This window comes from Pelodiscus sinensis, chromosome 5 (assembly GCF_052426305.1).
Source record: "Pelodiscus sinensis isolate ZL-2025 chromosome 5, ASM5242630v1, whole genome shotgun sequence".
Lineage (NCBI taxonomy): Eukaryota > Metazoa > Chordata > Testudines > Trionychidae > Pelodiscus > Pelodiscus sinensis.
Window position 1 is genome coordinate 98,272,569 of NC_143056.1, and position 72,089 is coordinate 98,344,657.

General features: G+C 44.1%; 1 long non-coding RNA gene across 1 annotated transcript; it reads left to right on the forward strand.

The window, feature by feature from the left end:
* The first annotated feature begins 24,272 nt into the window (after window positions 1–24,272).
* Window positions 24,273–44,710, forward strand: LOC112546781 (uncharacterized). The gene is made up of 5 exons (XR_003090485.3): window positions 24,273–24,343; window positions 24,659–24,710; window positions 38,208–38,299; window positions 39,858–39,987; window positions 44,489–44,710. It is a non-coding gene; the product is annotated as an uncharacterized LOC112546781 (long non-coding RNA).
* Window positions 44,711–72,089: the final 27,379 nt, after the last annotated feature.

The window sequence follows — 72,089 nt, forward strand, 5'->3', positions numbered from 1 at the left end:
TCATTTTTCCTGTCATGTAGTTCACAACCTGAAGGGTCCTCTTTGATTTTTGAATTGCCTTCATCCTCACATCCAGGCTGTGTCTCAAACCTATCATTTTCCCTCTAGAACATTCCCCGCATTCATTTCCCTCCATTTTGGTGCTAACACTCTTGTCCCAACCCTCATGATCTCTTCCTTAAGGCCTCCCTGACAGCCGTATTGCTCCTTCCTTGCCTGAGCTGATTGTTCTCTCTTTTTGAATCCCTCCACACCAAGTTTAAGTTAGTGTTTTTTCTTCATGGTCCTGTATAACCCTGCCCCAGCCTCCTCTCCACCCTTATCACAGAGTCACAGACGTGCAGGACTGGAAGGGACATTGAAAGATAATCAGTCCAGTCCCCTGCACTCATGGCAGGACTAAGTATTATCTAGACCAGTGTTTCTGAAAGTGTTCCACGAAATCACTCTCAGAAACACATTAACTGGCCACCCCCATCTGTTTATATACTGGGGCGGCCAGTTAATGTGTTTCTGAGAGTGATTCTGCAGAACACTTTAAAAAACACTGATCTAGACCATCCCTGACAGCTGTTCGTCTAAGCTGTTCTCAAAAACCTCTAATGATAGAGATTCCACAGTCTCCCTGGGTAATTTCTTCCAGTGCTTAAGTACCCTGACAGGAAGTTTTTCCAAATACCCCACGTAAACCATACTTGCTGCAATTTAAGCACATTACTTCTTGTTCTGTCCTCTGAGGTTAATGAGAACAATTTTTCTCCCTCTTCTTTGTAGCAAACTTTTATGTACTTGAACACTGTTATCATGTCCCCTCTCAGTCTTCTCTTCTGCAGACTAAACAAATTCATTTCTTTTTCAATCTTTTCTCATAGGTCATATTTTTGAGAAGTTTAATCATTTTTCTTGCTCTCCTCTGGACTTTCCTCAGTTTGTCCACATCTATCCTGAAATGTGCCTAGAACTAATACATCCCAGAATGGTGTTTGCCTTTGTAACACTGTTATTTTATATTTAGCTTGTGATTCACTATGACCCGCAGATCTCTTTGTGGTACAGGCAGTCCCCGGGTTACGTACAAGATAGGGACTGTAGGTTTGTTCTTAAGTCGAATTTGTATGTAAGTCTGAACTGGTACATATTGTAGGGGAAACTCTAGCCAAACATTTCTCCAGAGCTCAGTTTTATTCTCCCACACCTCACTTCCCTCAGTCCTTTATTCTCGAGCTGAGGTGTCTGCTGAGAAAAGCCGCTCCGCATCTCCCTGGTCTGCTGGGTTTGGGGGGGCGCTAGCTTCGCGTCTCCCTGGTCTGCTGGGGGGAAGCAGCTAGCGCGGGGTTGCCTCACCCCGTTTGTAAGTAGGGATCCGATGTAAGTTGGATCCATGTAACCCGGGGACTGCCTGTACTTCTTCCTAGGCAGCTATTTCACAGTTTGTATGCATGCAATTGATTGCTCGGTTGTAAGTGGAATACTTTGAATTTGTCCCTATTGTATTTCACACTTTTGAATACTTTGAATTTGCCCGTATTGAATCCTATATACTTCAAACCATTTCTGCAGTTTGTTCACATAATTTTGAATTTTAATCTTGTCCTCCAAAGCACTTGAAACCCTTTCCAGCTTGGTGTCAGCTGCAAATTTTATAGGTGTACTCTCTGCACCATTGTCTAAATCAGTTTTTCTTAAACTTTTTAAGGCTGAAGAACACCAAATAATTTTTTTTAATGAGGAACACCAAAGATTTTTTGTAGAGGGGGCAAAAAAAAAAAAAAAAAAAAGGTTGCAGCCATTTTGTACACTGTTGTTCTCTGCGGCACATTTCCAACTGCCTCACGGCACACTGGTATGCTGTAGAACACAGTTTAAGAAACACTGGTCTAAATCATTGTTGAAGGTATTGAACAGAACTAGACCAAGGACCTGTTACCCACACAAATATCTCTATGGGTATGTCTACACTACCCCGCTAGTTCAAACTAGGGGGGTATTGTAGGCATACCGCACTTGCAAATGAAGCCCGGGATTTGAATTTCCCGGGCTTCATTTGCATAAGCGGGGAGCCGCCATTTTTAAAGCCCCGCTGGTTCGAACCCTGTGCAGCGCGGCTACATGGGGCACGAACTAGGTAGTTCGAACTAGGCTTCCCAGTTCGAACTACCGTTACTCCTCATTTCACGAGAAGTAACGGTAGTTTGAACTAGGAAGCCTAGTTCGAACTACCTAGTTCGTGCCCCATGTAGCCGTGCTGCACGGGGTTCGAACCAACAGGGTTTTAAAAATGGCGGCTCCCCGCTTATGCAAATGAAGCCCGGGAAATTCAAATCCCGGGCTTCATTTGCAAGTGTGGTATGCCTACATTACCCTCCTAGTTCGAACTAGGAGGGTAGTGTAGACATACCTTATCTCTTCCACACTTCAGAGACACACACCTTTACCCAATTCCTATGGATCAGGTCACAACTTCCTGCGGGTCCGCAGGATCTTTTGCCACTGAAAGAGCCTTACACAGTAATATTCTTATTTTATATTTATTGACAATTACCAAGCAAGCAGAATACACATGCTAAGCATACAGTGTCATGCTCACCAATCCTGATAAAGGCAGGCAGACTTCCCCTGTTGGCCAGGCATGGTCAATCTGTCAGTATCCTAGCTATTGCATGTCATGGTCATTCAGAGGAGTCCTGGCAGCTCTGGTTTTAGTCTGGGTCTTGGAGGTGAGTTCTTCTCCAGGTCTTCCCTCCTTGATGTTCCTTTCTTCCTTTCCTCTTTCCTTTCTTTCTTCCCTTTTTCCCTCTTCCTGCTAGTCTCCTTCTTGGACCCCACTTTATATGGTGAAATTCGAGTTCTGCTTAGCTATACTTAAACCATTTATTTTAGTATAAGTTTACTGATCAATCATAATGTACTGTAACAGAATTACCTAACCAATCATATCCCACCACCTTAGTTGATTTACACCTAGAAAAATTAATTACACAGCAGACAGAAACAGTTACAAACCAGACACAGATCATAGAGATAAACAATGAAAAAGTGAGGACAATAATCATAGAATGAGGATTCCACAACTTCAACTATTGATAAAAAGTTTCTTGCCAGACAAAATGTTATTAAGGTAAGTTTTCTCTACCCATCTTGATATCTCTTGCTTTATCTGGTGACGGTGGGTGCCATTAGGACAGGATCTCCTTCTTAACAGCCTGGTGTAACACTATTTTAATGTGATTTAGATAGAATATGAGTATGTGACTTCAAGTTTTATAGCTAATGCCTGCTGCTGTTCAGTCTGGCTGCAGAGGAAGGCTTCAGGACTACCAATATGGCTACAAGCCTTCCAATATGACTACAGAAAACTGTATTGTTACAGACCGATATCTGTGGGACTGAATTCAATATATCCTTTTAGCTCAACTGTGAACTATTGATCATGGCTCTCTGGAACTGGTTTCCAACTGGTTTTGAAAGTTTCATTTAGGCTGTATTTCCCTAGGTTTTTAGGAGAGGGTCATGTAAAAGAGTATTGAAAGCCTTACTACGCTTGCTATCTTGTCAAAGAAAGCTATTAGGTTGGTTTGACTTGATTTGTTCTTGACAAGTCCATGTGGCTTATTAATCACCTCATCTTCTATGTTTTTCCTGATTATTAATTGTGATTATTTGCTCTATTGTTTCTGGTTACTGGAGTTAAGCTGAGAGGTCTATAATTCCCCAGGTTGGTTCATATTCTCCTCTTATCTTGTGATGCTCTCTCCTGCCACTGCAGTCCCCCAATTAGACCAGCTTTAGTGCCTCATTTGTCCACTTCTTCCATAAGCATCTCCATGATTTCCTCTTTCACACCTCTTTGAAGGGAATGTCCTTCCTGTGCTGGTCTACAAGATCACTTCCTTCTCCGTGTTCAAATTCTTTCCAGAGATCCACACCCACCATGACATATACAAGAAATTAGCAAGTTGACTTTGTGAAGAGTGTGGGATGTTCACTGGGTCTAAATTTGCACAGCTTCATTGAAGTCAATGGAGCTGAACTGATTTACACCTACAGGAAGATCCTGTGTTATCTGGACATGGTAAATTACCAGCTGGCCACTTGACTTGTTTGCTTTGTATCCCTTTTTCCTATGCACACGCTTTGTTGGGTTTGCCTTTCAGAAAACAGACTCTGTGAGGAAGGAACCAGGCCTTCTTTTGTGATGGTTAAGCACTTAGCACAGACTAGGCAATACCAGAGCAAATATTACAGTCATAGAAGTTATTAACTTGTTATTTAATACTCATAAATTAAATTAGTTTCTCAATGAACTGCTTGACTGTTTCAATGATGATTTAGTTGGGATTGGTCCTGCTGTGGGCAGAGGGCTGGACTCGATGACTTCCTGAGGTCTCTTCCAGGTCTCTTCTATGATTCTATGAATGATATTCATATATAACTGAAATTAAGGGGGATGGAAGAAAGGCTAAAATGAAATGGATGGAGGGATGTGGATGAAATCATACAATTCTTTCCCATGTGAAATTCATCCTTTCATTCATTTCTTGTTAATTTTTCTTTCTTCTGAATCTCACCTTTCAAAGGAAAGAGAAATAAATGAAAAACAATCCAGGTGGCAATCCAGATCACTCTGATGCAGCTGAAGATTGCATTTGATCTGTTGCTGACCCCTTGCACAAGGTTTCACAGAATCTGTGCATTTAAATAACATTACACGATGTCTCATTAATTTTCAGTGCCATCATTTTCCTTTGTCCACAAGTGACATAGTGGAATAGAAACCCCTTCACCTGTGTTTCATGTTTTCATATACTCATTATCAAAATGATTTCCTTATGCATAGTCGACAAGTACACATCCTTCTCTGCAAGGACAACATGCACAACATGAAGTACACGCCTTGTACCAAAGAGCAGAATATTTCAGGGTCATGGTTACTGGCCTAGCTGAACTTCTGTCCACTTCCTGGTCTGTCTTAAAATAAAAAACAGGACTATGTAGTACTTTAAAGACTAACAAGATGGTTTATTAGGTGAAGAGCTTTCGTGGGCCAGACCCACTTCCTCAGATCAAATAGTGGAAGAAAATTGTCACAACCATATATACCAAAGGATACAATTAAAAAAATGAACACATATGAAAAGGACAAATCAAATTTCAGAACAGAAGGAGGATGGGGGGGGAGGTAAATGTCTGTGAACTAATTATATTAGAGGTGATAATTGGGGAAGCTATCTTTGCAATGGGTAAGATAATTAGCATCTTTATTCAAACTTAGGTGTAAAGTGTCGAATTTAAGCATGAATGACAGTTTTCTTCCATTATTTGATCTGAGGAAGTGGGTCTGGCCCATGAAAGCTCATCACCTAATAAACCGTCTTGTTAGTCTTTAAAGTGCTACATAGTCCTGTTTTTTGTTTCAGCTACACCAGACTAACACGATTACATTTCTATCACTGTCTTAAAATACACACTCCAGGTGCTAGTCCTCTTACCTGAGATCATGGAATAATAAAATCTATTGGTTACTGTTGCTAGATGACTGTTATAAAACTATACCATCCCTATAAACACTGAGGGTATGTCTACACTACCACCCTAGTTCGAACTAGGGTAGTAATGTAGTCAACCGGAGTTGCAAATGAAGCCCGGGATTTGAATTTCCCGGGCTTCATTTGCATCTTGCGGGGCGCCGCCATTTTTAAATGTCCGCTAGTTCAGACTCTGTGCCCCGCGGCTACACGCGGCATGAACTAGGTAGTTCGGACTAGGCTTCCTATTCCGAACTACTGTTACTCCATGTGGATAGGAAGCCTAGTCCAAACTACCTAGTTCGTGCCGCGTGTAGCCACGGGGCACGGAGTCCGAACTAGTGGACATTTAAAAATGGCGGCGCCCGGCAAGATGCAAATGAAGCCCGGGAAATTCAAATCCCAGGCTTCATTTGCAACTCCGGTTGACTACATTACCACCCTAGTTCGAACTAGGGTGGTAGTGTAGACATACCCTGAGGGCTTATCTTCACTTACTGCAAGATCAACACTCAGAAGATCAATCTCTCAGGGTTCAATTTAGCGGGTCTTGTAAGGATCTGCTAAATCAACTTCTGATGGCACCCTGGTTGACCTAGGTACTCTACCACAGCGTTTCTCAAACTGTGGGTCGCGACCCCCCCCAGGAGGGTTGTTAGCAACTTACAAGGGGGTTGCAGCTGGATCCATTTTTTTTCTTGCATTTGTGTCTCCCCAGCATCTCTGGACAGTCCGGTCAATTTTCCCGCTGAGTCTGGCGGGGGTGGGAGAGTGAGGAGTGCCACAGAGTCTAGTGAAGGGGGGGCAGAAGGGGGCTGTTGCCGGGCACCACACTAGGGCTGGGTGGGAGCGGAACATGCGCTGCTCTGGCCCACGTGACCAGCAGAGAATGGCAGCTGGCCACGTGATACTTCCCCTACAAGCTGCGAGATGAGGCAGCCTGGCCGGGCGGCAGAAGCAGCCATTTTAAAAGTAAGGTTGCTCCTCTGTGCCTGTCTCTGGGGGGAAAGGGGGTAGATTTGATTGAAACGAGGCTCCCGACACTGAGGATGCCTGCCTCAGGGGGAGTGCACTGGGATGGGGGGGGGCACTAGCGGGGCCTGCCTCAGGGAGAGGTGCACTGGGATGGGGGGGGTGCTAGCGGGGCCTGGGTCTGAGGCAGGGGGGAGTGCACTGAGATGGAGGGATACTAAGGGGCCTGGTTCTGAGGGTATGTCTACACTAGCCCCCTAGTTTGAACTAGGGAGGCTAATGAAGGCATTCGAAATTGCAAATCAAGCCCGGGATTTAAATATCCCATGCTTGATTTGCATCTTCCCGGCCTGTCACCATTTTTGAAATTTACAAGTCTGGACTAACTGCCCGCATCTACATGTGACAGAGACCCGGTATTTCAAATTAAAGCCCTAAATCCAACTACCTGTTATTCCTCCTGCAATGAGGTTTAACAGGTAGTTCGATTTAGGGGCTTTAATTCTAAATACCCGGTCCCTGCTGCATGTAGATGCGGGCAGTTAGTCCAGACTTGTAAATTTCAAAAAACGGCGACCGGCCGGGAAGATGCAAATCAAGTGTGGGATATTTAAATCCCGGGCTTGATTTGCAACTTCGAATGCCTACATTAGCCTCCCTAGTTCAAACTAGGGGGCTAGAGTAGACATACCCTGAGGCAGGGGTTAGTGCATTGGGATGGGGAGACTGGAGGGCATGGCTCAGGGGGAGGGGTGGGTGCAGTCCCAAATTGGACAAAGTGGTGTAACTTTTGCTTAACAACTTTTGCTCCCCCCTCCCTTTTTTTTTGCATAACAATTTTGGAGCAGTGAGGGTGGGGGGGGGGGGATCACACAAATTTATTTAGCATTTTAGGGGGTTGCAGTATCACAAAGTTTGAGAACCCCTGCTCTACTGGGTTGCAAGGAATAAGGGAAGTCAATGGGGGAGTTTCTCCTGTTGACTTCCCACAGTAAGGCTGCTGCAGAAATTTGATCTAAGGTATGCTGACTCCAGCTATGTTATTCTTGTAGCTGGAGTTGCGTATCTTAGATCAACATTCTCCAACAGTCTAGACTTGGCCTTAGGAATTCCAACCAAATTCCAGTGAACAGCCAAACTGTTCATGTAAGTTACAAGCAGCAGGCTGAGAATTACAAATTATCCACCGAGGGCATCTTCTCCTTTGCCATGGCTGCCAATCCTCCAACTGGGCTTCAGGCCTTCTCCTATGTTGTGTGTGCCTTAGGCTCACTTGCCGGTAGATAGTTGGGGATTGAACACTGAGTCTAGGACAGGGATCCCAACCAGAAGCTCTTGATAGTGATAAACTGCTCCCTTTTTCACCTCTAAAAATGTAGCAGACTTGTTTATTGTGTTACAAAAGCTGTTGGAATTGAAGAAGAGAGTATCCTCAAACCAACAGGAAGACAGTCACAGATACTGAAGTCAGCTTCTTGGGTCTACAAATCATTGTGCCTAGTGATATGAAGCAACGTGATTGCAGAACAGCAAGCCAATTTCTTGACAGGATAAGGAATGTCTCATACCCACCATTTCTTACTTCAAAAATATTGTGGCTATTTTTCCCCCCAAAAAAGGTTACCAAAAATTGACTATGACACAACAAGCAGATAATTTAAAAGTAAAACTCCCATCCACTTCAAAGGCAGCAAAGTTAGGTAAACAATGGGCACTTTTGAAAATCTGACTAGTACCTACCTGTACTTCCTTATTGACTTAATTGGGCCATGACACTGAAGAATTCTTAAATATGCTTGTAAGTGACATCAGAGGTTGTGAACAGAGTTCGGAGAGAACAAGCCCTAGTGATGGCGATGTGACCATTAGAAAACTCGAGACTGATTCTCCACTGCTTTCATCTTGTACAAAAACAGAGTACAAGTTGGTTGCTGAGTCAGAATGGTAAGATTTAACCTTCTTTGCACAGGTGTTAATGAATACACAAGGCACAATGCAGTAGAGAATCAGCCTCATCAATATTTTGGTGGTAGTAACCTTGAGACCATTCAAGTGACTTGTCTCATGGGTGCAAAGATGCTGGATCTCACAAGATAGCTAGATAAATAGTCAGATCTCACAAGGCTTCTATACACACATTCACAAGACCTTGGTTGTGGGACATACTGGTGCCAACAATGAAGAAAAATAAGAAAGAAAGATCTTAGAAACTAAGGCTATGTCTATATTGGCAAGATTTTGCGCAAATACTTTTAACGCAATGGTTTTTACGTTAAAATATTTGTGCAAGAGAGCATCTACACTGGCGTGCTTTTGTGCAAGAAATGTGCTTTTGCGCAAAAGCATCCGTGCCAGTGTAGATGCTCTCTTGCGCAAGAAAGCTCTGATGGCCATTTTAGCCATCTGGCTTTCTTGCGCAAGAAATTTATGTTGCTTGTCTACACTGGCCTCTTGCGCAAGAACAGTTGTGCAAGAGGACTTATTCCTGAGCAGGAGCATCATAGTTCTTGTGCAAGAAGCTCTGATTTCACACATTAGAATGTCAGTGTTCTTGTGCAAGAACTCCCCGCCAGTGTAGACAGGCAGCATGCTTTTGCGCAAAATCATGCCAATGTAGACACAGCCTCATTGTAGATAACTAGGGAAAAATGGATTATCGGGGTGAGGAACCTTTTTTGGATCAGGGACTGCTGACCCATGGGAAAATCAGTCAGGGGCCGCACACAAGTGAAAAAAAAAAACCCAAACACCACACTGACATGGACAAGGAGAAAGACAATCCCACCTTTCCCTCTTGCACCAGAGCCAAGGAGGGCCCAGGCTAGTGGAAATCCCTAGCTGGTGGGGTGGTGGCAGGGGAGCTGGGGGTGGAGCATGAGCATGGGCTTCCCAATCCTGGGGGAGAGCCCTGAGACTGCAGGGGATGGTGTGTGTGTGTGTGTGTAGAGGGGATAGATCCAGGCAAGCTGGGGGTTGCATCCAGCCTCCCAGCCTGAAAAGTAGCTTTTTCTGAGATGTTTCCACTTCCATATCCAGGATCACCTAGGAGTTCCTATCAGGATCAGTGCCCCACTGCTTTAGGTACTCTACAATCACACCATAAGAAAATTCCTGCCCTAAAAGCTCACAATATGTCTTTTTCGTGATAAAGACTGACATTTTCAAACTTTGGTTCCTAAGTCACCTGAATAAATGTAGCCAGATTTCCATAGATGCTGGTTTCTCTGGTCCAAGAATTTGGCTACATTTCTTTAAGAAACCTACACCTGGACTTAGGTCCTAACATTAGGCACTCGACTTTTCACTACTAAATTTTCACACTTAATAAATAATAGTGGTGCCTGTGTCTAAACACAAATTATCCAGCATTTTCTAGTATTACCAGTTTGTTTTATATACTACAGATGCATTGGGGGATTTTTTATCATGTTTTTATCTATTGTACAGTGAGCTTCCCCAAGATTTCAATAGTTTTTGATTTGTGTGTAATAATAAATAGAAAAAGTTTTGGCAATTAAGAATGTGGGGCATCTATTTTTAACAAAATGTTTTTAAACTTTGGCTTTAAGTGGGTTGTGCCCACGAAAGCTCACAATACCATCTACGTGTTTTGTTAGTCTCTAAGGTGCTGCAAGACTATTCTTGTTTTTTAAGTTTTTCCAGTTACAGACTAACGTGGCTATGGGAGAAATGCACTGCCATCTGTTGGAGAAAGATAGCAAATTCAGGAAATTGCAGGAATCAGTTGCTGCTTTGCATCAGGCAGAACAAATGTCAGTTTCAACTCAGCATGTGGCTAACTTTGTTGAGATACAGTACAAAACTTTGCTGTTGAATAGAAAGGAGATGTAAAAATGATTTTGACAGGCTGGAACATGAACTATTTTATAAACAATCTTTTAACCCTTTGAATTCTTTACTAACATCTCTTGGGGTATGTCTACACTACCCCGCTAGTTCGAACTATCGGGGTAATGTAGGCATACTGCACTTGCAAATGAAGCCCGGGATTTGAATTTCCCGGGCTTCATTTGCATAAGCGGGGAGCCGCCATTTTTAAAACCCCGCTGGTTCGAACCCCGTGCAGCGCGGCTACACGGGGCTCGAACTAGGTAGTTCGAACTAGGCTTCCTATTCCGAACTACCGGTACACCTCAAATAGGAAGCCTAGTTCGAACTACCTAGTTCGAGCCCCATGTAGGTTGTTCGGGGTTCGAACCAGCGGGGTTTTAAAAATGGTGGCTCCCCGCTTATGCAAATGAAGCCCGGGAAATTCAAATCCCGGGCTTCATTTGCAAGTGCGGTATGCCTACATTACCCTCCTAGTTCGAACTAGGAGGGTAGTGTAGACATACCCTTGGACTGTTGAGGCCCAGATGAGGGGCACAATGCTAAGATGAGGAATACAGGATCAGCAATAGAGCAGTAAGCCCCACTGGCATATCTTTGATATAAATCTAGCTCTCTATAACCACAATTACATGACTCGGCATTTCTGATGTCAAGACCTTACTGTGGTAACATGAAGACAACAATCATGGGGGAGGAAAAGAATGCTTAATGTGTACTGGGGGACAAAGTTGAGAAGAGTGGTGGGTTTGCCAATAATTTGGATTGTAGAACCTGCACCAGATATTGGCAGGCTCTAAGAACTTTCTTCTCTTGCTTTAAGACACCACTGAATTTTGATTAGAGCCCAACTTAGATGTCTGTAGGTGTATTGCAGTGTTTCCCAAATGGTGTTCCATGGAACCCTGGGCTTCTGGAAGTGTAGATAAGGGTTCCGTGAGAAAATTCTATTACAATAACATTTTGTGATTTAAAAGAAAATAATAATTAATATTTAAGCTTGTATGAATTTTATTGAAAACAATTTTCATTTGTGTTTGCCACGATAAGTGTCCCTGTGTAAAGCTTAGGCAGAAGTGGGGACGCTGATGTCACTACTTAGTGCTGCGCACGCAATCAGTCAGTGGTGAGATTGCCCGTTCTGTACCGTCGCAAATCCTCATACTCACTCTCAGGGAGCGAGATCACGTGGGTGACTGAATACAAATACACTAGCGCCACGTCGGACAAAGTCGACGCTTCAGCTGTCAAACCAGTTGCTTGTATGGGAGTGCGCAGGCAGTGCTCTCGCGAATACTTTGCTCCAGTATAGTCACGTGATCTCATGACCTTGTTTAGCATTTGTTTATTATTATGCTTAATTATTTGTGGTCTACTTTTTCAGCTCCATATATTAGACTGTTATTAGGGGTTCGGCAAAATTCTTTCAAGTTTAAAAAGGGTTCCATGGCCAAATTTGGGAGACCCTGCTGTATTGCATTTGAAAGCAAAATATTTAATGACATAAACTAAGATGCCATTTTTACATAATATTAGACGAATAAATGCTCTTGCATATATGCACCAGCTAAGTGTCTGGTCATCTCATCCTAATGTGACCATAACAAATTACCATTATAATATACCAGGCAACAGCACAGACATCAGAGTTGGGCATTTTTTGACGAGTGGGAGACTGATTGTATCAGCTGGCATTCACAGTGATGTTTACTCAACAGAATTGCAGTAGCTACTATTTTTGCTGCATTCCCACTGTAGAATAAAACAGTGGCGTGGAACAGAAATTGACAGGCCAAATATGTTAGGCAGCTGTTGTCTCCGAAAACCCCAAGCAATCTTCATAGAACCCTCCCGGGCAGTGGGTAATGCAGGTAAGGGAAGGCATTGCCTGCCCAAACACACCTGGGTGGCCCCACACAGGCTCCATCCCAGGTCAGGCCCCCTCCTCCCTGCCTGCACCCGGCTGCTTTTGGCTCCGCACTGGGGCTGGCAAATGGAGAGGAAGAGGTGGCCGGGGAGGGCAGGTCTGGCAGCATAGCCCATGCTTCTTGGTTTCCAGGCACTGGAAAGGCTGGGGCTATGCGGCAGCCCAGCCAATTGGTGCTCCGAGGTTAGTAAGTCTGGGGCCAGGCAGCGGCCTGGCTGCCTAGCCTTCTGAAGCTAGAAAGGCTGAGGAAACATGGCTACCCAGCTGCCTGCATTCCAGGGCTGGGAAGGCTGGAGCAACACAACCTCCCAGCGGCTGCGGGGGCTGGGACTGCACTGCACTCTAGGATGGGGAGTAGGGACACTAGCCTCGGGTAGAGCCAGCCAGTGGCTACAATGGGGAATCTGGGGGAAGGGCTGCACACAACATTTTGGCATCTGAGGTGGGGAGCTCAAATGACGCCCCTACGCCCCCTTGCTTGGGCCAAAACTTTGAAAGCTTTCAATTCTCTGGGTTCTAGTGGTGCCCCCCCTCACAGTCTGGCACCTGAGGCAGCCGCCTCAGTTTACCTTCTGGTAAGGCCAGGGCTATCTGGAGGTGTGGGACATGAGCCAACAGCTAGAGTTGGGACTGGGTGGCTTTCAGTGGGCATGGAAGAGGCGGGGCCTTGGGTGGAAGGGACGTGGCTGGGGGCGACCATCCCCAAGCCAGCCTTTCAGCCGCTACCCATGAGAACACTTTGCCATTTGTAAGGGTGTGTCTAGACTACAGGGGTTTTTTTGAAAAAAAAATGGCCTTTTTTCAAAAAAACTTACCCTGCATCTAGACTGCTGCTGCATTCTTTCGAAAGTAAATCGAAAGAACACGGCAGTTTTTTTGACCATGAAAAACCTCATTTTACGAAGAATAACGCCTTTTTTGGAAATGCTCTTTTGAAAAAAGGTGCTATGTAATGCAAACTATGCTTTTTTGAAAGAGAGCATCCAGACTGCCTGGGTGATCTCTTTCGAAAAAGCAGCTTGCTTTTTCAAAAGTACTGTAGTCTAGACACTCTTTTTTGAAAGAGGCTTTTTCTAAAGTTTATTTCGAAAAAGCCTCTTTCGAAAGAGGCTTGCAGTTTAGACATAGCCTGTATGTTTTTGATACGGGATAGACTAGAAAGAGGGGGAGGTGGCTGGGGATGTAATACAAAATTAAAATGATCCATGAAGACTGCTGTAATGTAACGTTTGCTCTGTAAGAGACTGGGGTAGGAGTAGTGTTTTGCATACTTGAACCTGACCATTATGATGTTGTATCTAGATACTCTAGTTCTCTTGTGAATAAATGCACTTGAAATCCAGGCACACGGCGGAAATAAAGATTTTGTATGTGACAACCAAAAAATAGATACAATAGGCTGTGAAGTATAATGTTTATCTCGAAAATATTCAGTGACCCTTACAGTGTATGATTTGTGTAACTGGCCTTTTCTCTTGCAAGATATGGTTGCCACAGATACACCATCATCATCTGCTGTCAGTCTGGTAGTAAATAAAACCTCTCAAGTCCTCCTAGTATCTTCACAGCCATGATCTTTCCAGTGTTTAGCATCATTCCCTACTTGTTATCCACCGTCTCTTGAGGCTTTCTGATAATCCAGATGCAACAAGAGGCTTTGCTTCTTCGCTATTTGATTTTCTAAAGATACACCTGCCTTTTGGTATTTTCCTTCACATTTTTTTCTTATATCTACTGAATTTATTTCTTATCCATTAATAAGAACAGGAATGCCTAGTCATTTGCCCTCCTGCTTGTTTTAGTTTTTTATTTTCTCTTTCCTCCTTTCCCCCATTATTCAGAAATATAATTTTGCTTTCAGGAGGGAAACCTAGAACAGAATTTGACCCTAGGTAGATATGTGGCTATTAGCGTGAGATGCACGTTTGATCTGCTACCAAAGTTATATAGCTTTTCTAACCCAAGCAAATAATGATGCCAGATCTTGTTTTACCAAAAGACCAGGAAATATTAATGAGTTACCCATCCCCTGTTCTCGTTTGAATCTCTCCACAGTTTTCAGTCCTCTACTGCTTTAACTTCAGGTTTTATACCTTTATCTTCAATTTACATATTTCTGCCCTGGCCTACATATCCTTCTATACCAGCTGTGGCCAATCCGTGGCTCACAAGCTGCATGCGGCTTTTCCCTCCCAAAAGTGCAGCTCGTGAAGCCACTGCAATGACTCATAAAGCTGCCCCTCTGCCCCTGAAAACAGCCTCTCTCTCCCTGCTCCCTGTGCTCACTGGGGCAGGGGAGTCATCCGGCGAGGCCATTCAAAATGGTGTCTTCAAGGTGGTGGCAGCCGAAGGGAGCCTGATGTCACCAAAAAGCGAAGCCTCTAACCATGTTTCTTAAAGGGGCAGTCCTTTTTGTTTTTGCTCGACAACTCCCTCCCTCCTCCCTCCCCCCCCTCCCGGCTCTATGTGCTACCTGCACAACTATTTTGGCTCTTTGCCTGTAACGGGTTGGCCACCCCTGTTCTATACATTATCCTCCTCTTGTCTCCGTTCAGCCAGTGGTGCCAGCCCCAAATCCCGTTTATTCACTCCTTCCTCAAGTGTAGCCTCTCTGCATTCAAATCCCTCCTAGAAACAAATTTAGTGATGGTCACAAAAAGCAAGCCAGTCAATTAAGATGAGTCCTTGGGGATAATCGACATATTTTACATAAAAAGTAAGTATAATGTCATTGTCCATATTCTGTACTGAGAGCTTCAGGAGTTGGCTTTATGACACCTTTGTGCCACCTTTGGAACTTGCCTAGGATGGGGCTCCACTCTCTTCACTGGCTCCTCCTCCTGGCTGCCTTGGGGACTAGCACTGCGTGTCAGCATGCCAGCTCCGGATGCTGCCTCGCCTGCTGTCACAGTTGCTCTCTGACCCATGTCTCTCCAGCATTCTCTACAAGACATGGCCCTGTGGTGCTGTGGCCATGTCACCATCTGTGAGCCTCCTTTTTGGGGGGTTTAGTACAGCTGCCAACTGTCCATCCACTTTCCCAGAGGTGAGTGGAAGAGACATGGGCCCGCCTGCTACTTCAGGTCCCCACTATGGGAGCCTGTAGGTGGCAGAAATATGCTATGTGATCTCCAACTTCTCAGTACATCTCTCTGACGCATTTCAGTGTGGACCCAGCACGTCCTTCCCCTTACCTCAGTGCCTCAGCATAGAACTCAGAGAAGACAGGAGTTCTCTCTCACTTCCCTGGTCTCTGCCAGCAACTGCTTTGTTCATGGTGTTCACTTCCATACAGCTGCTAGGAAACCAATTCTCCCTCCTTGAGCTCCAAGCAGTGACTGGTCCTGAATTGCCCTGTAGCTCCTCTTATTGGACCTTGCCAGGTCTGGAGTGGTTGATCCATGCAATTCCTTCATGACTGGCTGTGCCAAACACAGCCTCCCTGAGCCACTTAGAAGACTCACTGCCTTTGCTTTCTGTTGAGGTTAACCTTTTCTATTCTTGTGTGGGGCAGAATTCCCACCTCAGTGCCTACAAGTGCCAGCCTAGAATTGTCCCAATGTGGGACACTCCAAACTATCCCTTTTGCCACGCCACTATATCCTGCATGGTACCGTGTAAGGTTCCTGTGTTGACTGTACATTGCTTCTGAACAGGATGTATCCAGCAAAGAGACACTATTAGGGTATGTCTACACTACCACCCTCGTTCAAACTAGGGTGGTTAATGTAGTCATTTGAAGTTGCAAATGAAGCCCGGGATTTAAATATCCCGGGCTTCATTTGCATCTTGCCGGGCGCCGTGTTCCATGAGGAGTAATGGTAGTTCGAATTAAAAAGCCTAATTCGAACTACCTACTCCGTGCCACGTGTAGCCGCGGGCACGGAGTCCGAACTACCGGGGATTTTAAAATGGCAGCGCCCGGCAAGATGCAAATGAAGCCCGGGATATTTAAATCCCGGGCTTCATTTGCAACTTCGATTGACTACATTAGCCACCCTAGTTCGAACTAGGGTGGTAGTGTAGACATACTCTTACTCCTTTAGACCAGCAGAGAAGCATAGTGGGGTAGCAAAAGGGGGCAAACATGGTTATTTACCACCCTGGATAAGGAGGCTTTAGAGGTGGCCTAAAAAGTGACTTTATGCTATCCCATTCTTTCCTTCATTGCATCAGACTACAGAAGTTCTGATCCCAAAGATTAGCATTGGGCCCATAATGTATCACTATACCAGCAACTATGATGGCCAGAATATTCAATAGAAAGGAGCACATTTAGATTAAGTTAATTTGATTTTGTTACTCTAAAAATTTAGGCCACATCTGTACTTATCTGCAGATCAACGCTCTGGAGATGAATTTCTGGCGTTCAATTTAGTGAGTCCAATAAGGACCCGTTAAATCGAATACTGAAGGTGCCCCTGTTGACACCTTGTGAGGCATAAGGGAAGTTAACAGATGCATTTCTCCTACTGACTTCCCACTGTGGGGACAACACCAAAGTTTGAATCAAGATACGTCGACTCCAATTATATAATTAATGTAGCCGGAGCTGAGTATCTTGATTCAAATCTCTGGATAAGTATAGATGTGTCCTGAGAATGTTAGTTTACATCCTCCTCTTTTCCACTCTTCATATCATGTTGTGGTCTCTCTAATCACCACACATGTGGGGAAGGCCAAAACCTGCATTTTTCACCCAGGAAAAGCTCTCATTGAAGTGGATGGGTGCTGTGGATGCTAAGTAGCTCTGAAAAAATTAGGCCCCTTGTGGATAGATAACTATGGATTTAGGCACCTATATTTAGGCACTTGTCACCTGATTTTCCAAGGGGATGAGCATCTATAGCTTCTGAATACTTCAGCATGTGTAGATTTCCAGCATATTTTATCAGTCCCTCAATTATGAAGTTTTTGGCCTTTTGCAGAAGTGCCAATATGTGAAATAATGCTAATATGTTCAAAGGGAGTGATTTTTAAAGTTTTCAGCTCAACTTGAATCTGTCTGATTAAGATCCTTAGTTCTCGCCACAACAATTGCTATAACATTTAGTTCTGGCAATTTCAAAATACAGAAGGATCCATTTAAAAATTCAGAATAATCTTCCACTTTCATAGTGGAGGAGGAATGATGAATGATGTTTGGTGGGGAAGCAAACATTCATAAATCCAGCACACAATTTAAGACAGTCTGGTACGCTTTTTGCTCTCAGCTAAGCAACATATGGGACTTCCCATGTGATCATTCGCATCTACTATGATTGCCAATCCAACATCTGCTTTCACCATATTGGACAGTGAATATTTCAGATCAACAACTGAAATCCAGATGTGTTTGTGTCATGAACTCTATGTACTCTACTTGAAGTGACTGGTGTTTAAAAAAGGAATTCAAAATGTACTCAGACATGCAATAGTAACCTGAAATGTACTCTATCTATTATAAAGCTTTTGGGGTTGACTCCAGGCACCTGAGTACAAGCTTCCCTCCTCAGATCACCTTTGGCAAATGAGACACACTCCATCCATCATGCAATGACTAGAAATATAAGAGGGTATGTCTACACTACAGCACTAATTCGAACTAACTTAATTCGAATTAGTTAATTCGAACTAAGCTAATTCGAACTAGTGCATCTAGAACTAAAAACTAGTTCGAATTAGCGTTTTGCTAATTCGAACTAGCATGTCCACATTGAGTGGACCCTGAACCGAGGTTAAGGATGGCTGGAAGCAGTGCCGGCAGGGCATCAGATGAGGACTTAGAGCGTGGAGCTGCTGTCTCAGGCTAGCCGAGGGCTGTGCTTAAAGGGACCCGACCCCCACCCGGGACAGGCAGTTCTCAGGGGTTCCCCGCTCGTTTGTCTAACTTGATGAGGGTCAGCAAAGCAGTCCTGGCTTGGAGTGCCCTGAATGCCCACACTCGGCATATCACAGGACTCGGCCATCAGTCTGGCTGCACTTGCCTCAGGCTGCCATCCGGGGGGGGGGGCAATCGGGAGGCTGCAGGAGAGCTTCCACCCCGAGGAGCCTGCAGAGCCACCCCAGTCCTCCCCATCGGGGGCTCGTACCCCATTCCTCCCTCACCTCCTTCCACTTACCCCTCCCTAGCCCCCCTTCCTGATGTACAAAATAAAGGACACGTGTGTTCAAAAATAGAAACTCTCTTTACTTAACAAAACTCGGGGAGACTGGGAAAAGGAGGTGGGAGAGGGGAAGAGAGAAGCTGGGAGAGGGGAGGGCAACTAAAATGATCAGGGGTTTGGAACAGGTCCCATATGAAGAGAGGCTAAAGAGACTGGGACTTCTCAGCTTAGAAAAGAGGAGACGGAGGGGGGGATATGATAGAGGTCTCTAAAAGCATGAGTGGGGTGGAGAGGGTGCATAAAGAAAAGTTCTTTATTAATTCCCATAATAGAAGGACTAGAGAACACCAAATGAAATGAATGGGTAGCAGGCTTCAAACTAATAACAGAAAGTTCTTCTTCACAAAGCAAATAGTCAACCTGTGGAACTCCTTGCTGCAGGAGGCGGTGAAGGATAGAACTATAACAGAGTTTAAAGAGAAGTGAGATAAAGTCATGGAGGTTGGGTCCATGGAGTGGTATTAGCCAGGGGGTAGAAATGGTGTCCCTGGCCTCTGTTTGTGGAAGGCTGGAGATGGATGGCATGAGACAAATGGCTTGGTCATTGTTTCGGTCCAACCCCTCCAGGGTCCCTAGTGTTGGCCGCTGTCGGCAGACAGGCTACTGGGCTAGATGGACCTTTGGTCTGACCCAGTACGGCCATTCTAAGCTCAGGGCTCAGGGTTGGGGGTCTCACTGGACCACCCTGATTTTCATGCAAACCTGCTCCTGGGTGGCCAGGCTGGCAGCTATCCTGCCCTAGACGGCCACTTTCCTGTGCCTAGTGCGGAGGTCGTGGATGAGGTCCACGATCTCCGCACTAGACCTGGTGGGCGCCCGCCTCTTGCAGACCTGGGCAGGCTCCCGGGAGCCACCAGCCTGATCCCGGGAAGAGGCGGAGGGCTGGGTGGCAGTGGGTGGCTGGTTCGTGCCGTGCCAGGTGCAGGATCTGCTGGCTGTGTGCTGGCAGGCTTGCACCTGGCATGGGCACCGTAGCCAGACCGTGGCCCTTTAAGGGCTCCGGGGCCGGGAGGGGGGCAGGCGAGTTTCCCTGGTGGTGCCCAGAGTGGCCACCAGGGCAAGCTGGGAAGGGCTAGCCTCCCACTAGTTCGAATTAAGTGGCTACACAGCCCTTAATTCGAACTACTTAATTCGAACTAGGCGTTAGTCCTCGTAGAATGAGGTTTACCTAGTTCGAATTAAGCACTCCGCTAGTTCGAATTAAGTTCGAACTAGCGGTTTGCCTGTGTAGCGCCTATGAAAGTTAATTCGAATGAACGTCTGTTAGTTCGAATTAACTTTGTAGTGTAGACATACCCAGATAGACTAACTTCAGGAGCAAGCTTGCTTGACAGTCACTTCTTCCCCTACAAACTAATCTCCTCATTTATATCAGCAACTTTTTGTATACATGGTCTTCCTTATGAGGATTGCAAAGCATTGTCCATATACGTATGAAATATACTCTATTAATGAATTGTCTCAAAAATGTATCTACAAACTTTGGAAAATTTTGAAAAGAAACCAGTTTTCAAATGTGGCATGTTCACAACCTGTAGTGCTTTGGCAGTAACAAAGAACTACACTTTGACTCTGGTTAAGTCCCTTTTGCACCATTCCTGAAGATCCTTCTCTATGTCACTGGAATGGGTTCTCTAGGGAAGTGGTGGAATCTCCATCCCCAGAGGTTTTTCAGTCTCGGCTTGACAAAGCCCTGGCTGGGATGATTTAGCTGGGGTTGGCCCTGCTTTGAGCAGGAGGTTGGACTAGGTGACCTCCTGAGGGCTCTTGCAATCCTGTGATTTTATGTTTCTATGATTCTATAGGTGGTCAAGGCCATCAACATCATCCTACCTCGGAGAGTCATCAGCCTTGGCAACGTCGATCCCATTGTCACTGGCTTTGCCACTATGGGCTTCCCCAATTGTGTGGGGGGGCACTGATGGCACCTACGTCCCCATGCTGGCCCCTGACCATCATGCCTTTGACTATATCAATAGGAAGAGGTATTTTTCCATCATGCTGCAGGCCCTCATGGACCACAAGGACTGGTTCACAGCCATTTACATTAGGTCTTCAGGAACTCGAGCCTCTTACACAGGATGCACACCTGCACTTTTTTGCCCCGACTGCACCATCATACTATCTGCATCCTGGGCGACAAAGCCTATCCCTTCCTACCCTGGCTAATGGAGCCCTACACGGGAAGGGCTTGGACTCCACTAAAGAGAAGCTGTTCTCCACTAAAGAGACCTTCAATACCAAGCTCAGCAGATGCCATATGGTTGAGGAGTGTGCCTTCGGCAGCCTGAAAGGGAGGTTCCAGAGTCTCCTCACCCACATGGGCCTCGGTGATTGGAACATATCCTGGGTTGTGGGGCAGCTTGCTGTGTGCTCCACAACCTTTGTGAAAATGAGGGGGAGACATTCCTGCCAGGGTGGGGGGCAGAGGCAGAGCAGCTCACCAGGGCTTTTAAGCAGCTGGGCATGGCTGCCATTCGGAGAGCCCATTGGAGGGATGTGCTCATTCAGAAGCCTTGAGGGAGAGTTTCAGCCAAAGCCACCTGTGAGACTCTCCCCTGGGCCTCCTCACAAGGGGACTTTGCATTGCCCCTGTGTGCCTCCCCCGCTTCTCCTGCCCTCCCTTCCCATCTCCCCACCCCACAAAACAAATAATAAAGCCTTGTTTGTTTGGAAACACACCATAACTTTTATTTGGGGAATGTACAACAGGGGAGGGACTGGGGAATGAGCCCGGAATGGGGGTGGGAGGAGGAGGGAGAAGGTGGGGCTACGGGATGGGGCTGGGCCTGGCTCCTGCCTCAGGTACCTTATGAGGCTTTGGCTGCCTGGGAGGTCCCATCGCCTTGTGTTTGCAGGCCTCAGCGGCCTCTGGGGGAGGGTTAAGAGGAGATGTTGGGTGCAGGTGCAGGGGCAGGTGCTGGGAATTGTGGGGAGCAGGTACAGGGTGCGGGTGGCTGGTGGACCGCTCCATAGCTGTGACCATGCACTCCATGACAATTGTGATTGAGGAGCAGTTGGCCTCATGCTGGTGTGACATCTGTTCCCGCATTTTGTGCCTCAGCTCCCATTCAGCCCAGCATTCCTAGTGCTCCTCCTTGAAGTTCCAGTTGAAGGAACGGAGGAAATCCAGGTGTTCTTGCACCAGGTCCTTGCGGGGTTGCCTTTGCCTGCGGTTATCATGAGGTCGGGAGGATGGTGTGGGGGATGGTAGACACACTATGCTCGAAGCTGACCCAGCTGTGAAGAAAAGTGACAGAGGCAGTCATCCCAGGAGACACTGTGTATGAAGCCTAGCCCTAATCTCAGAGCCGACACTGAAGGTCTTGGTTCAGACAATGGCAATGTGCTTTGAGCAAGGCCATCTGTTGCATAGACAGCAGGCACTTTCCAGCAGGGGCACAGATATCCCAGGGGAACCACGCTACCCTCCCACCCCGGGGACCAGCAGGCATGGGAATGTGCTGGCCAGGAGCCTGCAGGTGGGAGGGGGGATGGACTGGCTTGGTTTGCTTTTGTGTCCCTGGTCACACCAGGTCAGGCACTGGAGGCATCCCACAGAGAAAGAACTTCTATCCCTACCCACTGGAAGAGATGGGACAGGCTGTTGGGGGAGGTGTATGTGAGTGGCAGAGGCTTCTTGCCAGAGAGTGTGCTACAGGAGTCGCTTCCTCTTCCTCCCCCTGGCAGATTCCCATACAGGGGATCGGTGTTTGCTGCATCACTGTGCTTGACGGGGAGCAGATGCTGCCCGAGAGTGAAGGCATGAGCCTGTGCCGTGTGCGGCACTGCTGTATGGCTCCATGACCCCAGCCTCCTTAGTGGTGGCTTGTCATGGGAAGGTGTCCCCCCATGGAGACTGGAGTAAGGCAGGCCTCTCCAGGAACCTTGTGAGAAGGATTGAGGGGTTACTGTGTGAGAGCGTCATGAGGCTGACTGCTCTGTACTGATGCTCCATGTGCACCCACATGCTCAGGCTGTTGTGCAATCTCCAGGCCAAGAAGGCTGAGAAAGGAATGCACAGCCCCTCACAGCGGGCCACCTGCCCCGCGTGTGTATAGGGAAAGTGATGGAACTCACCTGAACTGCCTTTTCTGGGTTCATTCGAGCCCTAGGAGACATCCTGGGAGGGGGGACCAGCTCCATGCAGAAGACGACCTCCTGGCTAGCATGCATGGTGTCCAGGCTGGCCTGCTCCTCCTCCTCCTCCTCCTTCTTGTCCTTTTCCTACATATCCTCACCCTGGTGGAGGCTGATGACGGGCATGTCTTGGCTGGAGTTGACGAAGGGGGGGGGGGAGTAACCGCTCTCTCTCCCCCCCCCCTCCCAGGATGGCATCCAGCTACTCATAATAGTGGCAGGTCTGTGATTGCTCCAGAGTGGGAACTTTGTTCCCTGGCCTTTGTGTAGGCCTGCCACAGTTCTTTACTTTTCATCTGCACCTGGACCAGAATGCAGCTGTGCCCCTTAACAGCCAGGCTGCTAGCCATCCGGCCATACACGTCGGCATTTCGTCTCCTGGTGCGGAGATCCTGGAGGTTGGTCTCCTCGCCCCAGACCTCGATGAGATCCAGCATCTCTGCACCAGTCCAGGCCGGTGCCCTCTTTTGCTTCTAGCCAGGGGCTTCAGAGGTGGCTGCAGGTCACATCTCTTGATCCTTTCAGACCAGAAATTAGGGGTAAGTTTTTAATTAGTGAGTGTAATTAACCACTAGAACAGTTTACCAAGCATCCTGGTTGATTCACCATCACTGTAGATTTTTAAATCAAGATTGAATATTTTTCCTAAAAGATATGCTCTAGGAATTATTTTGGGGACATTCTGTTTGATTAGGTGATCACTGTGGTCCCTTCTGGTCTTGGAATCTCTGAATGCATTTCCCCATCTACCTTTATGGGACAATATGGTAACACAAATTTCAAATATGGTGTGAGATTTGCCTTTTCTCCAAGGTTTTGTGGTATCTTTTGTGGATACAAACCATTGTGTCGCAGTGTTCTACACAGTTGCAGTCACAGTAAATGATATACTATGCTATAAGTCTGTGGGTGTTTTGAATTCTCTATTTCCCACACTGCCTAGATTTACTTGTCACTAGTTTCCTGCCTGATAACTGAAGGAATGAGACTATATTAGGAGTGGCAGTCTAATCAGTGACCACTCTGGGCATTCATTGTCACAGCTGAAAATTCATGAATGAGCTGCAATGGGTCAGCAACTTGCTAACATATCAACTGAAGTAGGAGGTTCCAGTGCATTGGAGCTCTACTTACCATATGTCTGAGATGTTCCTGGAATGGCAGGATGATAGAAACAGTATCTAGAAATAGAAAAAAACACAAGGAAAGCCAGGCAGACGTCCTGCTTTTGCTCACTGCAAACGTATTGAAAGTTTAGTTGTCTTTTGAGACTGTAGTATCATTCACCATGTCACAAGGATGATAAGAACATAAGAACATAAGAACAGCAGTACATCTAGCCAAAGGTCTATCTAGCCCAGTATCCTGTCTGCTAACAGTGGCCAGCACCAGGCACCTCAGAGAGGGTGAACCGAAGACAATGATCAAGCGATTTGTCTCCTGCCATCCTTCGCCAGCCTCTGACAAACAGAGGCCAGGGGCACCAATTCTATCCCCTGGCTAGATTCCCCACAGCCTTTTATGGACCTAACCTCCAGGAAATTATCTAGCTTCTCTTTAAACTCTGTTATAGTCCTAGCCTTCACAGCCTCCTCTGGTAAGGAGTTCCACAGGTTGACTACACGCTGATGATGCAACAATGTGTCTTTCAGCAAAGCAATAACTATGATCACATGTTTTCATATTTCCATTCAAAGCATCCTCTAAGAGGCAGGCACAAGTATATATTATAAGCCTTAGCTACAACTACTTTTGCAGATTTACAAACAACAAATAAATACAGGGTAAGCACCACATTGATTAATAAAGACTACCAGAATTGCGACCAAAAAACAAAGACACAAATTCAGCAAAGCTTGTGCTGGAAATGTGTTCCAACTCTATTCATAATGAGACTTAAAGCATGCTCTGATGTGTTGCTGAATCAGACATAAAAACATGGAATATCAATTAGAAAATTTTAACCATCAACAGCATAATTATTTTGAATATTTGAACTTAAAATATCTTATGGCCAAAATACTGGTTTGATGATATTAGAATGAAAAAACTGTACATGGACAAGAAGATTTATTTTTATTTCTGTAATGCTATTACAGAAGATTTGGGAATTCCAATACTGGGCATCCAGACAGAGGATGCAGATGGAAGGTGAGGTTGGGGGCAGTTGGCTGCATTTTAAAAATGTGCTACCATAGGAAGCACTTGAATAGATCGGCTAAGCTGGTAAGTAATGTTAAAAATCAATCGTTCTTCTTACGATTCCATAAGGTGTGCATTGTTGTTTATGCATTCAATTGGAAATTTGAAGTGATGCAAAAAGAAATGTTTATTTCCTAAAAGACACTATTTTGCATAGGTGGATTGAAGGCGATGCTTTTTTTGGTTAACCAGCAAAATTCTTATCAGATCCATATTATTACAAAAAAAATCTACAGCTTCATGAGGTTACACATACAAGTCTTGCTGGGCTGAACCAGCAGAGGTGTATTGACTTTGTGTCACTGTAAATTAAATGGATCTACAGTCAAATGAAGTCTTAGCACATTGGACAGATATTTTCACTGGATTAAGACAGTAACAAAATACAGTATTGGGCTTCAAAGATTGCTAAAAAGAAACAAAGGATCCCATACAAACTCACTTAATGTACAGCCAAAATTGCAGGCTATATAGCTATGGTATTCCTAGAATAGTTTGCATAGAATCAATTAGATCTGATGTCATAATAAAAACAAAAATAATGTAAAGGTGGCAGTAATAATTATGAAAGTAAAATGAACCATTCTGTCTAGGTTAAAGAAAATTCTGTCTAAGATGATGGAAGGAAAGACCAGATTTGTATTTAGGTGCCTAAATATGTAAATAGACCCCCCATGGACTTTTTAAAGGTCCTAGATGCTTAACTTCCATTCCTTTCATCGGGGCTACATCTACACTATGAGTTTTCTCGGCAAAAATATGCTAGTGAGGGACTTATTTGCATGAGTTGCAATCTCATTTGCAGATTTTCTTCCGATCCATTTTTGCGCTAGGGGTTTTTGCGCAAAAACAAGCAGTGTGGATGTTTTGTTTTTGCGCAAACCCCCCTTTTTCTGCAAGATCCTTATGCCCCAAAAAAGGAGGTATACTGATCTTGTGGAAAAAGGGGTTTTTGCTCAAAAAGAAAATGTCCATACTGCTTGTTTTTGCGCAAAAATGGATCAGAAGAAAATACACAAATGAGATTACTACTCATGAGTCCATCATTAGCATATATTTTTGCTGAGAAAAGTTGTAGTGTATCTGCTTTTTTAGTTACCTAAATACCTTTGAAATGTGGCCCTCGTAACTTCACAGTAAACAGAACAGTCATGCTCAAGACAACACAATTTATTGTGTGGTTAATTAGTTCTGCAGAAAAAGAAAGCCAAGCACAACTATCCAGGGAGATTATAGGAGAAGTAATGCCAAGTACTCTTGAGCTATTACTACTGGATGGTAATGAGCAGAACTGATTCTGATGTCATTTAAATAGCGATTACGTTGGTACAGATCAAGTGCTGCCACATCCAGTTTGCCCAACTGGAGGGTTAGGCCTCAACCCCAGAACATAGCACAAGGTAGAGTGAGGGGCAGAAGTCTAGGTACCATGTTGGGGACATGGAACCTATGAGAGGCGAGGTGAATGTTTGGAACTCTCTACATACCTCTTAGGGCAAAGGAGATGGTTTCAGCATGACAAAAACTCAGAATGCTGAAGTTGCAACCCCTTATCTGAGAACTTCAGGAGCAGGAAAAGTTTAGCTCAGTTTCTATAAGTGAAGAAAAATGTCAGGAGTTATGGTAATTCAGTATCACACCCAAACTGAATAATTAGATATGGGCAAAGCCCATTGATTCCAGAGGAAAGTAGAAAGGGCCTAAGGAAAGCAAACAGCTTTGAGTCCCACACAAGTTCGACAACTCAGTGACTGACCAGTTTGCCCACTTGGATGGTAGAAACAATAAGGGAGGCAACCCACATACCTGCTTCCCTGGCAATGTGGGGTCCAGCAAATTGAACAGGTTCGAAAACTGTCTTTTTGGAGGAGAGGAATATCTGCAAATTCCTGTCCTCATCTCAGAGGGTTTACATTTTCACACTGCACAACCTTTCAATGGCAGTAGAGAATTTCCCATACAATATATCACCAAGCCACGTATCTCATCTCAGTCACTTCATTTAATGTGAAAAAACATGCAGTGACAGAATAGAGCCCTGAGATTAAGGCTCCTAGCACAATGCAGCCACAAGAATTTCACAAGTGAGATTTGCTTAACTGGTCACTAAGTGTTAGCATTGCTCTGAAGACATATGGCTGAAAGTGCTTCTCTGACCATAAAGAAACAGAACTGTGAGTGCAGAGAAACTGCTTGACAAGCAAACTCTCTTTTGTTTAATAAGGCTCTTCATACTTTTGACCCTTGAGAAATCTTAATTAAAGTTAATGGACAAATCTTCCAGAAAAAAAAATTAAGTACTTAAATGTTTCGGTTTTGCTCCGAGTATGCAAAAAAACCTTCTCTTCCCTCACTGGCCTTGCCCCAAGATAACATAACCTTCAAACAGAATTATACACATATTGACAGCTTTCAGGCTTGCTTTGTGTCCCAAACCTGATGGGTGATTGGCAGAGTTTCTGGGCCATATTCACCATTAGCATGAACAGGAGCAGCTTCAATGAAGTCGATACATCAGTGATGAGTATATTATAAGAATAATATAGCTAGAGTTGTGACCACTTGCACCAGAGATGGTCATAAGTTGTTACAAGTCACATTACAGGGCTCATTGTGCTAACCTCTGCCAGGACTTCAAGAAAATGATCATTACATTATTGTACAATGATACTCATGGAATGTCAGTATCTTAGATACAAGAAGTCCCCGACTTGCGATGTGACTGGTTCTGGGGGAAGAGTCACAAGTCAGAGGTGTCATTACTTGAACCCACATTTATGGTAGGCACCGTGTGCTGTCATAAATGCAGGCCGAGGATGTAAGTCGGGGGTTTCCGGCCCCTTCTACACTTACAAAAATGGTTTTAATTGGGGGGGGGGGGGGGTTGGAACTCAGGTGGTCGCAAGTCGGGGGTCTCCTGTACCTACGTGGCCCCCCATTATCATCACGTTGAATTACCTCACAAACTTTTAATGAATTATCCTTCCCACAGCTGAGCTAGATTCATTTTATAGACAGGGGACTGAGGCACAGAGAGACTAAGGCCCTGATCCAGCACTACAAGTCACGGGGAAGGGCCTAAATCGTTTGCAGAAAGTCATAGAGGAAGCCTATGGCAGAGCAAGAAACTGAACCTAGATCTCCATTTAGTCAACGGAACAATTAACCAAGGGTTGTGACGGGTTCTCCATCACTGACAATTTTTAAATCAAGATTTGAACATTTTTTCTAAAAATCTGCCGTAGGAATCAATTCACGGGAGTTCTGTGAGCTAGGTCATAGAGGAGGACAGGCCAGACAAGCACCAGGATCCCTTCTGGCCTTAGAATCCATAAACCCCATATTCCAGGCTAGCATCCTAATCACCAGATCGTTCTTCTCCTAGTGCAGATCTCATAAGGGGTGCCTTGCAGCTGCCACGTTTTAAAGAACATCTATAAATACTGAGGTCAAGATGCTGGAAGAGAAATTTGATTATACATTGCTACACTATTTGTCATTTCTAAAACAAAATTTGGGAAGCTCACATGAGAAACACAGAGCGACCTTGCAGAGTTAAGGAGAATAATTCTACATGGACAGCCATTAGAAAACACCAAACAAACTCTACTGGAGTTACTAAAAAGGGTAAAATTGCACCAAATCATAATCTTTGTGTGGCAAAGAGCACTGCATCTTGACTTCAAACCCGAGGGGAGAGGAGGTCAGAAATGTGAGACATCATCTACCCACTTCCCATTTGGGTGTTGAGAAGTGTAAAAACAGTGCCTGAGATGTTCTATTTTTGTTAGATAAACTTCAAAAACAACAGATAGTCTGGTAGCACTTTATAGACTAACAAAACATGCAGATTCTATCATGAGCTTTCGTGGGCACAGCCACCTTCTTCAGATGCCCACGAAAGCTCATGATATCATCTACATGTTTTGTTAGTCTATAAAGTGCTACCAGACTATCTGTTGTTTTTGAAGTTTATCCTGTACAGACTAACTCAGCTACTCCCTGAAACTTCTACTTTTGTTAGGCACCTCTTATTAGTGGGCTGCCACTCATATTATTTTGAAATTGACCTGTGGCACCACACTTTGAGTATGTTGCAATATTACATAAAACATTGCAAACTGCACTGTGCTCAGTATGGCACTCTAGAAAAGTTCTTAAAAGGGTGCACAATTCATAAGTGACTCCGTTTGGCAATATTCAGAAATGTCAGTTCAAGCATAGTCAAGTGTGTCAGCAGAAAAGGCAGTAAAATACCAAAAAGCAGATAGAAAGTGTTTAGTGCATAATTCTAGGGATCTATCTTAGCACTATTAGCACATCACAATAAACCACACAAATCAGTTCTCAGACTTATGAGCAAAGACAAAAATCTTAGGACCAACAGCTAACAAACTTCCTGAGGCAGAGATCTTTAACAACCAAGTAGATAGAAGGTTATCTCTGAAAAAGAGTTTGACTGAAAATTTCAAAGACACAACGGGCTGTCATACACCTGAAGGAAATTCATGAAATTCCAGTGAAATAACTCAGCAGTTGCAGTTTTTGAATGGTGTGGGTCCTTTTCATACCCTCTGGGCTGATAGGATGTACTTGTTGATACCAGTGATGAATTAGGGTCTTAATTGACAGAGTGAAAAGGATACTATTGGGCTTTTGGGCTGTTTTATTAAAATAATAATAATAATGTATGCATATTAATATGTCTAATTTTAATAATCAGCCCAATTTTTTATCCAAAAAGCAGAAATCAGCATTGGATTTGAAGAGGAGCTAGCCCCTTGTAGCTCACCCTTTGTGTCCCCTTGTAGCTCACCCTTTGTGTCTTAAAGCAGCATACAGACTAGTCTAATCTACTCCTGAGAGTCCACGATGCCAGGAGACCATTCCATCAGCTGTGATAAGGAATACAGAGGTGTTGCTGCCACACCCGCTATGCAGAGGGCTGCAAGGACATGGTGGATAGAAGCTGCTGGGTAATGAACAATTATCCCATCTGGACAGATGTATTCTGTTCCCTGTGCACTGGTGGGGCATTGCAAAGGAGCCAAAGTGGAAAGGATTATGGGGCTGAGTGTGTGTCATGTGGAGTTCCGCCTAGTGGTTGACTGGCAGTTGCCAATTTCTGGCAAGAAAAAATTGACAAAAATGTTAACGTGACCTTTTTTGTACTCTCTGCTTCCCTTCTTGACTCCCCCTCCACCTCTTCTGTCACAATACAGAAGTTTCTTATCTGCTTTCACCCTCCAACCCCTCTTCTTGCCCCATCTGGTCTCCCTCATCTCCCCCCGCCTCCAATCCAGTGGTAGATGGGGACCTTCTCTGGGATCAAGCTTAGGCAGTTTCAAAGTATCTTCCCCTACTGAAATCCTTTTTCCACTTGGGAACCTTGCTCCAGACTTTCTAGGTTCCTGTGGTTGGAGTCCTCCACTTCTGCAGACATTCAGTCTAAGTTTCCTGTAAAGGTCCAGTTTTTTTGTGGCAGTTCACTATGGCCAGATCCTGGGTCAGGCAAGGTCTTCACTGCTCAGCTTCTGGTGGGTCTGTTAAGTCCTTGTGCACTGTGCATGCATGTCAACTACTTCTCAGCTACTCTGCAGCAAGTGTCAGCTCCTTCCAGGAAACAGCCGCTTTCCTCCTTGTTGCTGCCTCTTCCTGTAATAAGCTCTATTTTTAAAGCTTGTCTCCTCCAGCCGGAGTAGGCTCTAATGTTCCTATTCACTATTGGTTGAACCCAGAGGAGGAGCTTAGTCTTCTGACTGGGAGGGGCCTTATGTGGGATTTTTAGTCTTTTGTGGCATTCAACCAACATAAGAGAGCACAAACAGTGATCAATGAGAAGGGGCTTACCAGTAGCTTGTATCTGAGGGAATCTATGGTCCATTTACATGCCAATGCCTCTTTCCTCAGTAAGAATTAGTCTCTCTTCCTGGGGAAGGCTTTCTATTTTGATGCAGGATTGGGTGCTTCTCACCTACACAGTCCTGTGGAAGCAGGACACCAAGGTTAACATCCAAGGCATCCATCTAGAATACAAAAATCCTGGGAAAAGATGGTGACAAAGTATGTTAGAGCCTGTACTTGACTGATTATTGTCTTAAAGAGTCTGCCTCCCACTGGTATCCTAGACAGCTGCTAATTTACATATTTGAGGGGTTAGCCGTGAGACGGCTTCCGGTAGGAATCCTTATATTGCCCTCATATGTTGTAGGTGATCTTCCCAAAAGGGGATTACCGATAATGATATCAAGGCAGGCATAGTCATATCAATAGTGAGTGCTGAGAACTTTAGTATAGAATCATAGAATCCTAGGGTACATCTACACTACATGCCTCTGTCGGCAGAGGCATGTAGATTTGTTTGTTCAGCAAAGGTAAATGAAGCCGCGATTTAAATGATCGCGGCTTCATTTACATTTACATGGCTGCCGCGCTGAGCCGACAAACAGCTGATCAGCTGTTTGTCGGCTCGCCGCTAGTCTGGACGTTCCCCCTGTCGACATCAAAGCCCTTTGTCGGCAGCCCCGGTAAACCTCATTCCACGAGGAATAACGGCAGGGGGATGTCGACAGGGGGAACGTCCAGACTAGCGGCGAGCCGACAAACAGCTGATCAGCTGTTTGTCGGCTCAGCGCAGCAGCCATGTAAATGTAAATGAAGCCGCGATCATTTAAATCGCGGCTTCATTTGCCTTTGCTGATCTGTCTAATCTACATGCCTCTGCCGACAGAGGCATGTAGTCTAGACACAGCCCTAGGGTTGGAAGAGACCTCAGGAGTCATCGAGTCCAGACCCCTGCCCAAAACAGGACCAATCCCAACTAAATCATCCCAGCCAGGGCTTTGTCAAGCTGGGACTTAAAAACCTCTAGGGATGGAGATTCCACCATCTCCCTAGGGAACCCATTCTAGTGCTTCACCACCCTCCTAAGGAAATAGTTTTTCCTAATATCCAACCTAGACCTCTCCCACTGCAACTTGAGACCATTGCTCCTTGTTCTGCCATCTGTCACCATTGCGAACAGTCTCTCTCCATCCTCTTTGGAACCTCCCTTTGGGTAGTTGAAGGCTGCTATCAAATCCCACCCCTCAGTGTTCTCTTCTGTAGACTAAATAAGCCCCAATCACTCAGGCCCTCCTCATTATTCATGAGCCCATTGAAAGATTGCCACTGCATCGTATGCCATAATTGAAATAATGATATCCAATAGGGGTTGAAAAGTGGTCTTCTGTTGCAAGGTGGGGGGATAAGGAAATCTGCAAATATCCTTTGGTGAGCTGTATGGTTCTAAGACATTTCACATATACTGCACAATCAGTGGCAAGACCAGGAATAAATTATTATTATTATTATTGTTACACAATAATTAAGAACAAGATCTTGACTCCTGTTACTTTGCTCTAGTCTCTAGATAATGCTACCTTCCTATGAGCACAGTAACTTAACAGTTTAATTAATAAAACATATTCATCATTACAAGTTGAACCTCTCTAGTCCAGCACCCTGAGGGTATGTCTGCACTACAGGATTTTTTCCAAAAAAATTTCAATTATGTCCACACTGCAGTTGCATTCATTTGAAAGAAAATTGAAAGAACAGAGGGTTTTTTCTGGCATTGGTAATCCGCCTTCTACAAGGAAGAAGCCTTTTTGCAAAAGAGCTCTTTCAGAAAAAGGCATGTGTGGATGGGGAAGAGGGAGTTCTTTTGAAAGAAGAGGAAAGAGGAAAAAGCACAGGTGTCCTGGTGGCCACTCTGTCCATAGTAATCAGTTTAAATGCGAGAGAGCGTCCATTCAGTGCAGACGCTCTCCTTCTGAAGAAGTTTTTTTGGGAGATCTCTTCCGGAAAAGCTTCTTCTGAAAGAAGCCTGCAGTCTAGATGTAGCCTCAGGATCTGACTGGTACCAAACCAGAGAATTTGCCAAACCATGGGAGGTCAATATTGTCTAGCAGCATTGCCAACACTTCCACTGCTTGCTGGGCTCTTAAAAGGCAGTTGGGGTAAATTAGAGCTAAATCACAGCATAGAATACTGAGAACCAGGACTGGTAGCTGTAAACAAACTTTATGGGACTGCAGGAAACTTGGCTACACCCATGATAAATTGTGCTGGATCATTTATGTTGCCAGACCAGAGAGTGCTGGATTTAAAAGGTTCAACCTGTATTTCAATATAAGAGGTTGAGGGTTAAATCAAAAGCTGAACAGCAGCAGAGATTTTAAGCAGTTTTATTTCTGTAAGACAACAGGCATTTCCAGCAATGCCTATAGCATGATACAGCCGGTATGACTGGAGAGAACATAGTGAACGTTTCTTTTTCTACAATTTCCATGATGTCTTGCAAAGTCGCCATGGTTAAAATGGTTGTGAAAGACATTGCTCATCAAGAATTAAGAAACAAACCTACCCTTTCCTCCTGAATCAATGCCATGCCTGCATCATTTGGCAGTTTTTGTTACAGTGCTTCAGATTCACGTTTCCCTCTGAGTTGTATAAGAATTTATCAGCTTCCTCCTTTATGATTTCCACTGTCACCAAAAATGTGTGTGTCTTGAATACCAACACTTTTTTTTTGCCCACCTTAATTATAGATGTCCCTACCAGACAGCATAGCAAGAATGTCCAGTTTTACAGTGACATTTCCATTTGGTAGCTTGGGTGCCCTTGTATGGCAAGTATATGTTAATTGAAGGATACATCCCATGCAGAGCTCTCACGATGTCAGTGTGTGCTATGCCCCTACATTCCTTTAAAATCACTAGGATTGGCTAGTTTTCAAGGAAAATTCCCCCAGACTTGCTTAGACAGTGCAAGGGAAGCAAGCACATTTTGTGCTTCAAGTCCTAGTCATTCCAGTTATTATAGGAGTGAGTAAAATCATACATTAATGTGATGGGAGGTAAATAATTCAAGAAATTATTTAACTGTTTTGGTCTTAAAATGCAATATGAGGCTATTCTTGCATTTATAGAGAGTCCATTTGTGACCTTAGTTTAAAGGTAAACTGAAACATTAAGATCCCAGCTGTAATGTACAGTGGACCCCCTTCTGAAATTATCACTTCCCTTTGAGAACTTGAATGCACAAAAAGTGCAAGTTTGGCCATTTGGCCTTTAGCCTATTATTGCTAGCACACATAATGGCTGCCACTTTTGCTGCTTAGGAAGCCGTGTAGCCTCTATTTCCTTTTTATGCATTCTTTTGGGTGCTACAGCATAAGATACGCTGAAAATTTAGATGTCAAGCTGATACATTACATTTTACCCTGGCCTGAAAAGTAGGCAATTACTGCAAAAGTGAGCAACAAACACCATTTGATCTGCAGCACTTTCCTCGCTCAGCACAAGAGATGTATTTTGCTTTCCTCCCACAAGATAATATAGTGACCATAGAGGACCTCAATCATCAGTGAAAAAATCAAATCTCTTCAATAACTACTATCATACAAATATTTGTTGATAAAGACATGAAGACTCGTGTGCTTAAACATCAAACTGCTCAACACGAGAGCAAGGAAACAGAGGGAGTGCAATAAGAAGTTGTTCCAGTCTTGCCATATTTTCTTCCCATGTACGAGAATTAGGTTTATTAGAAATCTCATGTGTTTTAAAAAGCCTCTAGGACTCTTTCAAAATACCTGGTCTCAGAATTATCAAAATCCTTCCCCCATGCATAATTCATCATAGTCATTAGGATTAACAAACAGGATCGTACATTATTTAGTGTCGTAACTGTTTGACCCATGCAGAAGGTCAACATCAACAGCTATAAGGCTACGTCTAGACTGCATTGCTTTTTTGGGATACTGGAAGTATCCCAAAAAAGCAAGGAATGCGTCCTTTTTAAAAAAAAAAAATTGAAAGGATGGATGCACTCTTTCACCATCCCTGTAAACCTTGTTCTATGAGGAATAAGGGATGGCTCAAATGAACACTTTCTTTCGCAATTTGGTGCCGTGTAGATGCTCCAAACTTTGAAAGCACCTCTTTTGAAAGTAAATCGGAAAACGATACGCAATTTATGCACTGCAAATTGTGTTTTTTTTTCTGATTTAACAGCACGGTATAGATGTAGCCTAAGAGAAGATGGGTTCACATAAGTGTCTATAGGCAAAACAGACTAGAACTTTCAGAGTCAGTTTCTTATTTAGGCACGTTATTTCCTTTTCTCACTTTTTCTTGCCCTGTTCACACATACAGATTTTACCCTAAAATACATACAACCTGTAAGGAAAGACTACTGACCTTGCCTAACTTAGGGTTTCATCCATCTCCCATTGAGATCAGTGATAATGTGTACAGGAAGTCCCCGGGTTACGTACAAGATAGGGACTGTAGGTTTGTTCTTAAGTTGAATCTGTATGTAAGTCGGAACTGGCGTCAGCCGCTGCTGAAACTGATCAGTTTCAACCGCGGCTGAATCTGGACGCCAGTTCTGACTTACATACAGATTCAACTTAAGAAACCCAGGCCCCCCCAAGTCAGCTGCTGCTGAAACTGACCAGCGGCTGATTCCAGGAAGCCTGGGGCAGAGCAACTCTGCCTGGGGCTTCCTGTAGTCAGCGCTGGTCAGTTTCAGCAGCAGCTGACTTGGGGACGCCTGGGGCAGAGCAGCTGGGGTGCTGCTGGGTTGCTCCAGTAGCACCGCTCCTCGGCTCTACTGGAGCAACCCAGCAGCACCCCAGCTGCTCTGCCCCAGGCGTCCTGATTCAGCCGCTGCTGAAACTGACCAGCAGCGGCTGAATCAGGATGCCTGGGGCAGAGCAGCTGGGGTGCTGCCGGGTTGGTCCGGAGCAGCGCTGCGGGACCAACCCGGCAGCCCCCAGCTGCTCTACCCCAGGGATAGGCAAGAATAGCCTGGTCTGCTGGGGGGGGGGGCACTAGCTGCACCCCCCTCCCTCCAGCAGACCAGGGGGACAGGAGCAAAGCCGCAGAGCACGCCCGCAGCGGGACAGCCCAAGCGTGCCCGGGCTGTCCCGCTGCGGGCGTGCTCCAAGGCTTTGCTTCCTGTCTCCCTGCAGACTAGGGAGACGGGGAGCAAAGCCGCTGAGCACACCTGCAGCGGGACAGCCTGGGCGCACTTGGGCTGTCCCCCTGCGGGCGTGCTCAGCGGCTTTGCTCTCTGTCTCCCTGGTCTTCTGGAGGGGTCCAGCAAAGCTGCTGGACCCCCCCAGCAGACCAGGGACACCAGAGCAAAGCCGCCGCCTGGGCGGCTTTGCTCATTTGCCCGGGAGCAAAGCCGCCCAGGCGGCGGCTTTGCTCAGGTGTCCCTGGACTAATGGGGGGTCCAGTGACTTTGCTGGACCCCCCCAGCAGACCAGTGGGACAGGTGCAAAGCCGCCCAGGCGGGGGGAGTCCCGCTGCCTGGGCGGCTTTGCTCCGGGGCAAACGAGCCAAGCCGCCCAGGCAGCGGGACTCCCGCCGCCTGGGCGGCTTTGCTCGGGTGTCCCTGGTCTGCTGGGGGGGTCCAGCAGCTTTGCTGGATCCCCCCAGAAGACCAGGGAGACCGGGAGAAGCTTTTCTCGCCCCGGAGGACACGGGTGGCGATCCGCCACCCGTGAGCTCCGGGGAGAGAAAAGCCCCATTCGTAAGTGCGGATCCGACATAAGTCGGATCCGCCTAAGTTGGGGACTGCCTGTAATATCATTTTCTTTGGAATTCTGAGACACAAAGAGTGAAAGCAGAACAGATCCTGGTATTCCATTTTCAGCCATGTGGGTGAAATTGAGAAGGCCACCTCAATGACTATTGCATCACTTATGTCTCACTAAATGCATTTGAGAGTCCTGTGTATCTGTGACCAATTTATTAACTGTAGCTTCAAAATTCTCTGGTTAGATCATTTGCAGTCAGATTATATGTTAATAGTCCTGTTTTATTGTGACGCATATTCTCTAATCTAATAGTGCTTGTCTTTCAGCCTGTGAAGTGAGAGTTATTTGTACCCCACTTCTAAAACTTAATGAGCACATGCAAAGGTATGCAAAACTGTTTTTGAAGATAAAACAGAACAGTGAATAGAATAAAATGAAAGTTACTCCCTGCAAATTATAAACACATGCTTGGTACCAGTAAAATGGAAAACATTCCTCTGTTCTACTCATTTAATATCAGTAAGTGCTCATGTCCAGTCCAATTATTATCACCTTGTAACTGGCTTTTCGTGTCTCCCGCTACCCACTCCCAGTATTTCTGTATACAGTAAGATTGTATTTTGTGAGCCAAGAGTTCTGCCGGTATAAACTGGGAAAACTCTCTGGATTTTAACAGAGGGCTGCTGATTTATACCAGGGAATTGGTCCATTAATGAATATCAGTCATTACAAAATGACTTATTTATTCGTTCCAGTAAAAGAGGTAGCAGAGGTTGTGACTTAAAGTTTCATGGAGTGCTTATATTCTACAAAAACTAATTCAATAATCCTTGAATGATATGAATATTCTATCACAATTGCTGCCATGATCCAATTTCATTACAGGTCGTTTAATTAATAGCTAACCCTAAACCATCACATTTGAATGGAAACATTAATAACCCAGCCATACCTCTATTCTCCCAATTCTTGTGAAGAAAAAAACATAAATATACATACATTGTTTATATGCCTGCAGGCCAACTGAATATATCTTAGTGCCAGTCGAAATAAGACAGTTGAACACTGCTGAAATTCTACTGAAGTATCTAGCAAAAGGCCTGGGGAAAAGAACACAATAAGTGTTCAAGAACATCTCACAATGTAATAATCAATGTGTAATATGAGCTGGGGGTTAGTTAAATAAAATGTGAAAGCTGTATTAATGAATCTTTTTGCTGTCCAACACAGCATTTCATTTTCTTTCATAGGCTGCATAATGCAGAGCCTGGGAATAAATTATAGATGAAACCCCCATCATATGTTTATAAATACACTAACATTAGCATTTTACTTCCTCATAAATCTGCACCAAACATTCAAGCACAAGATAGAAAGCCCTGTAAAACAATGATAAATTCTCGGCTTGCAAGCCTTGACTAGTGGCCCATTCATTTCTACCGCTGTTCTTCAAACATTACTTCCTTCGCTCATGCCCCCTCATTTAAAATCCATTTTAATTTAAAGATGCTCGATGCACTCCTAGTGGTACATTTACTCATCCTAGTTATACATCATGGAGCAGGGAAAAGAAAATTGTTTAATCTAGAGATATGGTTCAATGTGGTCACCACTGAACAGTGGAGTAATTACCAGATCAGCTCCGCTAAAAATGCACTCAGGGTGTTCTGTGACCTATCATCTTCTAATCTGCATAGTGAAGTATAGCTTCATAACTCTAAATTGCTGACTTAATTAAAACCAGGACCTTTCTGTCATTTAATTACAGGGAGAAAGGTTATTGCTTAAATGCAATTTTCCAAATGTGATTTCTTAACAGTTATTAACTGCTTCACCATCATTTATTGTTTCAGATTTTTCAATTTGAAAATAGTCCCTGTGACAGAAGTAATGACTTCATGAAAAACTCAATCTAGATGGAGCTGAGCAGACCCATTTGTTTCTCGTAAGTAGAGCAGACAGAAAACTTGAAAATGTCACAGGAGGATCCTGTGATTGCTCTCACTTTACAGGAGTAATTACGAACCAAGAGGTTGTATTAAAGGTGAAGAAAAGAGGTTTATGACAATTTCGAGGGTTTTTATTTCTTGCCAAATATTGTGCTTGCATTATCAACTCTATCAAGAGAGACAGAGATTAATAATTATTACCTTCTCCCAGTCCAACAAACAGTACTGGGTCAGACACCTAAAGATGTTTGCAGATTTTCTGTTGACTTGAAGAGAAACTGCTAAATTAAAAAAAAATATTCCGATGTAATTTCCCTCTGCAGACAGAACTCCGGTGTTCTCTTGAAAAGCATAAGTAGGAAATTTAAATGCTCTTCAACATAAGATTTAAATGACAGTTCATTAACTAAAACAAGGTTTCTCATCCACAGGATGTTGATACAATGAGTCCAATTCTCCTCTCACTTAAGTCAGTTTCTCTCCATTCAGGGGAGAATCAGGGTCTATGCCTTCTATGTTGGGTAAGACTGTGGCCACTAACACTAAGACCTGTGGATTAAGAAGGCATTTTGCATGGATGGAGAAGTGTCTGCATTTGGCATAATAAGTGGAGCTGTTCCAAAAGTCTTTGGGCCCGATTTCAGTATATGCTTCAGCTCCTTTGTGCTCCTTTGGGATGCCAAACAGCCATGAATTCATCTTAATTAGCCAGTCCAGTCAGTCAGATCTGCATTGCTAGTGTCCAAAGATCTGGCCCTGTTTGAGTATAGCATATAAACAGGTTAGGGGAGAAAGCATTTTTTTTCCCTCCAGGTAGTCACAACATATAGTTGCTGTCAAGGCTGATTCCCCACTCTGGCATGATAAATACAGAAGTGGGGGCCTGCAAAAGTACCCCAAAACCTTATCTTTCCAGGTTTTGGTATAATGCTTCCCCCCAAAATCTTAAAACCCTAAGACTGAACCCATCATTCTCAGCCCCAACCTACAACAATGATTTAAATGAAGAAAAACAAAACCTATCTGAGTTAAGGACCTGAGCAACACTGGATAAATCTTCTGCAGGATAAATACAAGCTATTATTGCACCTACCACCAATACTGGCTTTTGCACAGCATTTTTTTTTCATTGTTCACCCCTCTTGTTTGAACCTTCAGTGATGAGCAAGGGCAGTTCTTATGCACCCAGTGTCACTTCCTCACAGAATAGATTTTGGCTTGCAATGCTATGGCCAGGAGTTCTAAACAGGCATTTGTAGATGTCAAGGTAAAGAAAAGGTCAAGAAAAGAATGGAAATTTCATCTTGACAGCTGTTTGTTATCAAGATTAGTATTCCCCACTTGGTCATACTAAGAATGTTTGAATTTTAATTACATCCCATTTGGTGTGATGAACAGCCTTTCCAAAACATGCATGAAAATAATGAGCAAGAGGTATCCCAGATCAGGGTAATCATTGCTATTAACGGGCTTTAGGAAAACAGTGAGGGGTGGCATAAGAGTTGGTTTTTTTACTGAGAATTAATTTATTCTCTTCCCTCCCGTTTTCTGTAGGTATGGAGGCTCCAGTCTTGCAATGAGGACCCTGCAGATAGACCCCTGAATTCACTAACATCACCTGAGAGAAGCCCTGATTATCAATCTAGTGTTGGGGCGATGGCAAGAAGCACTACAGATCTATCGGGTCACTAAGCGTGGAATATCTCCAAGTATCATTTGCATAATTAATGAGTGGCCGCTTTTTGCACAAGAGGCTTTTGTGCAAAAAGGAGCCATCTACACTGCTCCTTCTTATACAAAACCCACCTCTTGCGCAAGAGCAGTTCTGCCGCATTTTTTTCAGGAAGAACTGCTCTTGCACAAGAAGTGGTTTTTGTGCAAGAAGGAGCTGTGTAGATGGCTTCTTATTCGCAAAAGCCTCTTGCGCAAAAAGTGGCTGCTCATTAATTATGCAAATAAGACTCGACGATATTCCACACTTAGTCTCATTTGCATATTACTTGCGCAAAACCAGTGCAGTGTAGACATAGCCTCAGTGTGGTTCACTGTCCTTTAGAGTGGCACTTAGACCACTAAGGGTATGTCTACACTACCCTCCTATTTCGAAATAGGAGGGTAATGTAGGCATACCGCAATTGCAAATGAAGCCCGAGATTTGAATTTCCCGAGCTTCATTTGCATAAGCCGGGCGCCGCCATTTTTAAATCCCGGCTGGTTCGAACCCCGTGCCGCGCGGCTACACGCGGCACGAACTAGGTAGTTCGAACTAGGCTTCCTAGTTCGAACTACCTAGTTCGTGCCGCGTGTAGCCGCGCGGCACGGGGTTCGAACCAGCCGGGATTTAAAAATGGCGGCGCCCGGCTTATGCAAATGAAGCCCGGGAAATTCAAATCCCGGGCTTCATTTGCAATTGCGGTATGCCTACATTAAGCCGCTAGTTCGAACTAGCGGGGTAGTGTAGACATACCCTTTCAGAGAGAGATAAGAATAAGGGAGCTCTACAGTCTAAGCTGAGAGCCAGCTGGCTTCATAGCTCAAGGTATAGTCTAGAGGCTCCTATGCTACTTTCCAGAGGGCCCAGGTTCAAATCTACTTAGTAACAGTTAGTATATATAGCTTCACATCAACCCTGTGAGGAGAAAATGTATTATATTCCCCTATAGAGGATATATGTACACTACATTCCTCCTTTGAAAGAGGGAATGCAAATACAGTGGAGCAAAATTGCAAATGAAGCAGGGATTTGAATTTCCTGTGCTTCATTTGCATAATGGTGTCCAGGTGCTTTTTTGAAATACCCTCTTTCAGAAAAAAGAAAGCAGTTTAGATGTGGTTATTTCAACCCTCCCCCCTTCTTTTGAAATAATCCTAAAACCTCATTTTTTAAGGAGCAAGGGTTATTTCAAAAGAAGGGTTTTTTTTCCAAAATATCCCCATCTAGATTGTGGTTGTTTTTTTTCCGAAATATGGTAGTTTGAAAAAGCGTCCAGATGCCATTATGCAAATGAAGTGCAGGAAATTCAAATCTGCGCTTCATTTGCAATTTCACTCGGCTGCATTTGCATTCCTCTCTGGAAAGAGGAATGCAGTGTAGACATACCCTTACAGAGCAAAACCTGATACACCAAGTTTCAAAGTGACATGCCTATGGTCAGACAGGAAGTCTACAGAGTAGCATGAAACTTAATCCAATTTTCCCATTTTAAGGTTCTAACCACTGGATAATCCTTCCTTCCTGAGCAAATAATCACAGAGAGTTATTTTTATGACCACTTTTTCTTATTTCCTCATTTTAAAAGATGTCCATGAAGTAATGGTTAAATTCACAAATGTATTCCTTCAAAATCAGTCATTTTCTTGTAATTAATCCCTGGACTATAGAGTGGTTTATTGCAAATATTCACAATTTGTGTAGTGTTGGTTGGTTATAAGGTAATTTCATACAATTTCTGTTCCGTGATTGAAAGCACAGAGAATATTACAATTCAAAATTTGTGCTGTATTTATGACTATGATTGTGATATTGCCCACAATGTTCTAAACATAATTTGACTGTGTAATAACAATTTATGCTATGATGGTTACTCAAGCAAGTCACATGGTACTGTTCTTATGCCTGATTTGATGATTTACACAACCAACCAACACTGTGCACACTGAAATGTGTACATTCATGTGTATACAACATGCAATTCATTTTCAGCCACTATTCAAGCATTCTGGTTCAAGTTTTCTTTTTGCAAGTATCTGTGTTAGCAAAGCTTGAACCCTTAAATGTTGGTGTTTAGCTTTGTTTGTGTAGTGGTGGTGAGAGACACCTGGTTTGAGCATAGGTGAGTGTGTATTACCCTAGAACTGTTGATGGCACAGGAAAGAACAGAAATCTGGAGGGATGCCTTGAAGCAAAAGGAGGAATGTATGAAGCTGAGGGAAGAAATGGAAGTGTCTGAAGAATAAAGGAGTGGTAGAAAGGAAAGGCAGAGGCACCCAAGGGAGAAAAAGCATTGACACTAGAAGGGAAGATATAGAAGGAACAGTGATAGAAATGTAGCTGTGTTAGTCTGGTGTAGCTGAAACAAAAAACAGGACTATGTAGCACTTTGTCCTGTCTTATAGAAGGAACAGAAACTGTCACTGGAATCAGACTAAAACAGGCCTGAAGAAGCAGTGCCAAAAAACACTGAAATGACAAGGAATTTAAATGCAGGCGGTCCATCCAGCCAAATGACTTGAGAATTGGAGATTATATTTTAATGATGCAAACTGTCATCTAATCTGTTTAGTTAGAAAATGATATTATTGAATTCTATGGTACTCCTAATAAAATGGTGGGAGTTTAACTTTCGGAAATGTTGTGAACTCATTTGATATCAGAAGAAAACTTTCTCTCTGTGAAGCAGTGCAGGTTCCCAAAGAAAGCAATGGGACACTTAGCTGTATTTAAAATGAGATTAGAAAATAGATAGCAATGGGCAATCCCGCAGTGGAAAAGTATAGTTTGGAAATAAACTTTTTCCAGTCCAATCTTTATGAGCAAGACAAATCTAGCTGAAGCTCTGCAGAACCATCTGGGAAGACTTTTGGACTTTTGGATTGCATGAAGTGAAAGAGATTCAGTAGAGATGGTGGCCAAGGTATTTAGATGCCCTGGTACCTCTGCCATCAGACTCCAGTGCCTGGCTGGGGAACCCAGGCCCACCCATTAAACTAAGTTCCAGGCCAGGAACCCTACAACCAGCTATCCAGGTCTGTTTAGTCTGCCCCTATTGCTGTTTTCCTGGGCTCCTTCCTACCCATTGCTACGTCTAAACTGGCATGATTTTCTGCAAATGCTTTTAATGGAAAAGTAGCTCAATTTGCGTAGCTTATTTTGAGTTAAGCCCTGCTGTGTAAATGCACCCTTATTGACCTCAGGTCCTCGTTAACCCTACCCGGGCTGGTGGAACTCATAACACGGTCACCAATACCTTCTTTCCGCAAACTTTTCCCAGACGCCGTTTAGCTCAAATGTCCCTGCATGGATGACTCACTCAGAAACTCTAATTTGAATGTGTCTGTCTTCAGTGGAGAAAAACTGGTGCAAAGTAGTCTCATATAATGAAAAAGAAAATGATCTAAGCACTGGCCTCTGCTTTACCAAGCTAAACTGAAATCAAGAAAAAAACCTGAATTAATTGAACATGTAGCTGGGATCCCTCATTTCCCCCACAACAGAATGGAATCCGCAAGTAGAAATGCTCAACATCAATGTTGTTGTCATAGGGACAATCAACTTTTTGATTTTAGGAGAATGGAGAGCAAGGGGGAAAAAAGTGCTCTACAATTATTAAAGCTACATCTACACTGCAGATCTACCGGAGGTATCCTGGAAAAACTCTGCAGTGTCCAAGAAATGCATGTGCTTTTTTGGAACAATTTCCGAAAAAGCAGACACGTTCTTTCGCCATCTCTGTAATCCTGTACAATGCTAAAAGAGGAGGTTTTTCCAAAATTTGGCCCTGTGTAGATGGGCCAAATTTTGGAAAAGCCTCTTCTGAAAGAAAAGCGGAAAAAGATATGCAATTGCGATTCACAATTTGCATATCTTTTTCCGACTTTTCTTTGCAGTCTAGATATAGACTAAGATACTACATTCGAGGTAACCCACTAACACCAAATCCAGCCATCACTTATACCTTTGCAACCTTAATGGGTAGAATTTGAGCCAATATCAGACACTTATAAAATTGTATACAACAGATTTTCTCTTAATTTTATAAAAGCAGACACCCAAATAGCAAAAGAAGGCTGTAAATTGATTAACATTCTTTTCTTTGATATCCGACAGTCCCAATCAACTTCTTATCATTTGGGAATAGATCCCCTGCCCACCTATGCAAGAAGACTTCTTACAAATATATACACAGCTTTGGTTTTATAATTCACAACAGCTATTTTCTGTGGTGTATGAGAGAGTGTGTGCTTACAGATCAGCTTATCGTTCTGCTTTCTGGTCTTTCCATGTTTCCCCAGGAATAACAATACAGATCCATCACAAAAACAACCCATGGATTGCTAACCATGCCATTATTCCAGGATATCATGGACACTCTATTAATAGCCTGAAATGCAGAATAAGCCTTTTTTTGGTAATGTCCTATAGTTTTCTCATTTGATAAACTTGCAACTATTCTGTTTCCATTTAGGATTATTCAGAAGTCAAAGCTCCAGCTATTTTTGTCGGCAAGATTCAGTTTGGAAACTGCAGAATCTTAACACTCTAACTGCATGTCACTGTCTCATCACAATCCTAATTCTATGTTCCGATAATAAAATTTCATTAGTGTCTGCACATCTTTTGCCTTACCTTTGAAGTACTGTCTTGTGCTGAAACGATTAGCAGTACTTTACGTCATATCACTTGACTGTTTGACAGCCATTGTGAGCGAGCTAAATGGTGAGAAATTAAAATTTCTGACAATTTCCATTACCTCTAAATTGCTGAGAAATTAAAGGATATTTACTTTTACAAATATTAAAGGTTGTTTAAAATGTAAACTGACTTCATTTCATTAGATTCCCCAATGTGCTAATTCAAAATGACTACACAACCTTATTTGAATAAATTACCAACTCATTTTCCCCAAAACAGAGGACATTTCCTCCAGGCTGGGTTTTTGACTGTTTGTGTCAGTGCAAAAAGAAAATAAAAACGTATGAATATTTCAGAACAGAAGATCGGTGAATTTCTCCCTTGTTTCATCAGAGGAGAATAATGAGGTTTGTTATTCGAGGATACTGATTTTTAGTAATTCACCAAGGAGCATGCCATAAAATATTGGTTTAATGATATAGCATTAGCTTACTTTGGGGAAAAAATACCTGCGATTAAGTCAATGAACTGTTTTTAAATAGCATGACATTGATTAGTTATTTGGAATGGGATGTTAAAGGCCATTTGTGCTCTGCTAAATGGCAACTGGTTGGGAGTGGACGTTGGAGGGGTAGTTCAGTAAGGTACTCCATTCACAGGGTAACATAGGTGCATTATGGCAGTGGGAAGGGAGGCACTGGCATTGCTCTGAAGCATCAGGTACTGGTTACTGCTGGAAGCAAGAGGCCAGACTAAATGGACCAAGGCTCCGATCCACTGGGACAAATCCTGTGTACTTAATGGTGTCTCTCTCCGTGTTCACAAAGCATTGCTTTGAATTCTCTTTTTACTTTGTCCTTCGTCTTCCATTGTAGCCGATCAATCATAGGAAATTGTTTTTAAGGTTATTACCATACTTTGATAAGGTGCATGCATGTCTGGGTGGAACACCATGCCTAGAGAATAGTCATCAGTGGCTGAAAGGGCATGCCAAGTGGGGTCTCACCGGGATCAGTCCAGGGTCCAGTTCTATTCAATGGGCAGGTCTAGACTACATTCCTCTGTCAACAGAGGTATGGAAATAAGGCACTTCAAAAGTGCAAATGAAGCGGGGATTTAAATATCCTGCGCTTCATTTGCATAATCAGAAAGTAAAACCACGATCTAGACATGGTTGTTTTGAAAACAGCAGGCTTTTTTGAAAGATCCTGTACTCAGGAACCATTTTTGAAGGAACCGCATCTAGATCATTAGCTTCTATAAAACATGAGAGTCTCTGAAAGCTAACTTCAGTTGTATAACCAAGATGAGCAAGGATGAATTTTAAGCCACTTCCTCCTAACTTTTTTTACTCTCCTTCCTTTCTTTCAAGGTGATCAGGATGTTTGTCCTATAGCCAAGTGCTAGCTAGGAACAAGAAAAATACTTGAAAAAAGGTAACAGAGCAGCGAATTCATATTCTGAGTTCAAGAACAGGAAACCATAGACTTCCCATCAACGGCCACGATTCTGTATTCCATTTTACATTTAAGCTAAACAATCTCTTTTATGAATTAAATTTTCCTCACTACTACAAACATTTTATTGCTGTAAATTAATTTTTATTGCAGAATATGCTACAAGCTTATGAAGCAAACTAGGGGTATGTCTACACATCAAAGTTAAATCGAAATAGCAGCTGTTATTTCGAATTAACTTTCCTAGCATCTACACAGGTAAACTGCTATTTCAAATTAAATTCGAACAAGCGGGGCACTTAATTCGAGTTTGATAAACCTCATTCTATGAGGAGTAACACCAAACTCGAATTAGCTAATTCGGAATAAGCGCTGTGTAGATGCTTAGTCCAAAATAGGGGGCTTCCAGCCTTCCCAGTTCTCCCTGGTGGCCACTCTGGGACAAACCAGGAAAACTCTTCTCCTCTCCCCTACATACAGAGCCTTAAAGGAGTAGACTCTGGCCACACTGCTGTGTCATAGCCAGGCCTGCCAGCAGTCCCAGACCCTCAGCAGAGGCCACAGCATTAGCCAGGCAGCCAGTGGCAGCAAGCTGTCCCCTGCCCAGTCCCCCAGCATCCAGGAGACAGCCAGGGGCCATAGACGGAGGGCACCCTCATGGACTAGTGCAGAGATCATGGACCTCATTGAGATTTGGGGGCAAGACCCTAATGTCCATGATCTCCGCACTAGATGGAGGAACGCGGCCATCTACGGCTGCATAGCCGCCACCATAGCCAAGAAAGGCCACAGGCACACCCAAGAGCAGGTGCTCCTGAAGATAAAGCTGCTGTGGCAGGCATACGCCAGGACCACTCGGGGCAGCTCCTCAGTAGGGACAGACACCTGCCCCAACTTCGAGGCACTAGACCGGATCCTGGGGGGCGGGATGGTCCATGCCACCCTGTGGGGCAGCGAGCCAGGACCGAAAGGCCCTGACCAGGGTGCAGAGGAGGAGCCGCCACACCACCAGGACCCCCGAGCAGTCCCACCTGCAGAGTCATCAGGGTCATCCAGGGAGGCCACACCATGTAAGTGCCATCACTGTCCCCTTCCCAGGGGGGGAGCGGGAAGAGAGACCAGGGACCGCGCGTGTGGGCCTTGCTTACCACAGATCTCACAGCAACCTGTGCACGTGAGAACACGTGCCGTGCCACCCCTGGGCAGGTGACTCCAGTTGCCTGCCACTCAGGGGCCATGGCCTGATAGCCACACGTGTGTGTGAAGAGACCTGACATGCTCCTGACTCCAGGGTGGGACACAGCAGGACACCTCCCTTCACAAGCCCCCTCTACACAGAGGCAGGGGAAATCTCTCCCCCACCTTGGCCACACTATACACAGCACAGGGGCATGGGTGCAGTCTTGGGGCAGCTCCCACTCCTGGGGATAGCCGGACATTCCGACCATGGCCTCTGTGCAAGCAGAGCAGCTCTGAGGGTGCAGGGCATGGTCATCCTCACCTTGCAGAGGGGGGCTGGGCTTCACCCACTGTGTTCCCAGGGAGAACTGTCCACTTCTCTTCTTTCTCCATACCTGCACCAGCTGCGTGTGCAGGGTGCGCCACCCCACCCGGGACATCCTTCCGCACCCGAGGGCTGAGCAGGACCACCCACAGACTCGACGGGTACAGACAGCAGCACCTGGAGGCCGTGCAAACCATGCACTGCACCATGCAGGAGTGGGTGCAGGACGACCGGGAGTTCTGCCGGGAGCTGCTTGCCCAGGCTCGTGCTCTCTGCAACCACAGGCAGACCCTGGTGCAGAGCGTGCTGCCCCATGCTGTTCCAGCACCTGCTGCCTCCCGAGTGAGCGCTCCTCCTCTCCCTCCTGCCTCTCCCTCCACAACCTCCACACTCTCCTCCTCAATCTCCACCCCCCCATGTCAACCTCCACACTCTCCTCCCCATCTCCCTGGGGACACCGAGGCCCCCGCATCCATGGTGCTGGGAGTCAGTTGGCCCAGTGAGACCCCCACCTTTGAACTTCCTCTCCCCCTTCTTCCCCTTGCCTCCTCCTTCCAGGTCCCTCCTCCCAGTTTCCCCTCTCCCCTCTCCCACCCTCTCTCCTCCTCTCTCCCACCTCCTTCACCAGTCTCCTCAGAGTTTCATACCCACCTTGGTTTTGTTAAATAAACACAGTTTATATTTTTGAAAAAATGTGTCCTTTATTTTTTACATCAGGAAGGGGGGCTAAGGAAGGGTAAGTGGAAGGAGGTGAGGGAGAAATGAGGCACAAGCCCCCAGTGGGGCAGACCAGCTCTGCATGCTCCTCAGGGTGGAAGCTCTCCCGCAGGGACTCCTGAATACTGACAGCCCCCCTGATGGACCTCCCGGATGGCAGCCTGCAGCAAGTGCAGCCAGACTCAAAGCAATGCATCCAAGAGAAGCACCAGAGTGCCGGGACACAAATGCTTTGGTGTCTCGTAGCAAGGCAGACTAGCAAGCAGGGACACCTGAGAACCGGCTGCCAAGAAGAGGGAATAGGGGAGTGGGTATTCCTTTAAGCACAAGCCTAAGGGTATAGCTACACTGCAAAGTTAATTCAAAATAATAGCCATTATTTCAAATTAACTTTAATAGAGTCTATCCATGCAAACCGCTATTTTGAAATTAATTCAAAATAGTGGAGCGCTTAATTCGAATTTGGTAAACCTCATTTGACCTCATTGGCGAGGAGTAACACCAAATTCGAAATAGCTATTTTGAATTAAGTGCTCTGTAGACACTTAACTCGAAATAGGAGGCCTCCAGCCCTTCCCATGGAGCCCTGGTGGCCACTCTGGGCACAACCAGGAAAACTTACTCTCCTCTCCCATTAAAGGGGTAGACCCTGGCCACAGTGCCTGTGCCAGCTTTAAGCCTGCTAGCCCAGAGCCAGCAGTGGCCCCAAAACATGAGCCAAGAAGCCACTGGCAGCCAGCCCTCCACTCAGTCTGCCAGCTCTCAGGAGCCTGACAGTGGCTGGAGAAGGCAGGTGCCTTCCTGGTCCAGGGTGGACCTTATTCAGGTTTGGGGGGATGTCCCCAACGTCCATGATCTCTGCACTAGATGGAGGAACGCGGGTGTCTATGGCAGGATAGCTGTCAGCCTGGCCACCAAAGGCCACATGCGAACCCAGGAGCAGGTTTACATGAAAATCAACTTGGTCCGGCGAGATCCCCATCCCTGCGCCTGAGCTTCCCTTCCCCCTTCTTCCCCTTGCTTCCCCCTTCCAGCTCCCTCCTCCCAGGTTTCTCCCTCCCCTCTCCCATCCTCTCTCTTCCCCTCTCCCACCTCCTTTTCCCAGTCTCCCCAGAGGTTCATCCTCCCCCCCAGTTTTGTTCAATAAACCCAGTTTCTATTTTTGAACATACGTGTCTTTTATTTGACATCTGGAAGGGGGGCTAGGGAGGGGTAAGTGGAAGGACGCGAGGGAGGAATGGGGCATGAGCCCCCGGTGGGGAGGGCTGGGGTGGCTCTGAGGGCTCCTCAGGGTGGACGCTCTCCCGCAAGGCCTCCTGGATTCTGACAGTCCCCCGATGGACCCTCTGGTTGGCAGCCTGCAGCAAGTGTAGCTGGGCTGATGGCAACGACCCCAAGAGATGCACCGGTGTGCCCGGGGACAGCTTTGGCTCCATTTGGCTGAGTGCTGTGGTGTCCTGAGTGTGGGAACTCAGGGCACTCCAAGACAGGACTGCTTTGCTGTCCCTCATCCAGGTAGACAAGCAAGCGGGGAACCCTAAGAATTGTCTATTCGGGGTGGACAGCAGCCCCACACACTAAATCCTAACCTGATGCCCTGCCGGTACTGGTTCCGGCCAGCCTTAACTTTGGTTCAGGGTCCACTCAGTGTTGACGTGCTATTTCGAAATAGCAAAATGCTATTTTGAAATAGGTTTTGTGTGTAGATGCGTTAATTCGAATTAGCTTAATTCGAATTAACCATTTCGAATTAAGTTAACTTGAATTAACGCTGTAGTGTAGACATACCCTAGAAGTATTATCCATTGCAGCTGATGGGTCTTGGGGTTCTGGTACAGGGACATCAGGAAATCTGATGTTATCTACCCAGTTCAATTGAATATATGCTTCCCAGTCATAGGCAAGCCACTTAACCCCTCAATTACTTTGTTATAAAGTCATCTGGCTCATCCCAATGTCACATTACTAGCTTGCCTAGTAGCCCACTGGACTTTCACTGCAGCATTTCCTCAGGTTTCTTTCCAATAGCCCATTTTAAGTTCCTTCCTCAGATTTTTCGTGCCTCTTTTTCCCAGCTTGTACCCATGGCTCTTTTCCCTACACCATAATATAGAGGCATCGTCCCTACACCACAATATAGAGACATCCTTGGAACTTATTGTGCCAAGTCATAGGCAGCTCTTTTAGCGCCTAGATCCTTTCCTCCAGCAGGCCTTGTTGTAGGCTGCTGTCACAGGATCCTTCTGGGAAAGAGCAAAGCCCAGACTCAGGTCTGCTTTTTAAAAGGCATCTCACTGTGATATTCCCCATCTATAAAATGGGTATAATAATTACTTATCTCATAAGCTGTTATAAGGCCTAATTATTTAATGTTTGTAAAACCTTGCATTCCGTGGACAAAAGGTGCCAAGGAAGTACTAGCTAGGCCTGCGGAAGGCCCTCTTATAATATTGTTCTAGTTTGAAAAACAAACGAGATGGTGATATTTAAAAGAAATCAGAGTGCTTCAATGCTTTATCTTTTTTCCATTATCTCCTTTAAAAAAACTTTTACTGTTTGAATTTGTTTGGCACCAGCATAAGTATTCTAAGTGATAAAGAGGGAGAAATAATAAAGAGTACGTCTAATGCATAAAGCACATGTGAATAAAGGATGAGTTAGGATGCAGAAGAGCATGCTAGAAATGTTCCATTGTTAACCAAGTGCATGCATCAAGAGAGACAGATGTTCAAATACAAAAACTTTTAAAACTTGGAGTCCTTCTGATTAATGCAGAACTTCATGAATAATGCAAATGGTGTAAGAAATACTGAGACTTGATTGTGAAGTTGTTAAAGGAGAAAGACTACTACAATGTTTTGATGCCTTAAAAGAAGGAGCAAGAATCACAGTAGGAAAACCAGAGAACAGAGCTATTTCCAAGAGCTGCTATCAGAGCCTATTGTGGTTTAAATTCTTTTAAGGAACTGTTTAAATCCACCATTCTCAAGTAAGAATTTTCCTGGTGGAGCTGTTGATAAATAAACCTAATGGATCATACAAAGCCAACAAGGAACAAATCAGGCTCACATTTCTGGAGAAAGAAAAGAAATATTTTCTAGAGAGGCAAGTAAAAAGAGTTTTGTGACCTGCTCAGTTAGTTCCCAGTTCAGCAACGTATCTAAGCATAATTCCAATCCTATTCAGCAAAGAACTTAAGTGCTTTGTTGAATCAGGCCCTAGAGTAGATAATATACTTTGATTCTGTACGGTGATTCTAATCTTTTTCTTTACAAAAACATCTTTTAGATTTCTTTGGTCTGATGCACCCTCAAATTTGTTCACATTCTTTGTCAAAATACTCCAAAAAAATAGGAATGCAATAAATTGTTTTCCAAATACACCAGCTGAAATTCCACAATAGACTATAAAAAAAAAGAAACAGAAAAAGAGAAAAAGAGAAACATTTTAAATTTTTAAAAGCAAACCAACGTATAACAATGGCAGAAATAATTTTATTTTTAAAAATTGTAATGACTCAGAACCAATCTGGAACAGGTTTGGATTAAATTAACTTTTTTGATAGGCATACAGCAATATACTAAAGAAAGGCTTTTGATCATAAGCCACATTTTGAATTCAAATGACCTAAGAGTGGCACATGTCAAAATTTCCTCTGCTTAATCAAAAAGATATTCAAGTTCTAGATACTCATCATGTGGAAAGTGGCTAAGTAGGGTTTCTTCTCATTCATATTTGATTTTTTCTTGAAGTCCATGTCTCTTCCAAATCATGTGCACACTCAAAGAAGTTAGAAACAGAAATATACCAGAAGCTGTTTTTGTGATAATTTTTGACTTGCCCAGAAGATAAACTTTCGTGAGGCAGCATATTTTCTCATAACTTAAGCACATGTGAAAGTTTTTGCAGGTTTGGAGCCACATTTTGACTCCTAGATTTATTGATTTTAAGGCCACAAGGAACTTTTATGATGTTCTAGTCTGATTTCTTGAAAAACATAGGGCCATAATATTTCCATTTCTTGCATAACATTGAAGAGCTTGAGAGAAACATCGAAACTTTTAGTGATTTATTCAGCTCAAACCTTCAAACTTTTTAACCTTAGTAAGGGAACAGGACAAAACAATGGTCCCACTTTTTTGCACTATTTGGAACAAAGGGTTTCATGATCAAATTAATGGGAGGTAAAGCCAGAAGTTAATGGTATAAGTTAATGGTGGAAAAGGAGAATCCACTGGATCCATTAGATTTCCAGAAAGCCTTTGACAAGGTCCCTCACCAAAGTCTCTTAAGCAAAGTAAATTGTCATGGGATAAGAGAGAAGGTCCTCTCGTGGATTAATAATGGGTTAAAAGATAGAAAACAAAGGATAGGATTATATGGTCAATTTCCAGAATGGAGAGAGATAATTAGTGGTATCCCCCAAGGGTTCGCACTGGGACCAATCCCATTGAATGTATTCATAAATGATCTGGAAAAAGAGGTAAACAGTGAGGTGGCAAAATGTACAGGTGATATTAAACAGCTCTTCATAGTTAAGACCAAAGCAAATTATGAAGAGCTTCCAATGGATCTCATAAAACTAGGTATCTGGCAACAAAATGGCGAATGAATTTTAATGTTGATAAATGTGAAGTAATGCACATTGGAAAAAATAATTCCAACTATATGTACAAAATGATGGGGACTAAATTAACTATTATCACTCAAGAAAGAGATCTTGGAATCATTGTGCATCGTTCCCTGAAAACATCCACTCAAAGTACAGCGGCAGTAAAAAGCAAACAATGTTAGGAATCAAGAGATAGAGAATAAGACAGAGAATATCTTATTGCTTCTGAATAAATCCAGGGCACGCCCACATCTTGAGTACTGTGTATAGATGTGATCGCCACATCTCAAAAAGGATATCTTAGCATTGGAAAAAGTTTAGAATGGGGCAACAAAAATGATTAGGGGTTTGAAATGGGTGCCATATGAAGTGAGATAAAAAAGACTGGGACTTTTCAGTTTAGAAAAGAGGAAATCTAGGCTATGTCTACACTAGGAAATTATTTCAAAAGTACTAAATTCGACTTAATAACTCTGGATTTAACAAATTTGAACTAGCATGTCCATACTATGGGGAAACCTTGAAATTAGTCGGAGGCAGGCTCCATTAATGTGGATGTGCTACTTTGGATTTAGAGGCCCAGGAAGCACTGGGGAGTAATTACTTCTAATTACTCTGGGGAGTAATTATTTTGAAATAGCAGCACTGAAGCATCCACACTATCATTATTTTGAAATAACTATTTTGGCATTAGTGTTACTCCTGATGAAAACCAGGAGTACAGATTGCGAATTCAGTGACCCATTATTTCAAAATAATGGGCTTGGAAGTGTGGATGCTTTGCTTATATATTTGACCTTGGGGGGTGTTATTTTGAAATAAAGTCCTAATGTAGATCAGGGCTAACGGTGGATGTGATAGAGGTCTATAAAATCATGACTGGTGTGGAGAAAATGAATAAGCAAAAGTTATTTACCGTAAAATCTCGAGTATAATGCATACTTTTTCCCTGTTTTTTTTAGCATCAAAGACGGGGAGCGCATTATCTATAGGAGGTTTTTTTTTAAGTTTTAAACTCTCCTTTGGCAGGCACGAGCTGGGGGGGGGATGGGAACCGGCAGACGCGAGCTCAGCACGCTGTCAGCTGAGCAGGGGACGTTCCCCCTGAAGGCGCGAGCTCGGTTTGTGTTTGCAGTTGTGGCTTTGAGTTGTGAGGAACTTCCTAATCTGACTTTGTAGATTTGTTGTGCTTTGGAGTTGCTTATATGGTGTTAGAAGAATTAGCAGGAGGAATATGGGGGCAAATAGGATACCGTAAAAGCTCGAAAATAATGGGGGTGCACATTATAGATAAGAGTTTAGTTTATTCAAGAATACTGACGTTCAAAAGGCAGGGGCGCATTATACATAAGTACGCATTATACTCGAGATTTTACGGTACTTGTTCCCATAAGAACTAGGGTCACCAAATAAAATTAATAGGTAGCAGGTTTGAAACAAACAATAGGAAGTATTTCTTCACACAACACAGAATCATCCTGCAGAACTCCTTGCCAGAGGATGTTGTGAAGGCCAGAATTTTAATACGGTTCAAGAAAGAGCTAGATGGAGGATAGGGCCATTAATGGCTATTAGCCAGGATGGGTAGGAATGGTGTCCCTAACCTCTGTTTATCAAAGGTTGGGAATGGATGACAGGGGAGGGATGATTCTGTTCTGTTTATTCCCTCTGGCCACTGTCGGCAGACAGGATACTGGGCCAGATGGACCTTTGGTCAGACCCAGTATGGTTATAGAATCATAGAATACTAGGACTGGAAGGGATCTCGAGAGGTCATCAAGTCCAGTCCCCCGCCCTCATGGCAGGACCAAATACTGTCTAGACCATCCCTGATAGACATTTATCTAACCTACTCTTAAATATCTCCACAGACAGAGATTCCACAGCCTCCCTGGGCAATTTATTCCAGTGTTTGACCACCCTGACAGATAGGAACTTTTCCTAATGTGCAACCTAAACCTCCCTTGCTGCAGTTTAAGCCCATTGCTTGTTGTTCTATCTCCAGAGGCCAAGATGAACAAGTTTTCTCCCTTCTCCTTATGACACCCTTTTAGATATCTGAAAACTGCTATCATGTCCCCCCTCAATCTTCTCTTTTCTAAACTAAACAAACCCAATTCCTTCAGCCTTCCCTCATAGGTCATGTTCTCTAGACCTTTAATCATTCTTGTTGTTCTTCTCTGGACCCTCTCCAATTTCTCCACATTTTTCTTGAAATGCGGTGCCCAGAACTGGACACAATACTCCAACTGAGGCCTAACCAACACAGAGTAGAGTGGAAGAATGACTTCTTGTGTCTTGCTCACAACACACCTCTTAATGCATCCCAGGATCTTGTTTGCTTTTTTTGCAACAGCATCACAATGTTGACTCATATTCAGCTTGTGGTCCACTATGACTCCTAGATCCCTTTCTGCTGTACTCCTTCCCAGACAGTCACTTCCCATTCTGTATGTATGAAACTGATTGTTCCTTCCTAAGTGGAGCACTTTGCATTTCTCTTTATTAAACTTCATCCTATTTACCTCAGACCATTTCTCCAATTTGTCCAGGTCATTTTGAATTATGACCCTATCCTCCAGATTACTCGCAACCCCTCCCAGCTTGGTATCATCTGCAAACTTAATAAGCCTTCTCTCTGTGCCAATATCTAAATCATTGTTGAAGATATTGAACAGAGCCGGTCCCAAAACAGACCCCTGCGGAACCCCACTTGTTATGCCTTTCCAGCAGGATTGTGAACCATTCATAACTACTCTCTGAGTACGGTTATCCAGCCAGTTATGCACCCACCTTATAATAGCCCCATCTAAGTTGTATTTACCTAGTTTATTGATAAGAATATCATGCGAGACAGTATCAAACGCCTTACTAAAGTCTAGGTATACCACATCCACCGCTTCTCCCTTTTCCACAAGACTCGTTATCCTATTAAAGAAAGCTATCAGATTGGTTTGACATGATTTGTTCTTTACAAATCCATGCTGGCTGTTCCCTATCACCTTGCCACTTTCCAAGTGTTTACAGATGATTTCCTTAATTACTTGCTCCATTATCTTCTCTGGCACAGAAGTTAAACTAACTGGTCTGTAGTTTCCTGGGTTGTTCTTATTTCCCTTTTTATAAGTGGGCACTATATTTGCCCTTTTCCAGTCCTCTGGAAACTCTCCTGTCTCCCATGATTTTCCAAAGATGATAGCTAGAGGCTCAGATACCTCCTCTATCAGCTCCTTGACTATTCTAGGATTCATTTAATCAGGCCCTGGTGACTTGCAGGCATCTAACTTTTCTAGGTGATTTTTAACTTGTTCTTTTTTTATTTTACCTTCTAAAACTACCCCCTTCCCACTAGCATTCACCATGTTAGTCATTCCTTCAGACTTCTCGGTGAAGACCGAAACAAAGACGTTATTGAGCATGTCTGCCATTTCCAAGTTTCCTGTTACTGTTTCTCCCTCCTCACTGACCAGTAGACCTACCCTCTCCTTGGTCTTCCTCTTGCTTCTAATGTATTTATAAAAAGTCTTCTTGTTTCTCTTTATTCCGGTAGCTAGTTTGAGCTCATTCTGTGCCTTTGCCTTTCTAATCTTGCCCCTGCATTCCTGTGCTGTTTGCTTATATTCATCCTTTGTAATTTGTCCTACTTTCCATTTTTTATATGACTTCTTTTCTATGTTTAGATCATGCAAGATCTTGTGGTTAAGCCTAGGCGATCTTTTGCCATATTTTCTATCTTTCTGACACATCAGAATAGCTTGCTTTTGGGTCCTTAACAATGTCCTTTTGAAAAACTGCCAACTCTCCTCAGTTGTTTTTCCCCTCAGTCTCGATTCCCATGGGACCTTACCTATCAGCTCTCTGACCTTACCAAAATCCACCTTCCTGAAATCCATTGTCTCTATTTTGCTGTTCTCCCTTCTACTCTTCCTTAAAATTGTGAACTCTATGATTTCATGATCACTTTCACCCAAGCTGCCTTCCACTTTCAAATTCTCAACCAGTTCCTCCCTATTTGTTATGATCAAATCTAGAACAGCTTCCCCCCGGTAGCCTTTTCAACCTTCTGAAATTAAACGTTGTCTCCAATGCAGTCCAAGAACTTATTGGATAGTCTGTGCCCCGCAGTGTTATTTTCCCAACATATATCTGGATAGTTGAAGTCCTCCATCACCTCCAAATCTTGGGCTTTGGATGATTTTGTTAGTTGTTTAAAAAAAGCCACATCCACTTCTACCACCTAGGTAGGTGGCCTGTAGTAGACTCCTAGCATGATATCGCCTTTGTTTTTAATCCCCTTTAGCCTAACCCAGAGACTCTCAACACTTCCGTCTCCTATGTCCATCTCAAACTCACTCCAAGTGTGTTCATTTTTAATGTATAAGGCAACACCTCCTCCCTTTTTTCCCTGTCTATCCTTCCTGAGCAAGCTGTACCCTTCTATACAAACATTCCAATCATGTGTATTATCCCACCAAGTTTCTGTGATGCCAACAACGTCATAATTGTACTTATTTATCAGCACTTCCAGTTCTTACAGCTTATTTCCCATACTACTCGCATTTGTATATAGGCATCTAGGATCCTGATTTGACCTTGCCTCCCAGTTTTGCCCTGACATTCCTTTCTCTCTGCCATTGTAGCCCACGCTCCCTCCCATTTTTGACCCATCTCCCAGGTCTCCATGTTCTCCACTTACCTGTGGGCTTTGCTCACCTGTCCCCTCCTCACTAGGTTAGCCATTCTGTGGCCAAATAGGGTCTTCCCATCCTCGAAAGGTGAACACCATCCCTGCTTAGCTGTCCTTCCTGGAATAGCATCCCATGGTCGAGGAAGCCAAAGCCCTCCTGATGACACCATCTTCACAGCCAGGCATTCACCTCCAGGATGCACCTGTCTCTGCCCGGGCTCCTACCTTCGACAGGAAGGATCGAAGAGAATACCATCTGCGCTCCAAACTCCTTCACCCGTACTCCCAGAGCCCTGTAGTCACTCTTGATCCACTCAGTGTCATACCTTGCAGTATCATTAGTGCCCACATGGATGAGTAGCATGGGGCAGTAGTCAGAGGGATGGATAATCCTCGACAGTGCCTCCGTAACATCTCGGATACGGGCCCCCGGCAGACAGCCTACCTCCCAAGATGAAATGTCAGGGCGACATATGGGCGCCTCTATCCCCCTCAGAAGAGAGTCTCCAACCACCACTAACATAAGTTTCCTATTCGCAGTGGTGGCAGCAGACCTCCCAGCCTTGGGGGTATGGGGCTTCTCCTACTCCGGTGTAGGGGGTGATTGCTTATCTCCTGTATAAAGAAGAGCATAACGGTTTCCTAGTACCACGGAGGGAGGGTTTGGAGCAGGGGTGGAGCAGCGCCTGCTGCCAGACGTAACCAGCTGCCACTGTCCACCCTGAGCCATCTCCTCTTCCACCAGTGGTGTATCCACAGTCCTGTGTACTGGGACAGCTACCTCAGCTGTCTCTTCATGAACACAGTCCAGGAATTGCTCATGGATTTGGGTGTTCCTCAACCTAGCCACCTCCTCCTGTAGCTCTTCCACCTGCTGCCTGAGAGATTCCACCAGCAGGCACCTTTCACATTGGATGATCTCCCCAGCCTGGATATTAATAAGTGGGAATTGCAATCCACAGTCCCTGCAAAACCACACCAGGATCTGGGTAGAGGCATCCGTCCTCAGGTGCTCTGTCTGGCTACAGGCGCTGGTGGAGGAGACAGAAGCAGTGCTGGCACAGGTGTTGAGGGTCTTTCTGACCATTATAGGCCTCCCTCTGCCAAACTCTCTCTCAAACTCCCCTGTCTGCAGCTCCTGTCTGCTTCGCTTCCTGGTCGCTCTGCCTCTGGCTTTTGAAGCCTGCTTGCCTAGGCCAGGCCTGGCCCCTCATGAGTCACACAGGGGAAGGCTGACCAGAAGCAATCAAGAGAGCAATTGAGGAAACAAAGGGTCAGGCACTCAGTCCCAACTGCCACAGCAGCTGAAGCTGAAACTGCAGTCACCTGAAATCAGAATCAGAATTTAACAAACAAAATTCGAACAGTCGAGCAAACTCACTCACACCAAAAGCGAGTACTCTCACCAAGTAGCCTGTTCAGTGGTGGGATCACTTGCGGTCCCTCTCAAACTCCCCTGTCTGCAGCTCCTGTCCGCTTCGTCATTCTTATGTTTTTATGTATATAGTTATCCTGTGAAATCCACTATACTATAGCTTCATTTCAAAAAGTTTGAATGACCAATAATGGCATTTGTAATTTTATATGACAAAAGTAATTTTTATAGGCTCTATTAAGATTCTTTTGTTAAAGATTTGGTATTCCATCTGAGAAAGGTTGTAATTTTATTACTACTTAAATACTGTAGTAGTTAATCTTCAGATAGTTATAAAGAATTTACTGGTTGTCAGTAGAATTTTGATGCTACTTCCACTTGACTTTGTAATGTTGTTCCTAATGAAACTGCCACACAGCTATTCAAAATAAAGCTGCAGAATGTATGTGCTAATGGTTTGATCCTGCAAGCAACAACTTCCACTGAAATCATCTCCAGGACCTGCTCAGCCTTCTGCAAGATTGGGCTTTAAGACTCAACACCCTCAGAAACATGAAATAACTCCCATTGGAGCCGGTGGCACAGAACAAAATTTAGTCTAGTTGGTTGGTCTGAAGATGACACTCGTTTCCATTTCAATTATGTTAAACAATTGAAGATGGCATTTTCAAAATCTCTAGAATTAGGTAGGCAACTCCCATTGACCACTGCTTTTAGAAGTCCCACCACAACATAATACTACTACTGCATAAACATTACTTAACGTGGGTGGTTCCCTCTTTTTAAAGGGCCTGCTTTTAAACCTAAAGAAGATGTAAGTATACCAGCAAAGCTAGCATCCCTGACAGTCACAATATTTGAACAGCAATGCTGGGAGCACAATAGCAGACCTAAACTGACAGAATTTTTCAATTGTTCATTGAGCTTTCAGCTTGGCCAACACTGCCACTGGTTTTCCACATCCAATCATTGCTGAGTTTCAGGAATATTCAGAGCAGTATTTTTGGAGGACCCAGTCTGTATAGGAACCACTTTTAATAATCTAAAATACCATTTGCTGATGTGTTTTTAACTTTCTTTAATGTATGCGACCAATGTCTGCAACACACTTAGCACATCTATTAATCATTTATGAAACTTCAATAAACTATATAGAAATGAAACATTATAATAATAAACAGTGACTCACTTGCCTGCAGAAGTCCCTGAACCAAAACCAATTGAATTATTTAATTCCCTTTCTCTTTATTTTCCAGGAATATAAGTACACTTTGCGGTAGCATATGAATTTTTGGGGCACCATGACATGTGTCACAATACTTAGCTACCACACAGATGTTAATACATACCTCAGTGTAAGTCCTGCTTGACCTCTGGTTAAGTGAATATTAATATTCCTTTGAAGTGAAGGACAGTGTCCATAAGTAAAACAAGCACTTAATTTGTTTATATGCTATGTGATAATAACATTAAATTGATGTCTAATGTACCCACAAGGATAATTTAAACTGACATTTTCTTACATCATGTGAGATACAGGACTATGAATAGTGGACACAATTTGCGAGGTCACAGTGTGACGTATTTAGGTCCAACCCATACATGCGGAACTTTCCAAAAGCAAATAGTAGAATGGCCATATTTTCCTCTCTTTTCTTTGCTATGCATGCACATGCATGGAATTTCTGGAATCACTACAATCTGTGTCACATTTATTAAATTAAAAATCCCCCTCCCTCCCTAATGCAGAGAGCCAGCACTGCGCTTATGCACCACTAGAGACTCATTTAAGTCTTTAAATTACAGCTCACTTTCACGCACTGAGAAAACCAACAGTGCTTTGTTCTCACTGCTGTGTCACAATGGATCAGTCAGAGGCAGAAAAGCTTATCAGTCTAGGAAATCCAAACATTTCTGCTAAAAGCTAAGGACCAGATTGCCTGCTGAGGCAAATCATACTCTAATGTATGTCTATGATTATGATGGATGCCTATTTACACCACCTCACCTTTTGGCCCAAAGTATTTTTTTAACTTTTGAACTTTCCCCCCATCTATTAACACTCACTCCATACATGTAGCTGAAATCTTTGTGAGAGACAGTCCCCCTTCCACATTCTATAACATACAAACACTTTAAAAAGTATGAAACAAAAAACAGGACTGTGTAGCACTTTAAAGACTAACAAGATGGTTTAATAGGTGATGAGCTTTCATGGGCCAGACCCACTTCACGGCTACATCTCTCCCACTATTTAAAAAGTATGATTCTTTTTAAAGCTATTTGAAGTGGAAGGTAAACCTAGCATCATAGATTTAAAGCTGCCTTTCCTAATGTCAGGTGAAACAAGTCTTGTCACAAAAAACCGAACGGATGACTCAGAAGCTCTTTCTTTCCATCTCAAAATAGTTTCAGAATTGAACTGTCTTTGCACAACTAAGATATGAAATTAAATTAACACCGCAAAACATTTTATTTTTACTCTTAAGTTACTAAAATACTTAATCTTAGCTCCATCTTAACTTAGTGTTTTTGGAAGTGTGGGGGAGGGAATATAAGTCCACAGAACTCTGATTCATAGCTAGGGATATGTATAAACACCTGTGAAATATAGTGTATTTGGAATGCAGTTGCAGACCCAAATTTTGTAGCTTAAGCTATCTTGAATCCTAAGCTGTGATGTAAACTGTTATGTTGCAAACTAGGAAACAGTTCTAAAAATAAGGTTGTTATGGAGATGCTGACAAAGTGAATGCAGATTTGTTCTTGAAGGAGGAAAATTAAGGGTTTTAGCCTTGATTCAACAAGATACTAAAACACATGTACACTCCTGTTGAGTTCAGTGGGACTGCTCTTATTCTTAAAGTTAAGCACATGCTAAAGTTCTTTACTGAACTGAGAAAGAAAGAAAGTCCTGCTCCAAAATTGTCTTATTATTTTGTGAATACAGTATGCTTAAGAAGTGTGATTACTGTTTATTATAATTATCAAGTACTTTAAAAATAGTTAAATATAAGAAAGAGCCCCCAAATACATAGTTTAACTAGTTTAAAGAAAGACATATATAAAGCATAGCTCCTTAAATTATTTACATGGCCTCTTAAATACCATAATTATTCGGTGACAACAATATTATTTTATTTTCCCCTCATTTAGATTCACACTGCACACTGTGATTGGATAGCTAGTAAAAATAAAATATCATTGCTGTTGTTATCAAATATTTATACAGTGAGCAAATTTACACAGTGCTTTACAAGCACTGATAAGACATACTCCCTGCTCCAAAGAGCTTAGAATCTAAATAAGATAAGACAAATACAAGGTAACACACATGATAATAATTCAGGATGAAGGGTGCAGGGATTTCTAAAGAGGAAAAGAATAGAAGAGGGATTGTTTGAAGAAATGGTATAAAATAATATAATCTGCTAAAATATAAAAAAAAATGTTTTAATCTTCCAGCAGGTGGAGCTACTGCTGTGTCAGCCTTGGCTATAAGAATATATAGTGTCATATGCTTTGGTGGGTAAAAGCCAAAATGGGGTTTGCCCATGAAAGCTCATGATATTATTATATATATTTTTGTTAGTCTCTAAGGGTATGTCTACACTACCCCCCTAGTTCGAACTAGGGGGGTAATGTATGCATACCGAACTTGCTAATGAAGCCCGGGATTTGAATTTCCCAGCCTCATTAGCATAAAGCCGGCGCCGCCATTTTTAAAAGCCGGCTAGTGCGAACCCCGTACCGCGCGGCTACACGCGGCACGGATTAGATAGTTCGGATTAGGCTTCTATCTGTACGTGGAACGAGGTGTACAGATAGTTCGGATTAGAAGCCTAATCCGAACTATCTAGTCCGTACCGCGTGTAGCCGCGCAGCACGGGGTTCGCACTAGCCGGCTTTTAAAAATGGCGGCGCCGGCTTTATGCTAATGAAGCCCGGGAAATTCAAATCCCGGGCTTCATTAGCAAGTTCGGTATGCATACATTACCCCCCTAGTTCGAACACACCCTAAGGGTATGTCTACACAACAGTGTTATTTTGAAATAACTGACATTTTGAAATAACAAAATGCGTGTCTACACAGCAAGCCGTTATTTCAAAATAATGTCAAGCTGGAGGACTTCTTACTCTGATTCCTGTAACCCTCATTTCATGAGGAGTAAGGGAAGTTGAAGGAAGAGTGTTCTTCCTTCGACTTCCTGCTGTGTGGACAGTGCCAAAAGCCAAATTAAGCTATTTCAACTTCAGCTGCGCAATTGACATAGCTGAAGTTGCATATCTTAATTTGACTTTTGCCCTGCTGTGGAGATGTACCCTAAGGTGCCACATACCACTCGTTGTTTTTAAAGTTACAGACTAACACGGCTACCCCATGAGACTTTTTGATTGTAAGAGTTAGTTGTAATAAATACTGTCATTTCAGTTTCAGAAGGTGAAAAGGATGCGGACCAATATTTTCAAACCTGGCTGTCTAAGGTTAGACTCCTACTTCACATGTAGTCACTTTAAAAATAATAGCCTGATTTTGAAAAGCACAGTTCCCCTTTAGCTCCTACTGACCTCAATGAGATTAGTGTATACTCTCTGAAAACAGTCCACTTTTATATAGGTATTTAAGGATGTAATTAGGTACCCAGGTTTGAAAATGTTGGCTGTAGTTTTATACCGCTTCTGGGTCAGATCCTCAGTGTAGCGTAAACTGGCAAAGCTCTGTTGGCTTTAATTCAACCAGCTGAGGATCAGTCCATATGTGGGTTTTAAATATACTGCTCCATACCACATATAAGGTATGGCAAATCTTACCTGAATATTACAGAGCAAAGTCAATTATTCCTAAATACAAGCAAATCCCATTCTTTGTGCAGTTTTACTCATATACCCTTAATGAACCTTTGTCTTCTGAGCCTTAATAATCTAATCTTAATAGAGTCCACAGAGTTTTGGGAAATGAATTAAAACTGATATCTAGGAAGGGACCAGTGGCATAGCCCCAGCTTCACGGGGTGGGTAAGAACACAGGCAGAGAGGAGGAGGACAGGAAAGGGGAGTAAGCCTTGCTCCATCCATAGGACAGCCTGTGTTGGCTGTCCATATGCTTGAGACTCAAGGCCCCAAATGCCATAAAGCCTAGCCCACTCAAGAACCCACCTAACCACCCTACCTTCAGAGTGTCCTTTATTCTGTAGGGGCTGTCTGGTTGCTCCCACAGTGGGTGGGACTTGAACCCACCACCCTGTGCTTCATAAGCAAATACCATATCCCCTAAGCCATACATGGCAAGTCTTGAGAAGCCTGACTACAGGGTCTAGATGAGGGTACTTTATAAAAAAAAGTTTGAGAAACACTGCCCTACATGATAACCCAGCCTCCAGCACAGCAGTGGAATCCTGAACAGCATCTGGCCTGTCCATTCATAACGGCGAGCAGAACGCACGAGGGCTCTCAGACACGAATGCTGAGGATCAAGAGTCTCCCATTCTCCGTCAACTTGTGCTATGGTAGTACTGTGAGGAATTGTTGAAAGCAAAAGGCCTGATGCTTCTCTCACCCTAACTTTACCCCAGTGTGACTTCATTTTCTCCAGTGGCTCTAGTCCCAATTTGCACTGGCACATCAGAGCAGAATCAGCCCCAAAATCTTTAGAAATGCAGTGATGCTGAATTAGTGTCAACACTTTCTCAAGAAGCATCTTTCCAAATAGACGCCCACCCCTCACAGAAGATGGGGGTGCTCTAAATGCAGTAATTAATAGGCAGCACCACAATAAATACTGTAAACAACAGTAATACTAAATCTTCAGCAGGCTTTTTGCCTCTGTTTGGAGTTTGTTTTTCATGGAAGACAAAGCAGGGACTATGTGGAAATTACACTGATGCCTGTGCTGAAATACAATAATGTAGTATTCTGAATCATATAAAAATTACAGCTTTGCCATGCATTCTGTACTCTCCCGGGTAATTTAATCATTTTAGTGCTGCAAAGTGGACTATTGTGAATCCGCAATGTAGCGCTAAAGTTTGAGTTCTAATAGCAAGTTAGGCACCACCTCATTTAAGTCACAGATCACTTCAGCCACATCTTCAACTCATTGGAACCAGATAGTGTGGGGAGGCAAACCCCACTTCACCAAATTAGGGGCAGAGCTGCAAAGCAGCCTACCGAAGAACATTACTTCTGCTTTCAAACTGGAATAATGTCCACAGGCTCACCTCACCACTTTTGCCAGTGTCTAGGCCACTATACCTAAAAATGATGGACCTCTTGGCTCCTCCCCTACCCAACCCTCAATATCAACCTCCCTGGAGGATTATGAGGCATGAGTGAGAAAACAGTCCCTGTTTACAATACACACAACTGTAGAGAATTCTTCTCTGGGGACTCCTCCCAGCTGCTCCCTGCTCCCACTGTTCTAGCAGGGCTCCTCACCCCTAGGGAATTTGTTCTTGCTATTCATCGATTCATGTGTAGTTTGGAAGTGCCCCAAAGGAACGTCAAAAGCACAGTCTAGCAGCTGAGGAAATGTCTTTGATTAACCAAGCCATGCTCTTTTCATCCCCAGCCAGCTTCTCTGTCCCATTCTACACCACTCAGCCATTGCTGTCACTCACTAGGTGGGAATAGTCAGCAATGAGCTGGCCTACACTAATATTGTGCTTCCCTCACGTAGTCCTTGTCACAGTGAGCACATGGGGTTTGACTGGGCCACTGGGAGCATTACGTGTTCACCTCCTTATCCATGTGGGCACTAATGATACTGCAAGGTGTGACACTGAGAAGATCAAGAATGCCTATAGGGCTCTGTGAGTACGGGTGAAGGAGTATGGAGCTCAGGTGGTATTCTCTTTAGTTCTTCCTGTCAAAGGTAGGGGCCCAGGCAGAAACAGATACATCCTGGAGGTGAATGCCTGGCTGCAAAGATGGTGTCACCAGAAGGGCTTTGGCTTCCTCGATCACGGGATGCTATTCCAAGAATGACTGCTAAGCAGGGATGGGGTTCACCTTTCAAGGAAGGGGAAGACCGTATTTGGATACAGACTGGCTAACATAGTGAGGAGAGCTTTAAACTAGGTTTGACAGGGGCAGGTGACTAAAGCCTACAGGTAAGTAAAAAACATGAGGACCAGGAGTTCGATCAGAAATGGGAGGGAGTGTGGGCTATAATAGCAGAGAAAAAAGAGGGGCAAGGCAGAACTGGGAGGCAAAATCAAATCAGTATCTTAGATGTCTCTATACAAATTCAAGGAGTATGGGAAATAAGTAGGAAGAACTTGAAGTGCTAATAAATTAACACAACTGTGACATAGTTGGTATCACAGAGACCTAGTGGAATAATACAAAAGATCAGAATATTGATATAGAAGGGCACAGCTTAATCAGGAAGGACAGGCAGGGAAAAACAGGGAGGAGTTGTTGTCGTATATATTAAAAATGTACACACTTGGACTGAGGTGGAGATGGAGGTAGGAGACAGATTTTTTGAGAGTCTCTGGGTTAGGTTAAAAGGAGAAAAAAACAAGGGTGATGTCATGCTAACGATCTACTATAGACCATCTACTCAGGCAGGAGATGTCGATGAGGCTTGTTTTAAACAACTAACAAAATCCAAAGTGCAGAATTTGGTGGTGATGGGGGACTTCAACTATCTAGACATATGTTGGAAAACTAACACAGTGGGGCACAGATTATCCAATTAGTTCTTGGACTGCATTGGAGACAATCTTTTATTTGAAAAGATCGAGAAAGCTACTGGGGGAGGGGGGGGACTGTTTTAGGTTTGATTTTAACAAACAGGGAGGAACTGGTTGAGAATTTGAAAGTGGAAGGCAGCTTGGGTGAAAGAGATCATGAAATTACAGAATTCATGATTCTAAGGAATGGTAGAAGGGAGAACAGCAAACTAGAGACAATGGGTTTCAGGAAGGCAGATTTTGATAAACCCAGAGAGCTGGTAGGTAAGGTCCCATGGGAAGCAAGACTAAGAGGAAAAACAATTGAAGAGAGTTTTTCAAAGGGATATTATTAAGGGACCAAAAGCAAACTATTCTGCTGTGTAGGAAAGATAGAAAGTATGGTAAAAGACCACCTTGGCTTAACCAGGAGATCTTGCATGATCTAAAAATCAAAGAGTCCTATAAAAAGTGGAAACTAGGTCAAATTACAAAGGATGAATATAAGCAAACAATACAGGTATGTAGGGGCAAGATTAGAAAGGCAAAGGCACAAAACAAGCTAAATCTAGCTAGAGACATAAAGGGTAACAAGAAGGCATTCTATACATATGTTAGAAGCACGAGGAAGACCAAGGACAGAGTAGGCCCATTGCTCAGTAAACAGGGAGAAACAATAACAGGATACTTAAAAATGGCAGAGGTGCTTCACGACTTTTTTGTTTCAGTCTTCACCCAAAGAAGTCTGATGGTGACGGGATGCCTAACAGTGAATGCTAGTGGGAACAGGGCAGGTTTAGAAGATAAGATAAAAACAAAACAAGCTGAAAATCACTTAGAAAAGTTAGATGTCTGCAAGTCACTAGGGCCTGATGAAATGCATCCTAGAATACTCAAGGAGCTGATAGAGGAGGTATCCGAGCCTTTAGCTATCATCTTTGAAAAATCATGGAAGTCGGGAGAGAGTCCAGAAGACTGGAAAAGGGCAAATATAGTGCCCATCTATAAAAAGGGAAATAAGAACAGCCCAGGAAACTACAGACCAGTCAATTTAACTTCTGTGCCAGGAAAGATAATGGAGCAAGTAATTAAGGAATTCATCTGCAAATATCTGGAAGAAAATAAGGTGATAGGTAACAGCTAGTATGGATTTCTAAAGAACAAATCATGTCAAACCAATCTGATGGTCAAGCTTTCTTTGATAGGATAATGAGTCTTATGGCTAAGGGAGAAGAAGTGGATATGGTATGCGTAGATTTAGTAAGGTATTTGATACAGTCTCACATGATCTTCTTATCAATAAACTAGGCAAATACAACTTAAATGGGGCTACTATAAGGTGGGTTCATAACTGGCTGGATAACCATTCTCAGAGAGTAGTTATTTTGGTTCACAATCATGCTGGAAGGGCATAACAAGTGGGGTTCAGCAGGGGTCTGTTTTGGGACAGGTTCTGTTCAATATCTTCATCAATGATTTAGATATTGGCACAGAGAGAAGGCTTATTAAGTTTGCAGATGATATCAAGCTGGGAAGGGTTGCAGGTGCTCTGAAGGATAGGGTCATAATTCAAAATGACCTGGAAGAACTGGAGAAATGGTTTGAGGCAAACAGAATGAAGTTTAATAAGGACAAATGCAAAGTGCTCCACTTAGGAAGGAACAATCAGACACACACATACAGAATGGGAAGCGACAGTGTAGGAAGGAGTACTGCTGAAAGGGATCTAGGGGTCATAGTGGACCAGAAGCTAAATATGAGCCAACAGTGTGATATTGTTGCAAAAAAAGCAAACATAATTCTGGGAGGGTATGTCTACACTAGCCCCGTAGTTCGAACTAGGGAGGCTAATGAAGGCATTCAAAGTTGCAAATCAAGCCCGGGATTTAAATATCCCGCGCTTGATTTGCATCTTCCTGGCCGGTTGCCATTTTTCAAATTTACAAGTCCAGATTAACTGCCCGCCTCTATACGCGGCAGGGACCCTGTATTTTGAATTAAAGCCCTAAATCGACCTACCTGTTATTCCTCCTGCAATGAGGTTTAACAGGTAGTTCAATTTAGGGGCTTTAATTCGAAATACTGGGTCCCTGCCGCATGTAGAGGCGGGCAGTTAGTCCAAACTTGTAAATTTCAAAAATGGCTACCGGCCGGGAAGATGCAAATCAAGCATGGGATATTTAAATCCCGGGCTTGATTTGCAACTTCGAATGCCTACATTAGCCTTCCTGGTTCAAACTAGGGGGCTAGTGTAGACATACCCGGATGTATTAATAAGACACGAGCAAGACACAAGAAGTATTCTTCCGCTCTACTGTGCACTGATTAGGCCTCAGTTGGAGTATTGTGTTCAATTCTGGGCACCACATTTCAAGAAAGATGTGGAGAAATTGGAGAGGATCCAGAGAAGAGCAACAAGAATGATTAAAGGTCTAGAGAACATGAGCTATGAGGGAAAACTGAAAGAACTGGGCTTGTTTAGTTCAGATAGGAGAAGATTGAGAGGGGATATGATAGTGGTTTTAAAGTATCTAAAAGGGTGTCACAAAGAGGAGGGAGAAAAATTGGTCTCCTTGGCCTCTGAGGATAGGACAAGAAGCAATGGACTTAAACTGCAGCAAGGGAGGTTTAGGTTGGACATTAGGAAAAACTTCCTAACTGCCAGGATGGTTAAACACTGGAATAAATTGCCTAGGTAGATTGTGGAATCTCCATCTCTGGAGATATTTAAGAGCATGTTGGATAGACATCTGTCAGGAGTGGTCTAGATGGTGTTTAGTACTGCTGTGAGGGCAGGGGACTGGATTGGCTGACCTCTCAAGGTCCCTTCCAGTTCTAGTGTTCTATGATTCTAATCTATATCCTGTCAGACCTTTAGAAACCCTTCACAGCTAGTGTAATGTAAGGCAGCCCCTAAGTTGCTCTAAAGTACATTGCAGTTGAGCAGAGACTTTGACCCACCTTCCCTTCATAAAAACCTGTTTACACTGACGGCAATAGCAAAACTCCTACTGAGTTCAATGGAAGTGGGCCTCCCAGAGTGTCTATGCTGCACTGTACGCCCAGGGATTGTCGGAGTCATGTCAGCTGACTCATGGTAGGGAATCCTGCGGTCGAGAGTCTACATTGTATTTCAATCCTAAGGTTAGGGATTTCAGACCCATCCTAGAACCTAGGGCTTTGGTGCCCATACTGCAGTGTGCAGAACTGAGTCCAAATAACCATGCCCCAGAGTCCCTAGCAGCACCCCTAGCACTGTTTCTGGTAAGCTGTGCACTTGTGCTGCCACTCAGGAAAGATTCAAATGGCGCCTTGCTGTTTAGCAGAGTGCCCACAGCTAGGTTTTGTGTTCCTCGTGGCGGCGCACATTGGCACATGCCTCACTGCACATCACACAATGTATTCTGCATAGGGATGGAAAAGATTAGAGCAGGGGGTTTCAAACTCTTTTTCTCATGACCCAGTTGAAGAAAGTTGTTCATGCTCGTGACCCAACAAACTTGTATCTTTTGGCTGGAGTGGGAGCTCAGCGGGCGGGTGACAGGAATGAGGGATCCGGGGTGCAGGAGGGGGTTCCAGGTTCGTGGGGGCCTCAAGGGTGGGGCAGGGGATTGATGCTCGTGATTGGGCATGGACTTACTTCCAGCAGCTCCTGGTCTGTAGTGCAGTGGGGGTGCCAAGGCAGACTGCCTGCCTCTCCTGGCACCACGGACCATGGTGTGCCCCAGAAGCAGCCAGCAGCAGGTCTGGTTCCTAAGCAAGAGGCACACAAGCAGCTCTGCACACAGGCACAGACTTCTTCCGCCCAGCTCCCATTGGCCAGGAATTGGCCAATGGGAGTGCGCAACCAGTGCTCAGGTTGGGGGCAGAAAAGGGAGCCCTGTGGCCCTCCCCCTCCTAGGAACCAGATCTGCTGCTGGTCACTTGGTTATCCTCCATGCCAGGCCAGGCAGGAAGCCTGCCTTAGCACCCCCACTAGTCACCAAGTTACTCTACCGCAAGGTGGCCCAGGGCCTAACATTGTGTGACTCAGTCATGACCCACCGTTTGAGAACCTCTAGATTAGCAGGAAGATTGCTCCCAGCCCCTGAAATGTAGCCATCTAGCTCTAGGAATGCGGTGAATTGTGGGAAACCTTCATTGCCTGCCTTGCATGCTGCAGGGACGCAGCTCAGGTTGCAAAAAGCTCGTTTGATTGGCTCTTCTTTGCAAACTCAGCTTTGGGGCAGTTTTCTTGCAAATCAGTGATCAGAAGGGAATGGGTTAACCCTAACCTGAGCTGCTGCAGCAGTTTCCATTACCCATGGATTGGATGCAGATTGTTGGGACAGAAAGGACTAAGAAATCCGGGGAGCCAACGGGCCCCTGGGCAAGGTGAGGGTGCAGCTCTGCACTCTGGCAGAAGGGAAAGGAGCCAGGGCTGCGAGCCCACAGTGCTGCACAGACTGTGCCACAGCCCATCCTCCCCCCACCACTCAGTGCCATCCAAACCATGCTGCTGGGGACTCAGGGGCACAGCACGCAGGGCTCCCGCAATTATTTAAAGGAGCCGGGGGTCTGGCTGCTGCAGTTACCCCAAGGAGGCCCTTTTGAATTGCCAGGCTCCAGTGAAGTTACCCTGTTTGCCCCCATCTTCCCCATTGGTGGGGGCTGAAGGAAGTTGTCTCACGGAGTTGAGGATATTTTTTGCTGACTCCCAGAACCCGAGCCAAGCAGGGCTGTATCTGCACTGCAAAGCCACGGGGGACGGGTGGTTTCAGACCCTGGCTTGACTTGAACTTAGACCTTCCAGCCCTGCAGAGACCTGGGATGCAGGGTCAGTGTACACAGAAGGGAGGTTAGCCTGGAACCCCCATCGATGGGCTTACATCGTTGTGTAGAGTGGCACATGCAGAGCACAGTATTTTGTGTCAGTGGCAAACCACTGCCTTGACTCTCCTCCTGTACCATCCAAAACAGGCCTGCTTGCTAATGTCAACTCCATTTTCAGACACGTTCATTGTGGTTTGGGAAGGTTCCGTTTGAGGTGTTTAGACTCTCCCACTTGCTATTTTAGTGATTCATTATTGCTCAAGTTAGTCAAAAAAGCTGTATCTGTTTATTCTTAGGTTTCTAAAAGTAAGCACAAACATAAAGAACGTGAACTATTGACAGCTACAAAAACCTCATCTTGCAATTCTTGCGGAATGCAAATAAGATTGCTTCTGCAATTCCTTCATCTTACAGACCTCCCGTAAAAACACACAGCTCAGCAACTTGGAACTCTTCTATACTTTTCAGTTAAAAAGCCAAAAGAAGGCCAGGGCTTCTGGAGAAAGTTCAGTGCAATGAGGACTTGGTCTTGAACAGTGACAAGCAGCTGCAATGACTTTGCAAGCTAGTGGGAGTTGAAGTAGCAGTCCAGGT